The sequence below is a fragment of the Helianthus annuus genome, chromosome 16, assembly GCF_002127325.2.
Source record: "Helianthus annuus cultivar XRQ/B chromosome 16, HanXRQr2.0-SUNRISE, whole genome shotgun sequence".
NCBI classification, from domain to species: domain Eukaryota; kingdom Viridiplantae; phylum Streptophyta; class Magnoliopsida; order Asterales; family Asteraceae; genus Helianthus; species Helianthus annuus.
Genome location: NC_035448.2, coordinates 41,048,922 through 41,121,010, shown reverse-complemented (window position 1 = coordinate 41,121,010; position 72,089 = coordinate 41,048,922). Strand labels below are relative to the sequence as shown.

At 41.1% G+C, this 72,089-nt stretch overlaps 2 protein-coding genes across 2 annotated transcripts; both read right to left on the bottom strand.

Annotated features, from left to right (window-relative positions):
* Window positions 1–37,310: 37,310 nt before the first annotated feature.
* LOC110932140 lies at window positions 37,311–40,101 on the bottom strand. Its single transcript, XM_022175498.1, has 2 exons — window positions 39,081–40,101; window positions 37,311–38,950 (listed from the first exon to the last, which is right to left on the bottom strand). The coding sequence occupies exons 1-2, from the start codon at window positions 40,099–40,101 to the stop codon at window positions 37,311–37,313; spliced, it is 2,661 nt and encodes an 886-aa protein (XP_022031190.1).
* A 25,290-nt stretch (window positions 40,102–65,391) lies between these two features.
* LOC110928043 lies at window positions 65,392–69,816 on the bottom strand. The gene is made up of 10 exons (XM_035985260.1): window positions 69,252–69,816; window positions 68,902–69,167; window positions 67,930–68,017; window positions 67,720–67,841; window positions 67,557–67,644; window positions 67,359–67,467; window positions 66,371–66,534; window positions 66,086–66,206; window positions 65,729–66,000; window positions 65,392–65,639 (listed from the first exon to the last, which is right to left on the bottom strand). Exons 4-10 carry the CDS (start codon window positions 67,793–67,795, stop codon window positions 65,534–65,536), a joined length of 936 nt encoding a protein of 311 aa, XP_035841153.1. The 5' UTR covers window positions 67,796–67,841; window positions 67,930–68,017; window positions 68,902–69,167; window positions 69,252–69,816; the 3' UTR covers window positions 65,392–65,533.
* Window positions 69,817–72,089: the final 2,273 nt, after the last annotated feature.

The window sequence follows — 72,089 nt, the reverse complement described above, 5'->3', positions numbered from 1 at the left end:
AACATAAAGCTCGGCCAGCTCTGCCATCCCTAAATCAATCCCCTCCTGCTCGATGATCCTCTCGAAGGTATATAAGACCCTCCAGATCATCGGCATAGCTTGGATATAAGATATGCCGGTCAGAGAAAAGAAAGATTGGGTGAAGGCCGGAAAAGATACGAATATCCTATGGTAATGGGGTTGCAGGAAAGATCACCCAGGTGTCTGAAACAAAAGTCACTCAAAGCAGTGGATGTGAAGGATTTGAAAACAGCATCCGCCGGAAAGCAATGACGAATCCTATCTACATGAGCATCGGTAAAGCAACATCTCTCCGTAGGAGAGTCCTTAATGATCCCTTGGCTTTTCAAGGGACTGCTCTTCTCGTGATCCTTATGGGGAGAGTTTCGGAGCAACATCCTCACAGCAGAATAAAACAGGGAGCAGAAAAACAGAGCAAGAGAAGGAAGAATGGAAAGAGAAGAAAAGAGAATACCTGATCGATCTTCAGTAGCGATTATAAAGGAAGATATCTCGAATTTAAATGCAGAGTGATCCCAACCCTATCTCCTATTTATAATCATGATTTGCAGGGATTGTCACATCTATGACGTAAGGGTTGCAACGGCTAGTTCGATATTAACGGCTAGTTATCCGAGTCATTCGTTGCAGATAAGATCAAAGCAAAATATAACTCGTTTATTTACAATAAACTCCTTATATTTTGGGGGCAATTGTTAGGGCTGGATTTTTGTTATACGTGATCCTTACACGTGATCCTAACCAGTGATCCTTGTTTATTTGGCAGACAGTGATCCTCAGGAGGACTTCAGAATCAGGATCATGGACCATTACAGGATCCTCATGCTAACAGTTATCTTCGTTTAATACAATGATATTTTGCAGGAACATCTAGCAGGATACGCTCTTAGCATCATAATCAAGGGACGCGTCTTCACAATTATAGCACGAGCTAAATCAGAGATAGACGTTGCAAAGGATATGGAAACTTAGCTTGATTTAAGGGCGGCAATTTAGGCTAGATTGTTTATGTTTCTAAAGGGGTAATGAGCTGATTATTAGTCCTTTTACCTAAAATAGGTCACCTACACTTGTAATAAATACCACTCTTCCTCATTTGGAAGAACACACAACACAATTCTCACACGCTTAGACACTCGAAACTATAGTGATCCTTGTACTCAGCTCATTATCATCCGAAGTTGTAACTATATTTTTCTTATATTGAAGTTGGTGATCGGTAGTTGCCATCACCCGAGGTTTTTTATGCCGGAGATCATACATTGATCAAGGGCTTTTTCCTCGTATAAATCATTGTGTCTTTGCATATTTTTCACAAAAGTGATCCTTTACTTTTATAATTAACCAAGCATCATACCCCGTTTAAATAAAGTTTGGTTACATTATCCTTGTGTGATTTTTGACCAAAACAATAGTCTAGTCATCACTCTCTTTATCTCTAACCATTTTGTCCGCAGGATCCTTATTGACGGAGGAAGCTCAGTAAATATTATCCAGCTTGATGTTCTGAAGAAGATGGGTATCCCTGAATCAGATATCACACCAAGATCCTCTGTACTTGTGGGATTCAGTGGCGAAACTAAGAAAACCCTGGGGGACATCAAACTCCCAATTTATGTGGAAGGATTACATAATTATCAAAATTTTGTGTTATTGACTGTTTGTCTTGTTGTAATGTTATCCTTGGCAGACCCTGGATACATGATATGAAGGCAGTCCTATCCACCTACCATCAATGTGTGAAGCTCCCTAGCCCATGGGGAATAATCAAGATCGACAGTGATCAGCAGGAGGCTAAGGATTGTTACACCTCGTCAATGAAACCAGCCTCGAAGCCAAGGGAGCAATAGCAATTACAGTATCCTCCAAGGAATGTCTTGGATGCGAGAGAACAGGATGTGGACGAAATCCTTTTGGATCCTAATTGTTAGGGCTGGATTTTTATTATACGTGATCCTTACACGTGATCCTAACCAGTGATCCTTGTTTCTTTGGCAGACAGTGATCCTCAGGAGGACTTCAGGATCAGGATCATGGACCATTACAGGATCCTCATGCTAACAGTTACCTTCGTTTAATACAATGATATTTTGCAGGAACATCTAGCAGGATACGCTCTTAGCATCATAATCAAGGGACGCGTCTTCACAATTATAGCACGAGCTAAATCAGAGATAGACGTTGCAAAGGATATGGAAACTTAGCTTGATTTAAGGGCGGCAATTTAGGCTAGATTGTTTATGTTTCTAAAGGGGTAATGAGCTGATTATTAGTCTTTTTACCTAAAATAGGTCACCTACACTTGTATAAATACCACTCTTCCTCATTTGGAAGGACACACGACAACACACAACACAACTCTCACACGCTTAGACACTCGAAACTATAGTGATCCTTGTACTCAGCTCATTATCATCCAAAGTTGTAACTATTTTTCTTATATTGAAGTTTGGTGATCGGTAGTTGCCATCACCCGAGGTTTTTTATGCCGGAGATCATACATTGATCAAGGGCTTTTTCCTCGTACAAATCATTGTGTCTTTGCATATTTCACATTGAAGTGATCCTTTACTCTTTCTACAAACCAAGCATCATACCCCATTTACATAAAGTTTGGTTGCATTATCCTTGTGTGATTTTTGACCAAAACAGTTTGGCGCCCACCGTGGGGCAATTGGTGCTTCATTCATAAGAAAACCTTTTGTTCGAAATCATTTCAAAGAATTACATGGCTTCATCATTGAAAAACATGTCCACGGCAATGTCTGCAGTCACCTCGTCCCAGAACATTCTGCCTCCTCCACCGGCAGGATCCCAGAAGAATGCTGAGAAGAGACCAACTCCTACTAACTCAAAAACTCCATCTCCTTCTGCTATGAATTCTTATATTCCCAGTACTAGTGACGTATTTACTTTGATTTTGCAGATGAAGGATCGTTTGCAGCGGCAGGATGAAACTAATGAAAGGATCCTCAGGGAAATTGGAGATCTCAAAAGACAAAAGAAAACGGCAGAGGATCATTCCCCACTGATGCCCAAATCCTTGAGCTTTGATACTCCAATGATTACTTCTCAGCCTTCAGGAATTCCAGACGTGCAAATTATGGGAGAATCAAGAGGATTGCACCTTGGATCGACAGCAATGACTCAGGCATCAGGCTCACACTTTCAGCCGGCAGGATCCTATCCCCAGCATATGGGATCCTTCATGAAATCAGGAGCCTACCCGGGAGCGCAGCAGTTTCAAGGATCCTACTTTGTTCCAGGATCATCCCAGGTTCAAGGATCCTCCTTCGTCCCAGGATCATCTCAGATACCAGGATCCTTCCAGATACCAGGATCCTCCCAGATGCCAGGATCCCTAAAGAGTTTGCAAACAGGAAGTCTAGATGTCCATCAAGGGGACTTCATTCCAATGCAGACCATTGCTTCCACTGGTCCCTCCGTTATTCCAGAATCCCAGCAATATGGATTCACTAACTTGAACCCAATAGGAGGTAACACTTTAAATAATTATCTTACCACTAACCATGGATTCATGCAGGATACAGGTATCAATCATGCTATGGCCAGGGAGTTGCAGAAGCTAAAAGATATGATCTCAAGTGTTCCAGGGGTAGTCAAGCCTATCCCAGAGATTGCAGATGGAAGCCACAAGGTATCTCGCTTTGCACCACCAATTTGAGATGCAGAGGTACCCAAAAGGTTCCATATCCCTACTATGAAGCTGTATGATGGTACAACGGATCCAGAGGAGCACATAGCACAATACAGGGAGAGGATGGAGATCAATCCTATCCCAGAGAAGTTGAAGGAAGCATGCCTATGTAAAGGATTTGGATCCACTCTTACTGGATCAGCTCTTAAATGGCTGCTAAGTCTTCCCCCTTACTCTATTACTTCATTTGCTAATTTAGTTAATTTATTCAATAACCAATTCTCTTGTAGTAGAAAATTTGAAAGATTAACCAGTGATTTATATAGGGTAACTCAAGGTCATAATGAATCATTAAGGGATTATATAACTAAATTTAGTAAAGAATCCTTGGACATTCCCAACTTGGATATGGCTACGGCTGTTGAAGCCTTCAAAATGGGACTGCTTAAGGATTCATTATTCTATGATGATCTTGTTATGACACCATGCAGGAATCTAGATGAAGTAAGAACTCGGGCACTCAGGTTCATCCGGCTAGAGGATGACAAGAGGATCCAGGAGAGACAAGTAGGATCCTCAAAACAGGAGAAGCAAGGATCCTCCTTCAAGAGCAATAAGTTCAAATCCTACCATAGAAACGATAACCAGAATGTGCATGCTGTTGACCAAGAAGAGGATGATGAAGATTATCCTCCAATCTCAGAATATTGTTTTTCCGTTGATAATCATGAACTAATCCTTGCAATGCAGAATCTAGGTGAAAAAGCTAGGTGGCCCAGGAAGAATGATAAACCATCCGGGACTAAAGACAAGTCAAAATGGTGTGCTTACCATGAGGATTTCGGGCATCTGACTGAAGAATGCATAGCTTTAAGAAAAGAGATTGGATATCTGTTAAGCAAGGGGCACCTAAAAGAATTATTGGGAAGAAAAAAGCAAAGGACTCAGGATCCTGAAAGGATCCCTGAGAAGGCTCCAGCACCTCCGGCAAATGCACAAGTGATCAACTTTATTTCCGGAGGATCAGACATCTGTGGTACATCCTTCTCGGCGGCCAAAAGGCATGCAAAGGAGTCAAAAATGGATAATGGAGAAAGACCTATTAGAACATCAAGTGTCTCAGAAGGGAAGATGATAACGTTTGATGAGGATGATCGCATTAACATTCAGGATCCTCATCATGATAGTTTGGTTATTACTCTCTTTATCTCTAACCATTTTGTCCGCAGGATCCTTATCGATGGAGGAAGCTCAGTGAACATTATCCAGCTTGATGTTCTGAAGAAAATGGGTATTCCAGAATCAAACATCACACCAAGATCCTCCGTGCTTGTAGGATTCAGTGGAGAAACGAAGAAAACTCTGGGGGACATCAAACTCCCAATCTATGTGGAAGGATTACATAATTATCAGAAATTTTGTGTTATTGACTGTCTATCTTGTTGCAATGTTATCCTTGGCAGGCCTTGGATACATGACATGAAAGCAGTCCCATCCACCTACCATCAATGTGTGAAGCTCCCTAGCCCATGGGGAATAATCAAGATCGACAGTGATCAGCAGGAGGCTAAGGATTGTTATACCTCATCCATGAAGCCAACCTCGAAGCCAAGGGAGCAATAGCAATTACAGTATCCTCCGAGGAATGTCTTGGAGGCAAGGGAACAAGATGTGGACGAAATCCTCTTGGATCCTAGTGATCCTGAATCAAAAATCTATATCGGATCAGGAATCCTTGGCAAGATGAAAGAAGACTTAATATCCTTCCTAAAAGAAGAAAATCTACCTTTGCTTGGAAACATGAAGATATGACAGGTATATCTAAGGATATTATTACTCACAAACTTGGCATTGACAGGTCTATCAAACCAATCCATCTAAAAAGGAGGAAGTTTGCACCAGAAAGGAATGCCATTATCCAAGAGGAAGTAGAGAGACTACTTCGAGCAGGTATGATCAAAGAGGTAAAGTATCCAAAATGGTTAGCCAATGTGGTCGTTGTCCAAAAGAAAAACAGAAAGTGGAGGGTATGTGTCGATTTCACTGATCTGAATAAGGCATGTCCCAAGGATCCTTTCCCATTACCCCACATTGACTCCATGGTGGATGCAACAGCGGGGCATGAACTGTTGACCTTTATGGATGCATCATCTGGATTCCAACAAATTCAGATGGAACCATCTGACCAAGAGGATACAGCCTTTATGACCCCAACAGGTTTGTATTGTTATATTGCCATGCCTTTTGGATTAAGAAATGCAGGTGCAACATATCAAAGGCTGGTGAATATGATGTTCAAAGATCAAATTGGACAAACTATGGAAGTATACATAGATGATATGGTAGTCAAATCAAAGAAAGCTGAGGATCACCTAAGGGATTTAGAGGAAGCATTTGATATCCTTGATAATTATAACATGAAGCTTAATCCTTCAAAGTGCCACTTTGGTGTTAAGGCAGGTAAATTCCTAGGATATATGGTAACTCAGAGGGGCATTGAGGCAAGTCCGGAGCAAATTAAAGCACTAGTAAACATCAAGTCCCCTGCCAATGCTAAGGATGTGCAAAGGCTAACAGGCAGGATAGCAGCTCTGAACAGGTTCATATCAAAATCCTCAGAAAAATGTAAAGAATTTTACGATATCCTAAGGAAGAACAAGAAGTTTGAATGGACTGAGAAACATGAGAATGCTTTACAAGCCCTTAAAGAATATATGTCCTCAGCACCAGCATTATCAAAGCCCGAAAAAGGAGATGTGTTATCCTTATATTTGGCGGTATCCTCAACCGCTATAAGTGCTGTCCTTGTTAAGGATCATGAAGGTACACAATATCCTATCTACTATGTAAGTAAGAGTTTACTTGATGCCGAATCCAGGTACTCACACCTCGAAAAACTTATTCTTGCATTAATCATGGCATCAACGAAGTTAAGGCATTATTTTGAAACCCATACTGTTGTTGTTAGAACTAACTTTCCAATTAAGAATGTCCTCAGGAAACCAGAGATGTCAGGAAGAATGGCTAAGTGGGCAGTAAAGCTTAGTGCCCATGATATAAGATATGAGCCAAGAACAGCCATTAAATCCCAAGCATTAGCTGACTTTGTGGCTGATTTCAGTAGTGATCTACAAAAAGAAGCAGAATTGGAAGTCCAGCAGCTGGATGAGACCAAGGATCCCTGGATACTACACTCCGATGGATCCTCAAATGTCAAGGGCACAGGGCTCGGGATACTACTAAAATCGCCACAGGGGGACATAATACCCCACTCCATAGCCTGTGAGTTCCAAGCAACTAACAATGAGGCTGAATATGAAGCCTTAATTGCTGGCTTGCAAATTGCTAAGGATATGGGGGTGAAATATCTTAAAGTATATGTAGACTCATTATTGATTACCAATCACTTTAATGGATCCTATGCTGTTAAAGGTGAAAAACTAAACAAATATTTAGAGATAGTCAAAGAATTGGCACTTTCTTTTGTTTCTTTCAGCTTAACACAGGTACCAAGGGAGGATAACACGGAAGCTGATGCATTGGCCAACCTAGGATCATCCTTAAAGATTCCAGAAGATATAAGTATCCCTATCATCCATATCCTGGCTCCTTCTATTGAAAATCAGGTGGCCATGGAAATAGAAGAGGATACTGCAGTAATCCCTAGTGAAGAAGATCAATCTCATGCAGGATCATGGATCTCACCAATCATGAGATACTTGCAAAACGGGGAGATTCCGATGGGAGAAAATCCTAGAGCTTTCAGGATTAAGGTATCTCAATTTACAATCTTAAATAATGTGCTATATAAGCGATCTCTTGCAGGACCATATTTAAGATGTATTGAGGATCCTGAAATTCAAGAAGTGTTAAAAGACTTCCATGAAGGAGATTGTGGAAACCACACTGGGGGCAGGGCATTGTTCTCAAGGATCCTTAGAACAGGATACTACTGGCCAACCATGAAAATGGATGCTGTAGAATATGCTAGGAAATGTGATCCTTGTCAAAGACACAACAATATCCTTCATCAACCAGCTGAATTGCTACACCCCATACCATCCTCTTGGCCATTCATGAGATGGGGAATGGATATAGTTGGCAAGCTCCCTAAAGCACCTGGTGGAAAAGTATTCATGCTTGCCATGACTGACTACTTCTCTAAGTGGATAGAAGCTGAAGCTTTTGCTCAAGTCAGAGAAAAAGAAGTTATATCCTTTATCAAAAGAAACATTATAACTAGATTTGGCATCCCCTCTGAAATTGTATGTGATAATGGTTCCCAATTCATTGGAAGAAGAACCACTAACTTTTGTGACAGTTGGGGAATTAAGATGATAACTTCAACACCAGTTCATCCACAAGCCAATGGTCAAGCAGAATCATCCAACAAGATCATCATCAACAATCTGAAGAAGAAGCTAGGATCCAAGAAGGGAAAATGGGCAGAGGAGTTACCTTATGTGCTGTGGGCTGATAGAACAACTCCCAAGAATGCCACTTGTCAAACACCTTTTTCTCTAGTATTTGGGGCAGAAGCAGTGATTCCAACATAGATGGTGATCCCAACTGCTAGAACAAGTGCTCGTGATCCTGAAGAGAATGCTACAATCCTGGCTCAGGATCTGGATACTATTGAAGAAATCAGGGATCTGGCTAGGATAAGGATGGCAAGCTACCAACAAAGAATGGCTGGTGCCTACAACAAAAATGTTAGGATAAGGAAGTTCCAAGTCGGAGATATGGTGTTGAGAAAAACATTCCAAAACACTATTAATCCTGCTGACGGGAAGTTAGCACCAAAGTGGGAAGGCCCTTACTTAATTGAAGCTGAAGCAGGAAAGGGGGCATACAGATTGCTAACTATGGAAGGAAACTTATTACCAAGAGCCTGGAATGCTGTTCACTTAAAGAGATACTTTATGTGAACATGATCCTTCAAGCATGTGATCCTTACATTGAAGTATCCTCAAAGGATCCCGGTGATGTTAGTGATCCTTACTCTGGTAATGTCCTTATCTTAAAACATTTACATTTCCTTACTTTTTACCAAAGGATAAGGATCCTGTATCCTTCATCCTCTTCTCACGAACCATTTGAGTTATGATAGTTCAGGTATCTACAGCATATCGTCCAAGATCTTCAAAAGCAACGCAGATCCTTGGGTCTAACCCCAGTTATCCTTGGGATTATCCCCAGTTTCCGCCAGCAGCGCACGATGATCCTGATATAGTTCACGTCTTTGGGACCAGTACCCACTTCCGGGGCTGACAACCTCATCGTACTGGCTATACCCAAGATCCTACGTATAATGGTAGACGTACCATACATCCGTTCATAAGGTTTCTAACGTTTTCACGTTAGCTAAGGTTTTGACATTTTCATGTCACTAAGTTTGGATAGTCGCCAGTAAGGGCCATACTCCAGTTTACATACGATCCTTTGGGCTTGTCCCCAGTTATCCTTTGGGCTTGTCCCCAGTGATCCTTTGGGATCATCCCCAGTGATCCTATGGGCTTGTCCCCAGTTATCCCTTGGGCATGTCCCCAGCCACTAATTTATCTTTTACATTGGCTTAGTCCCAAGATATGTTCCATTTTTCAGGTTCTCGAAGTTAAACAAATAAGGATCCTTAATCCTTATCGTATGGTTATCTTGATTAAAGGTTAGGATCCTAACTTGAATCCTCAGGTATGATCCTTGACTATTTTGATTATACTTAACAACCCCTACACTTTGACAACTAAAACTATGATCCTTGAAAATTTTCAATGATAGGATATTTGATCTAGGATCATATCCTAAATTTATTAAACATGGTTTGCTCAACTCTTGTTACTCTAACAAATATGTTTCTAAAAACTGGGAAATAAGAAGATAAATAAAGGATAACAACACGAGATAAGCCAGAAAGATTAGAGTTATATTATTAACAAAAGGATCTTAAACCCTTTCAAAAAGTTGTCAAAATTGCCAACCCACATTTCTACCAGCAAAACGTGGCCCGTCCACATGGGTTGGCAAAGGGTGTCCATTGTCTATGCAATATTAGCAGGTGCAGGAAATTAAAGGCGGCAGGATCACAAAGGCTTCATCTCCCAAACAGAGGATCCCTCCACCTTTTGCGATCCTACCTATTGTTCAAAGGATCCAGGATCCTTAACCCTAAAAACTATTGTTCAAAGATTACAAACCATAATTGTTTCAAACCACAAACAAACCACTACCAAACTCAAAAAAATTGGGCTCCGGCCTAGTCTCGAAATATCCATCATCGCCCAATCCAGCAGCTCACACCTTTGCTGCTCCATCACCACCAGCTTCTCCACCTTGATCCTTGTGAGCTCCACCACCCTCCAGCATTGGGATATCCTCGGCTTCATCCTCATCCTCCAGTTCCGCCAGCCTTGCCTTCCAGCCTTCAACATCCCATGTGCTCTTATCGAAGGAAGGATCCTGAGCCTCCGTAGCCATCTGCAGTTGTATTTTGTACATAGCTATCGCGGCAGAGACTTTAGCATCCTGAGTGATATCATGCTTCTCATAGTCAAAGTTGATTAATGCTTTGACAGCCTCATCCTTAGTAGCCCGGAGCTCCTTCTCAAGATCGGCAATCTTGAGATCCTTCAGCACACCCATCTGTTGGAGGTCGGCAATTTGACGATCCTGATCTTCAACTTGGTTAACATAAGTCTCCATTTCGGTGAATTTCTGCAAGAAAAACGGGAAACAAGATCAGACGCGAGTGATCCTTAAACTTGTCAGGATAACCAACAGGGGCAGTAATCCTAACCTCATCGAAATAATCAAGGAACTGCTGACGGAGGAGGGGAAATCCCTGGAGATCTTCAGAAGTCTTCCTCTTCTTTCCCTTACCCCTAATGGGTGCTTTAGGGGCTGAAGCGTAGGGACTGGCAGCAGAAGTCTTCCTCCTCGAAGACTTGACATTGGTGAGATCATCTATTCCAAACTTGGAGGCAGACTTGGCAGATTTGGCAGACTTCCCAACACCTACACAATCAAAACAAGATAAGTTCCCTCACTAATTAAATAGTCTTGCATATAACTTACTTTTTATAAGGATACTTACTTGACATAGTGGCAGATGCGGAGGATACTTCTTGTGAATCTTGGACGGTGACTCGGAAACTTCTGATCTCAGGATCAAGCCTTTTAAAAGCTAAAACTCTTTCTCTTGCAGCAGGGGTCAATTTAAGATGAGCAACGGAAATAGCTGCACAAGAGATAAAAAAGACATTAGTGATCCTCATCATAAGAGACAAGTCTGATAGTGATCCTTCAAGGATCCTCTATCCTACCATGAGTGGCCCACTCCTTGGGCAGATCCTTCCCATGAGGGATGGAATCCCTTCTGACAAAAAAGAAGCGTCGCTTCCAATTTGTATCATTTTTTGTAACCTTGAAAACAGGGTGATCCTCCCCGGCTCTCCGTTTCAGCAAGTATCGATGAGAACCAAACGTGGTGAGATCATAAAGCTCGGCCAACTCCGCCATCCCTAGGTCAATCCCTTTCTGCTCGATGATCCTCTCGAAGGTATACAGAACCCTCCAGATCATCGGCATAGCTTGGATGTAAGAGATGCCGGTTAAAGAAAAGAATGATTGGGTGAAGGCTGGAAAAGGATACGAATATCCTATGGTGAACGGAGTTGCAGGGAAAGCCACCCAGGTGTCGGAGATAAAATCACTTAGAGCGGTAGAAGAAAAAGATTTAAAAACGGTATCCGCCGGAAAACAGTGACGGATCCTATCAATGAGAGCATCGGTATAACAGCATCTCTCGGTAGGAGAATCCTTGATGATCCCTTGGCTTTTTAGGGGACTACTCTTCTTGGGATCCTTATGAGGAGAATTCCGGAGCAACATACTTGTGGCGGAACAGAAACAGAGTAAAAGCAGAAAAGACAGAGCAAGAGAAGGAAGAAAAGAAAGAGAGGAGAAGAGAATACCTGGTTGATCTCCGGTTGAGATTATAAAGGGAGTATATCCTGAATTTAAATACAAATCGATCCTCACCCTATCTTCCTATTTATAATCATGATTTGCAGGGATGTCACTTCAATGACGTAATGATCGCAACGGCTAGTCCGCTTATAACGGCTAGTTGGCTAGTTATCCGAGTAGTCCGTTGAAGATAAGATCAGAGCAAAATACAACTCGTTAATTTACAATAAACTCCTTATATTTTGGGGGCAATTGTTAGGGCTGGATTTTTATTATACGTGATCCTTACACGTGATCCTAACCAGTGATCCTTGTTTCTTTGGCAGACAGTGATCCTCAGGAGGACTTCAGGATCAGGATCATGGACCATTACAGGATCCTCATGCTAACAGTTACCTTCGTTTAATACAATGATATTTTGTAGGAACATCTAGCAGGATACGCTCTTAGCATCATAATCAAGGGACGCGTCTTCACAATTATAGCACGAGCTAAATCAGAGATAGACGTTGCAAAGGATATGGAAACTTAGCTTGATTTAAGGGCGGCAATTTAGGCTAGATTGTTTATGTTTCTAAAGGGGTAATGAGCTGATTATTAGTCTTTTTACCTAAAATAGGTCACCTACACTTGTATAAATACCACTCTTCCTCATTTGGAAGGACACACGACAACACACAACACAACTCTCACACGCTTAGACACTCGAAACTATAGTGATCCTTGTACTCAGCTCATTATCATCCAAAGTTGTAACTATTTTTCTTATATTGAAGTTTGGTGATCGGTAGTTGCCATCACCCGAGGTTTTTTATGCCGGAGATCATACATTGATCAAGGGCTTTTTCCTCGTACAAATCATTGTGTCTTTGCATATTTCACATTGAAGTGATCCTTTACTCTTTCTACAAACCAAGCATCATACCCCATTTACATAAAGTTTGGTTGCATTATCCTTGTGTGATTTTTGACCAAAACACTAATGATCCTAAATCAAAAATCTATATAGGATCAGGGATCCTTGGCAAGATGAAAGAAGACCTAGTATCCTTCCTCAAAAGAAGAAAGTCTACCTTTGCATGGAAACATGAGGATATGACAGGTATATCTAAGGATATTATAACTCATAAACTTGGCATTGACAGGTCAATCAAACCAATCCATCAAAAAAGGAGGAAGTTTGCACCGGAAAGAAATGCCATTATCCAGGAAGAGGTAGAAAGGTTACTTCGAGCAGGTATGATTAGAGAGGTAAAGTATCCAAAATGGCTAGCCAATGTGGTCGTTGTTCAAAATAAAAACGGAAAGTGGAGGGTATGTGTCGATTTCACGGATTTGAATAAGGCATGTCCCAAGGATCCTTTCCCGTTACCCCACATTGACTCCATGGTGGATGCAACGGCGGGGCATGAACTGTTAACCTTTATGGATGCATCATTTGGATTCCAACAAATTCAGATGGAGCCATCTGACCAAGAGGATACGACTTTTATGACCCCAACCGGTTTATATTGTTATATTGCTATGCCTTTTGGATTAAGAAATGCAGGTGCAACATATCAAAGGCTGGTGAATATGATGTTCAAAGATCAAATTGGACAAACTATGGAAGTATACATAGACGATATGGTTGTGAAATCCAAGAAGGCTGAGGATCACCTAAGGGACTTGGAGGAAGCATTTGATATCCTTGATAATTATAACATGAAGCTTAATCCTTCAAAATGTCACTTCGGTGTTAAAGCAGGCAAATTCTTAGGATATATGGTAACTCAGAGGGGCATTGAAGCAAGCCCGGAACAAATCAAAGCATTGGTGAATATCAAATCCCCTGCCAACGCTAAGGATGTGCAAAGGCTAACATGCAGGATAGCAGCTCTAAACAGATTTATATCCAAATCCTCAGAAAGGTGTAAAGAATTCTATGATATCCTAAGAAAGAACAAGAAATTCGAATGGACTGAAAAGCATGAGAACGCTTTACAAGCCCTAAAAGAATACATGTCCTCAGCTCCAGCATTGATGAAACCAGAAAAGGGAGATGTGTTATCCTTATATCTGGCGGTATCCTCAAAAGCAGTAAGTGCAGTCCTTGTCAAGGATCATGAAGGTACACAATATCCTGTCTATTATGTAAGTAAGAGTTTACTTGATGCTGAATCCAGGTATTCACACCTTGAAAAACTTATCCTTGCATTAATTATGGCATCTACTAAACTAAGACATTATTTTGAAACCCATGTTATTGTTGTTAGAACTAATTTCCCAATTAAGAATGTCCTCAGGAAACCAGAGATGTCCGGAAGAATGGCTAAGTGGGCAGTAAAGCTTAGTGCCCATGATATAAGATATGAGCCTAGAACAGCCATTAAATCTCAAGCACTAGCAGACTTTGTGGCTGATTTCAGTAGTGATCTACAAAAGGAAGCAGAATTGGAGGTCCAGCAACTGGATGAGACCAAGGATCCTTGGGTACTACATACTGACGGATCCTCAAATGTCAAAGGCACAGGGCTTGGTATACTACTAAAATCGCCACAGGGGGACATAATACCCCATTCCATAGCTTGTGAGTTCCAAGCCACTAATAATGAGGCTGAATATGAAGCCTTAATCGCTAGCTTACAAATTGCTAAGCATATGGGGATCAGGTATCTTGAGGTATACGTAGATTCATTGTTAATTACTAACCACTTTAATGGATCCTATGCTGTGAAAGGTGAAAAACTAACCAAATATCTAGAGATAGTCAAAGAATTGGCACTCTCCTTTGTTTCTTTCAGTTTGTCACAGGTACCAAGGGAGGAAAATACAGAAGCTGATGCATTGGCCAATCTAGGATCATCTTTGAAGATCCCAGAGGATATAAGTATCCTCATCATCCATATCCTGGCTCCTGCTATTGAAAAACAGGTGGCCATGGAAATAGAAGAGGATACTGCAATGATCCCTAGCGAGGATACTCAATCTTATTCAGGATCATGGATCTCACCAATCATGAGATACTTACAACACGGGGAGATTCCTATGGGAGAAAATCCTAGGGCTTTCAGGATTAAGGTATCTCAATTCACAATCTTAAATAATGTGTTATATAAGCGATCTCTTGCAGGACCATATTTAAGATGTATTGAGGATCCTGAAATTCAAGAAGTGTTAAAAGACTTCCATGAAGGAGATTGTGGAAACCACACTGGGGGCAGGGCATTGTTCTCAAGGATCCTTAGGACAGGATACTATTGGCCAACTATGAAGATGGATGCTGTGGAGTATGCTAAGAAGTGTGATCCTTGTCAAAGACACAACAATATCCTTCATCAGCCGGCTGAATTTCTACATCCTATACCATCCTCTTGGCCATTCATGAGATGGGGGATGGATATAGTTGGCAAGCTCCCTAAGGCACCTGGTGGAAAAGTATTCATGCTTGCCATGACTGACTACTTCTCCAAGTGGATAGAGGCCGAAGCCTTTGCCCAAGTCAGAGAAAAGGAAGTGATATCCTTTATTAAAAGAAACATTATAACTAGATTTGGCATTCCTTCTGAAATTGTATGTGATAATGGTTTCCAATTTATTGGGAGCAGGACTACTAACTTTTGTGACAGTTGGGGGATTAAGATGATAACATCAACACCAGTCCACCCACAAGCCAATGGCCAAGCAGAATCATCCAACAAGATCATCATCAACAATCTGAAGAAGAAACTTGGATCCAAGAAGGGGAAATGGGCAGAGGAATTGCCTTATGTGCTTTGGGCTGACAGGACAACTCCCAAGAATGCTACTGGTCAAACACCCTTCTATTTGGTGTTTGGGACAGAAGCAGTGATCCCAACAGAAATGGTGGTTCCAACTGCTAGAACAAGTACTCGTGATCCTGAAGAGAATGCCGCAAACTTGGCTCAGGATTTGGATACTATTGAAGAAATCAGGGATCTGGCTAGGATAAGGATGGCTAGCTACCAACAAAGAATGGCTGGTGCTTACAACAAAAATGTCAGAATAAGGAAATTCCAAGTGGGGGATATGGTATTGAGAAAAGCATTCCAAAATACCATCAATCCTGCTGACGGGAAATTAGCACCAAAGTGGGAAGGCCCTTACTTGATTGAAGCTGAAGCAGGAAAAGGGGCATATAGATTGCTAACCATGGAAGGAAATTTGTTACCTAGAGCCTGGAATGCTGTTCACTAAAAGAAATATTTCATGTGAACAGGATCCTCCTGGCACATATGATCCTTACATTGAAAGCACCCTCGAAGGATCCCGATAATGTCAATGATCCTTACTCTGGTAATATCCTAATCCTAAACTATTCCATTTTCTTATTTTTACCAAAGGATAAGGATCGTGTATCCTTCATCCTCCTCTCACGAGAATTTGAGTTTTGATAGTCCAGGTATCCTCAGCATATTATTGATAGTCTTCAAAAGCATCTCAGATCCTTGGGTTCAACCCCAGTTATCCTTGGGCTTGTCCCCAGTTTTCGCCTGTAGCGCACGATGATCCTGGTATAGTTCATGTCTTTGGGACCAGTACCCACTCCAGGGGCTGATAACCTCATCGTACTGGCTATACCTAGGATCCTACGTATAATGGTAGACGTACCATACATCCGTTCCTAAGGTTTCTAACGTTTTCGCGTTAGCTAAGGTTTTGGCATTTTCATGTCACTAAGTTTGGATAGTCGCCAGTAAGGGCCATACTCCAGTTTACATACGATCCTTGGTCTTGTCCCCAGTTATCCTTTGGGCTTGTCCCCAGTTATCCTTCGGGCTTGTCCCCAGTGATCCTATGGGCTTGTCCCCAGTTATCCTTTGGGCTTGTCCCCAGCTACTAACTTGTCTTTTATATTGGCTTAGTCCCAAGTTATGTTCTATTTTTCAGGTTTTCGAAGTTAAAACAATTAAGGATCCTTAATCCTTATTATCCATTAAAATTTCATTTACGGTTATCCTGATTAAAGGTTAGGATCCTAACTTGGATTTTTAGGTATGATCCTTAACTGTTTTTAATCCTATTTATTGTTTCTTTATGCCAACCCTTGAAATTTGACAACTAAACCTGTGACCCTTAAAATATGTACTACTTTTTGGGATTTTTCAACTATAGGATATTTGATCAAGGATCATATCCTAAATGTTTTCAATCTGACTTATTCAAAATTACTTATTCAATAAATGTACACCAAAACAATGGGGAATTAAAGGAACAAAAAGGATAATAACACAAGATAAGCGACAAAAGTTTAAGATTTTATTTATAAACGAAAGGAGTAACCCTTCAAAGGTTGTCAAAATTACCTACCCCGAGCATCTACCAGCAATACGTGGCCCGTCCGCTGGGGTAGGTAAAGGGTGTCCATGATAATAGGTTCAAAAGTTATGCAGGGATATAAAGGCGGCAGGATCACAATGGCTTCATCCCCCAAACAGAGGATCCCTCCACCATTTGCAATCCTACCTATTGTCTGAAGGATCCTGGATCCCTAATCCTAAAACTATTGTTTAAAGTTACAGACCATCATTGTTTAAAACATCACAACCACAAAAGAAACCACTACCAAAATTAAAAAAAATTGGGCTCCGGCTATGTCTAGAAGTTTCCTTCATCGCCCAATTCTGCAGCTCAAACCTTCGCTGCACCATCACCACCAGCTCCACTTGCTTCCCCCTGATCCTTGCCAGCATCACCACCTTCAAGCATTGGGATCTCCTCAGCCTCCTCATCATCCTCCAACTCTGCCAGCCTCGCCTTCCAGCCCTCCACGTCCCATGTGCTCTTGTCGAAGGAAGGATCCTGAGCCTCCGCAGCCATCTGCAGCTGGATCTTATACATGGTTATTGCAGCAGAGACCTTGGCATCCTGGGTAATGTCATGCTTCTCATAATCAAAATTGATCAGCATCCTGGCAGCTTTATCCTTGGTGGCCCGGAGCTCCTTCTCAAGATCAGCAATCTTGAGATCCTTCAGCACACCCATCTGTTGGAGGTCAGCAATTTGGCGATCTTGATCCTCGACGTGGCCAACATAAGTTTCTATTTCAGCAAATTTCTGCAAGGAAAACAAGGCATAACGTCAGAAACAAGTGATCCTCAAAATTATCAGGATAACGAACAGGGGCAGTAATCCTTACCTCGTTGAAGTAGTCCAGAAACTGTTGGCGAAGCAGGGGCAGGCCTTGTAGATCCTCAGAGGCCTTTCTCTTCTTTCCTTTACCCCTAATAGGTGCTTTAGGGGCTGAAGCAGTTGGGCTGGCAGCAGGAGTCTTCTTCCTTGCAGATTTGACATTAGCAAGATCATCAATGCCAAACTTTGAGGCAGACTTAGAAGATTTTCCAGCACCTACACAACCAAAATAAGATAAGTTTTCTAATTAAACTTGAAAATCCTACATAGAATTACTTTCTAAATAAGGATACTTACTTGACATTGTGACAGAGGCAGAGGATACTTCTTGGGAATCTTGGGTAGCAACCTGGAAAGTTCTTGTCTCCGGATCAAGCTTCTTGAAGGCCAAAAGTCTCTCTTTTGCAGCAGGTGTCAACTTCAGACGAGAGATGGAGATAGCTGCACAATAAACAAGAAAATATTAGTGATCCTCATCCTAAGGAACAAATCTTATGGTGATCCTTCCGGGATCCTCTATCCTACCATGAGTAGCCCACTCTTTGGGCAGATCCTTCCCATCTGGGACGGTATCTCTCCTAACAAAGAAGAACCGACGCTTCCAGTTTGTGTCGTTCTTGGTGACCTTGAAGACAGGATGATCCTCTCCAGCTTTTCGCTTAAACAGATAACGATGGGGTCCGAAAGTGGTAAGATCATACATCTCAGCCAGCTCCGCCATACTGAGGTCAATCCCCTCTTGCTCAATGATCCTCTCAAGGGTATACAACACCCTCCAGATCATGGGCATAGCCTGGATATAGCAGATGCCGGTGAGAGAGAAGAAGGATTGAGTGAACTGTGGGAAAGGATACGAATATCCTATCAAGAACGGAGTAACAGGAAAGGCTACCCAAGAATCAGAGATAAAATCACTCAAAGCGGTAGAAGTAAAAGACTTGAAGATGGTGTTCGCCGGAAAACAATGACGAATTTTGTCGACCTGAGGATCGGTAAAACAGCACCTCTCGGCGGGAGAATCCTTGATGATCCCTTGACCCTTCAAGGGACTATTCTTCTCAGGATCCTTATGCGGAGAGTTCCAGAGCAACATCTTTGCAAGAATAATGGAAAGAGATAGAAAAACAGAGTAAGAGAAGGAAGAAAGAAGAAAAGAGATACCTGATTGATCTTCGGACGAGAATATAAAGGGAGTCTCTCTTGAATTTAAATGCAAATTGATCCTATCTCTAACTCCTATTTATAATGATGATTTGCAGGGCTGTCACTTCTGTGACGTAAGGTTTGCAACGACTAGTCCGTATCCAACGGCTAGTTATCCGTTACTTTGTTGCGGATAAGATCAACAAAATACAACTCGTTTATTTACAAATATTACTCCTTATATTTTGGGGGCAATTGTTAGGGCTGGATTTTTATGACTTATGATCCTCACATATGATCCTAACCAGTGATCCTTATTTCTTTGGCAGATAGTGATCCTCAGAAGAGTTCCAGGATCAGGATCACGGACCATCATAGGGATCCTCATACTAACAGTTGTTTTCATTGGATTTAATGTTATCTTGCAGGAATGCCTGGCAGGATCCGCTCTTAGCAACGTAAACAAGGGACTCGTCTTTACAACTTTGGCATATGCTTAATCAGAGATGAACGTTGTGGACGATATGGAAACTCAGCATAATTTAAGGGCGATAATTTAGGCTAGATTTACTTTTATTCCTAAAGGGGTAACGAGCTAATAGTTAGTCTATTTACCTAAAATAGGGCCACTCACACTTGTATAAATAGCCCTCTTCCACATTCGGAAGACACAACACACTTCCCTCACGCTTTGACACACGATACTATAGTGATCCTTGTACTTAGCTCGTTACCATCCGAAGTTGTAACCTTTATTTGTTCTATTGAAGTTTGGTGATCGGTAGTTTCCATCACCCGAGGTTTTTATGCCGGAGATCATTCATTGATCAAGGGCTTTTTCCTCGTATAAATCCTTGTGTCACTTGTGCATTCTACATTTAAGTGATCCTTCACTTTGTTCATCATACCAAGCATCATTCCCCGTTTACATAAAGTTTGGTTGCATTATCCTTGTGTGATTTTTGACCAAAACAGTCGTCTTCCCCATTTCTAACATCACCGCCCTTTTCTCCCCCATCACCCATCACGACCACCAACATCTCGCCGCTCCGCCGCTCAACCACCACTACCCACGGCCATAAACCGCCATTAGCCACCATCTCCATTCACCATCTTCACCGCCGCACCACTCCACCCACCCTCCACCTTCACACAACCAACTGCCACCACCGATAACCCACCATCACCCGCCTCCAGCCGCACAACCGCCACCATCTCCGCCCCTTTACACTGCCGACCACCTTCACCATCCACCGAGCTATCGGGCACCGTCTACCAACCACTGTTCACCTCGATTTCCGCACTCAATCGACAGTTCAGGTATGTATCTTGTAATTCTTTCTGTTAAATCAGTTCGTGAGTCTGTACATTTTGGTTTATTTTGTCTGAGTTTCTTCAGTGTCGAGTCAGTTTCTCGTGTCGGGTTCAGTCATGTGGTGTCGTTTTCGGGCTAAGTTGAGTGATAATTTATGCAGTTTGTCGAGTCCTTAGTGTAGCTCGTGTCTTATGTGGTTGTCTAGTCGTCTCAGTTGGTGGTTTTAGTAGGTTTGGGTTGTGTCGTTTTGTCGAGTCTAGTGTCGGGTCGTATTAGTTGATTAGTTTCAGTTGAGTTTCTAGTCAGTCGTAGCAGGCGTCTTTGGTAGTCCATTTTATTTAAGAGTAGTTGCCTTGTTTCGGGTCTAGGTGTAGTCAGTTTGTCGTGTCGTGTTAGTCGTGCCGTTCGAAGGTGTAGCTTGAGTCGTCCAAGAATGTTGTAAATTGTAATGTTTTGTGTCGAGGTTTTTCAGTTTAGTCGAGTCGTCTAGTGTTGATGTAAAGTTTTTTAAAAAAAAATAAAAAAAAAATCGTTGTGTCGGTTTAGCTTTGGAGAGTCAAAAGTCCCGGGTCGTGCCTAATTTGTTGCGTCGTTTATGCTTTCGAGTCGTTTTAGTCATACTTTAGGCGTATTATGTTGTTGTATGTTGTACCTTTATTTCTGATGTCTATAGCATGATGATGTTGCGCTTTGAATTGATACGTGTCTAGTGTTATTGCGCTTTATTTGCAGGATTGCGACCGCCTCGTCCGTACTCAATCTCCATTCGGGCGAGGACGGTTGGTTTCTTGTAAATACGTCGGGGGCATGCGGAATTTTTTAATTTTTGTTGTTGTATATTTATTCGGTGCGACCGCGAACGAAATGCTATACGGCCGCAACTACCACCCCCAGCACACCAAAAATATGTATTGTCGCTTTCCGTTTCATTCATTTATTTCGTTTACTTTAATTGTTAAAAAAAATAAAAAATAAAAAAAATAAAAAAATGATAAATACAAATAAAAAAAATTAAAAAAATTCATCGTAAAACGTGTTTGGGGGCGGTGCCTTGTATTTTTGTCTTGTATTTCTCACTGTTGTAAATGAGTGCAGGTATGGCATCTTCGTCTTCAGCATAGCCATCTCGTAAGCGGGGTCGCCCTTCTGGTCAGCGTACGCCACCACAGCCACCGCCCGAGCGTCCTGCTCGAGTGATCCAATATTCGGAGGATCCGCGGATGCCTAATCCGTTTGCAGTGATACCACCACCAGCTGACCTTCCACTGGAGGAGGGGCACACACTGCTGCAGTTTCACCCAGATTCAGATGAGTACACAGCTTTACAGGGGTATCTCGGTTTACGTTATCACAAGGCTAGAGTACTGGATTGGGGTTTGATGGAGCGCATGGGCGCTCGTGCTAGGTTTGAGGGGTTGATCACACCTCGCTGGAGGAGGTTATTAGACGAGAGGCGGGCGTATCATCATGAGCTTGTACTGGAGTTTCATGCTACTTTCAGGCTACATCATGTTCGCATTGCTGAGCCTGCCGCAGTTAGCTTTGCCCTTGGACGACGGACACACCTATTGTCCCTTGCTCAGTTCGCCGTCCACATAGAGTTGTATACATTGGAGGAGACTACCCAGCCTGTCTTCACTGAGAGTTTGATGGGGTGGACAGATGAGGCATTACCTCAGTGTGTCACCACGACACAGCTGACGACATTTTGGTCCACCATAGGAGATGGTGCATGGTCTTCAGGGATTCCAGCCTCGCAGATCAGAGATCCGGTCATTCGCTTTCTACATCAGATTCTAGCTTGCACCATACTTTCTCGATACATGAGTCTCTAGAAAGTTACATATCATGATCTGTTCGCGTTATATTGCATGGTGGAGGGCCAGGAGGCCAATTTAGCAGTGTTTTTACTTCACTCCTTTGACAGAGCTCGAGGATGCGGTACAGACTCCAGGATCTGTATGGGATCATACATCAGTGTACTTGCTGAGAGCTTTGGGGTGTATCAGGACTTCCCACCAGGATGGTTGCATGAGGAGCCTGCTGGGTCACTGTATAGGCTGCGTGACATGAGGCAGATGATACAGTTATTGGCACCAGGCGATCCGCCTAGGTTTCTTGAGCCGAGGGCCGTGCAGTTGGTTATTGGGGCCGAAGGTGAGGCACAGGAGGAGGTCCCGGTGGTAGCACCACGTTTTAGGCATGGTGATAGGGAGAGAGCTCGGGTTAGGGGTGCTGGAGCCCCTAGAGCAGCAAGGTCAGTGGATGAGAGGTTGGATAGTTTGGAGCAGTCTGTAGAGGAGGTGATAGATACACAGGCAGAGATCAGGACGATGCTCCAGCGCATCATTGATCATTTTCACATTCTTCCACAGGATCAGCCGCACCCACCAGGCCAGCAGTAGTCAGCATCAGCAGGGATTTTGGGTTACCTTTGTGCTTTTCCCTTTATTTTTGTTTTTATGATCATGGTCTGTACTTGATACATATATTCGGGGGAATTGTAAGGGTAACCGGTTGGGTCTTTTGTTGTACTTGTAAGTTGTATATTTATTGTATATTATGGTTCTGTTTGATATATTGCTTCTAGCCGTGCAGTTCATTATACAGGTTATATTATGATGCTGAGTCGCGAAAGTTGAACGGTTTATTCATCTACGAGCAGTGTATCGAGCATATTAGGGGAGTTTCAGTTTCACTCTTCCTGATTGTTGTTGTTGTATTTTCTTTGTTTATTTCCTTTTTGTTCACATTGGGGACAATGTGTCTTTCAAGTGTGGGGATAGGGGAATTTTGTAAAATGAGTCTGTAAATACCTTAAAAAAAATTAATTAAAAAAAAATAAAAAAAAAGAGTTGGTTTTGTGAGTCCCGATCCTTTAGCGCGTAGAAAACGAAAAACCTTTTCAAAACGTCGGTCAAAAGCGGTTTAATTGTTGAATTTATGAGTTGGAAAGCACGTGTTTCTTTAAGTTGCGGGATAGTAGGTTGACTGAATCGGTTTTTGGGAAGTAAAAGGGTTTGGGATGCCTAGGACAGTGGATGGAGCCGGAGAGTTAATTAGTTGTGCATTGTCGATATCGGTAGCCCTTGTTTACCACATGATAGTGAGATTTGAGCCTTTACATGTTCATATTTATATGTTCACTACTTTCGTTTCATGTGTGTTTACCGACTTTGTTGCATTACTTTAGAACTTATGCGTTTTGATACAGTTTGAGACCTTCGGTTAGGATTTGACATGGATATGATAGAGGCATTAGGATCACCTTATTTGTGTTACCTTTGTGTTTGACCCGTTTCTTCATTACCCCTAGATACACCACTTTGAGCCTAGCCGTTCGTTTGTTACCCGTTTGTGATTTGATAGCCGGATCATGTTATGTGATTATTATATATGAAAAAAAACACGAAAAAAAAATGAAAAAAAAAGTAAGGAAATGTGAAAAAATAGAATAAAGTTGTGGGTCAAAATGACCAATGTGTTAGTATTTGTTTCGTATTTATCCGGTTTATTTTGTGAATATGTGTTTAGCCCATTATTTCCGAAAAAAAAATATACAATACCTACCCTTAGCCCTTACCTACCCAATAAAGTCCTCTTGATCCGTGTTAAATCTTAACAAATAGGTGGAATTCTGATTGGCGTACAAGCTTATGATAGTGTGCTTCATAGTTTGGTTTTGAGAGTTCACTCAAAATAATATATTTATCAGCCGAGAGATGAGTGATATTGTGAGGGGTATTGACATTGCATAATTGGTTGCTCGAAGGTAAGAAAAGCTTGATTAGGTAGGCCCGTTTTCATTTAAATGTTATGATTCGTCACCTTTTGAACGTTGTAAGTCTTGCGAAACTTTTGTGGTGGATGACTTCGTAGTTCGCGTTATAACTTGTTCGAGATTTGCGTTCTTGTTAAAGTGTTTGAGTTAGACATGCTGCTTAGGATTTTGCTTAGAAACAAGCAAAAGGTTAAGTGTGGGGATGTTTGATATGTTCATAATTACACATATTTTTCGTATTGAATTCCTTACATTTTGATTGGTTTGTATGTGGTTTTCTCGCGATTCGGATACTTAATTGTTCAAATTATGGATTTGCAGGAGTTGATGATGAACCTACTGATTTAGCGGTGAAAACGGAGGGAAGTGAATGCAGCAAGAGAAGCACGGAAAAACGTGTCGGAAAACAAGAAAAAAATAAAGGATTTGCTGAACAGTACCCTTTACGGACTGTGACAACCCGACTTCTTGAGGTTAGTATTATCCTATTCCCGACTCCTTTGTTGTATTTACATACTCTAGGTCTTTGTGATAGTGGGATTAGGTTACAAACTTGTTAGTGGGAAACACATCTTTCAACCAAAGATCCTTCGAAGGATAGGTTCAACCTTCGAAGGATCACGAAACATAACCCTCGACCGAAAGATCTATCCTTCGACCCAGGATAGGATCTTTCGGCAATCCTTCGGACTAGGAAGGATCCTTCGATGGAAGGCCTTAACTTTCGGCCCAACTCGGTACCGGCCCAAACTCCCATCAATATTATAAAACGTTACGTAGATGTCTAGCACAAAACACTTAATCATATTCCAAACCCTAGGAACCTTTTGGGCGACGACAGAAATTAAGAACCTCCTGTTGTGATCATCATCATATTCTCATTCTTCGGTTAGTATAATCCTTGCATATTGTCTCCTATGTGATGCTCTTATTTATGTGATCATGTTGTGCTAGTTATGATAGAAATCTTGATGAGTAATGATGGGAAACAAACTGATAGGAGTGATTAACCATATACATGGTTATTCATACATGGAACTAGAGTTTAATAAGTTAGTGATTGGTTGATGATTATGTGATACCTGTGTGGCTGCCATGTTAATTAGTTGAAATTAATTAGAATAGTGATGTTATGATATGGAACTTGATATGATGATGATGATCTATGTGATAGTATATCTTATTGCAATCTGGGGGTATTTAGGGGTTAAACGGTTAGATCTGAATACATGTTTACGGTGATGCTTGATGCTCAATTAGGGTTTGTGTTGTAACTGTCTAGTGAATGAAAACTGCTGTGATCGAAAGATACCTGTTGACCGAAACATAGTTGTTGTGACCGAAAGATACCTGTTGACCGAAACATAGTTGTTGTGACCGAAAGATACCTGTTGACCGAAACATAGTTGTTGTTGACCGAAACATAGTTGTTGACCGAAAGATACATGTTGATCGAAAGATGTGTTGAAACATAACTGATGTGTCGAAAGACATGTCGAAACATAGATGAGGTGTCGAATGATAATTGTGAACCGAAAGATGATGTGTCGAAGGATGTTGTACTTGACTAATCTGAATACCATGCTTAGTGATGAATGTGAACATTTGTAATCGTGTACACTGACTGGTGATTAAATGAGAAATGATACGCATTGTGCTTGTATGCAAACTGACTGTTATATGTAAATATCATAGGGCTTGGTAAATCATTGTGGTATAACGAGTAATTAATTCCACCGAGCAATCCAAGGTGAGTTCACTACATTCGAGCATGCGTCCCAGTGGTTGGGGACAGTCAGTGGGTATCCCATGGGAGGGATAAGTCTTTGGGTAAAAACGGGTATATTGGTTAATATTCTCACCTATCATCTTTTGTAAGTCCCTCATCGGGTATTAGTTAGTAGCGCTACTTAGGTTTGGCACCCTCACCCCGTGCCTGTAGAGGACGGAGGTGAACTAATGACCCAGTCTGGCCTAGTACTAGATAGGAGTACGTGGGAAGGGCAGTCCGTGAGCCGTCCGTGTTTGGAAATGAGATATTAACAATATTACTTGCGTTGGGTATTAAACTGTTTTACATACACCGGGTAACAAACGTTTTCTAAAACTGTGAACTCGCCAGCTTTGTCTGATACGTGTGTTACATGCTCGCAGGTCCTTAGGTACTTTGAAAGCAGGAACTTGCTGGCTGGAGGGCGCGAGTGGTCATGGTTGCTCGAGGGATATATTATCAGACTTTTATTTACTATGTTTGTTTGGATAACGTTTATATTACGCTACATTAACGCTTCCGCTAAACGTATGGTTTTGAATAACGTATGTTGGGATTTTAGTATCTTTAAATAACGAAGTTTTATTTCAAACTTGTGATTCAATGTAATTGGTGGCTCATTGCTAGTCGTCACACGCCTAACAGGGACACTCCCTAGGTGGTAATTTTGGGGGTGTGACAGTTTGGTATCAGAGCCAGGTTATAGTGAATTGGTTTTGAAAATGTTTTATAAAACCAGACTATAACTGAACTGATACGACATACTGATACGACATGGACCATGACACTCAGCTCCAGGCAGCAAGGTTCGTCTCTTGTTTACTATTGCATAGCATAGTTAGTACATACTCATGATTGATATCACACTCGAACGCACATGTGATGTTACAATATGAATTACTATGCCATCTGTCTATACTACGTGTTTCAAGAGTAGGACTCTTCTTGTGTTTACCTGATCTATGTTGTGATATCGACGGTCGTACTGTATGAATTAGGGGAAACCTTCTAACATGAGTAGGGAGGAACTGAGATAAGCATGCAAATCAAGTTATTATTATGGGTGCACACATAATAACAACGTGAGGTGCATGTGAGTCCCAGTAAATCTCGACTAGTGTGAAAAAGGAATCCCGCGTTGTTAGTCAATGTTGTATTAGAACCTTGAGAAACTGTGAATACTATAGCAATACTTGACATTCGCTTGAAATGGTCTGTTAATTTGTTACTTCTTCCCATACTTATAGAATCATGAACGGACGTGGTGGAGGTCGTCGTGGTGGACGCGGTGGGCGTGGTGGAGGCCGCGGTGGCGGACAAGGCGAAATTCATATGACTCAAGCTGAGCTAGAGGCATTACTCAACGCCCAGGTGGCTGCAGCCTTGGCAGCTTATCAGGCTGGTATGACATGTACCAGACATTCCTTCCTTTGAATCGTGAACTTGAGTCTTACTTGTTGGTTTATTTCCTCTCGTTAATAGGTCAGCCGGCGCCACAAAACCAGCCTCACCCACCGGTCTGCACTTTTAAAACTTTTATGGATTGCAAGCCACAGACCTTCAGTGGCACTGAAGGGGCTGTGGGACTTATACGCTGGTTCGAAAAGGCGGAGTCAGTGTTTGCAATATGTAACTGCCCAGCTGGGGATAGGGTAAAGTTTGCTGCAGGCACGCTTCTGGATGGTGCCTTGACCTGGTGGAATGCCCAGGTCCAACTGCTCGGTATTGAGGCGGCGAACGCCACTACGTGGGATGATTTTAAAGAACTGATGAGGGAGGAATACTGTCCTCGAGATGAAATAGCGAAGTTAGAGAATGAGTACTATCATCTGACAATGGTGGGGTCTGAAATCGAGGCGTATGTGAAGCGGTCGTATGAGTTAGCTGATTTGTGTCCGAACTTGTCCCGACCCATGCCCCGAAGAATCGAGTTGTTTATTAAGGGGTTACCACCACGGGTGAAGGGTTTAGTTACAGCAGCGAACCTCAATAACCTAACCCAGATTGTTAGATTGGCACATAAAATCGTTGACCAGGAGGTGGAGAGCGACTCATTGCCACCTCGTATTTCTAGCACAACCACAGCTGCCACTACTTCCACTGCATCTGCAGCCGACAGCAAACGTAAGTGGAACGATGCGGACAAGGGGTCCAACTCTGCACAGCCTCAGAAGAAGACGGATACTGGCAGCACCCGCAGTTTCAGTCAGACAGCATCAGTGAATCAGAACTCGAGTAACAGATCAGGGCAGGGATCATATGCGGGGAAGCTACCCTTGTGCAGCAAGTGTGATTTTCATCACAAGGGGCAGTGTACTCGAGTTTGTCATCGGTGTAATCGACCGGGGCACAAGGCCAGGGATTGTAGGACCACACTTCCAGCTCAGCAACAGCCAGCGCAGCAGGCGGGTAGGCAACAGCCTCAGCAAACTTCGGGTAATCAGAAAGGGTGTTATCAGTGTGGAGCCGAGGGGCACTTCAAGCGAGACTGCCCTCAGCTGAGACAGAACACAGGGGGTGGTAACGGGAATAACAATGCAGGGAACAACGGGGGTAATGTTGCGCGTGGGCGCGGGTTTGTGCTGGGAGCTGGGGAAGCGCGGAACGACGGCAACGTGGTTACTGGTACGTTTTCGGTAAACGGTGTTATTGCTTCTATTTTATTTGATTCTGGTGCCGACTGGAGTTACGTGTCTTTAGAGTTTAGCTCTCAATTAGGGTTAAGTCCTACACTTCTTGTAATGAAACACATAGTAGAAATCGCAAATGGTAGAACAATCGAAGCTACACATGTTCTCTTTGGGTGTAAAATCGATCTTCTGGGTCAAGTCTTCGACATTGACTTGATTCCTATTACTCTTGGAAGCTTCGACGTGATCGTTGGTATGGACTGGTTGTCCAAGTATCAAGCAGAGATTCTCTGTAAGGAGAAGATCATACGTGTTCCCCTTCCCAGTGGGGAATTTCTATCAGTGCAGGGTCATCGCAGCGGGGCCCCAGTTAGCATTGTTTCGGCAATGAAGGCTCAGAAGTATTTGCGTAAGGGCTATTCTGCTATATTAGCTCTTGTTACCGATTCATCATCTGATGAAAGGAAGATCGAGGATCTTCCAGTTGTTCGGGAATATCCTGACGTATTTCCTGAGGAACTCCCTGGTTTACCTCCACATCGTCAGGTGGAATTCCAGATTGATCTCGCCCCAGCGGCAGCCCCAGTTGCTCGTGCTCCTTATCGTCTTGCGCCAGGGGAACTGCAGGAATTATCAAACCAACTCCAAGAGCTGTTGGATAGGGGTTTCATCCGACCTAGCTCTTCCCCCTGGGGAGCCCCAGTCTTATTTGTGAAAAAGAAGGACGGGTCCTTACGAATGTGTATAGATTATCGCGAGCTCAACAAGATGGCGATCAAAAACCGATATCCTTTGCCTCGTATTGACGACCTGTTTGATCAGTTACAAGGGTCGAGCTTTTACTCTAAGATCGACTTAAGGTCTGGTTATCATCAAGTGCGAGTCAGAGAGGAAGACGTTCCCAAAACCGCGTTTCGGACGCGATACGGTCACTATGAGTTCTTGGTTATGCCATTCGGGTTAACCAACGCACCAGCAGTTTTCATGGACCTCATGAACCGCGTGTGCAAGCCATACCTTGATGACTTCGTTATCGTTTTTATAGACGACATTCTAATTTACTCCAAGAACAAGGAGGATCATGAGCGGCATCTACGCCTTATTCTAGAACTCCTGAGGAGGGAGCAGTTGTACGCAAAGTTTTCTAAGTGCGATTTTTGGATACGGGAGGTACATTTTCTGGGGCATATAGTCAATGAGGTAGGCATTCATGTGGATCCTGCCAAGATTGACGCCATTAGAAATTGGGCGGCACCAAAGAACCCTTCGGAGGTGCGGCAATTTCTCGGCCTAGCAGGGTATTATCGTCGTTTCATTCAGAACTTCTCAAAGATTGCACAGCCACTAACCTCGTTAACACAGAAGAAAGTAGTTTACTCTTGGGGGACGAAACAGGAGGAGGCTTTCCAGCTTTTGAAACAAAGGTTATGCAGCGCACCCATCTTATCTCTACCGGATGGTACTGAGGATTTTGTAGTTTATTGTGATGCTTCGATTCAGGGTCTCGGTTGCGTGTTGATGCAACGCGAGAAAGTGATAGCTTACGCTTCTCGACAGTTGAAGGTTCACGAGAGGAACTACACGACACATGACTTGGAGTTAGGAGCAGTAGTGTTTGCGCTAAAGATCTGGAGGCACTATCTATACGGTACGAAATGCACTATCTACACTGACCACAAGAGCCTTCAGCATATCTTCGACCAAAGAGAATTGAATATGCGACAGCGTCGCTGGGTGGAATTATTCAATGATTACGAGTGTGCCATCAAATATCACCCAGGTAAAGCTAACGTTGTGGCGGATGCACTTAGCCGCAAGGAAACGAAACCTAAACGCGTTCGCGCATTACAGCTCACTATCCATTCCAGCCTTCCTGATAGGATTCGTGCGGCCCAGACTGAGGCATTGAAAGAAGAGAACATTAAAACTGAGGGTTTGCGCGGTATGGAAAAACGGTTTGAACAGAGATCTGACGGCATCTACTACATCATGGGAAGAGTATGGGTTCCTCTGTTTGGTGATCTTAGAGAACCTGTAATGGATGAAGCACACAAGTCACGATATTCTATTCACCCGGGATCTGACAAGATGTATCACGATCTCAAGGTTATGTATTGGTGGCCGAATATGAAAGCCCTCATCGCCACGTACGTGAGTAAATGCTTAACTTGTGCTAGAGTTAAAGCGGAACACCAGAAGCCTTCGGGTCTACTACAGCAGCCAGAAATACCTAAATGGAAGTGGGAACAGATCGCTATGGATTTCGTTACTGGATTACCAAGAACTCAGGCTGGAAACGACACTATATGGGTGATTGTTGATCGACTCACGAAATCGGCACATTTTCTAGCAATCAAGGAAACAGATAAGTTTTCGCAGCTTGCAGCAGTATATCTTAAGGAGGTAGTTGCTCGGCACGGAGTGCCAACTTCTATCATCTCAGATCGAGATCCACGCTTTACTTCTGAATTATGGCAGTCTATGCACAAATTGTTCGGTTCGAAACTTGATATGAGCACCGCTTACCACCCACAGACGGATGGTCAAAGTGAGCGCACTATTCAGACACTTGAAGACATGCTGCGGGCATGTGTGATCGATTTTGGGAAGGGATGGGAAAGACACTTGCCGTTAATAGAGTTCTCCTACAACAACAGCTACCACACGAGTATTCAGGCAGCTCCGTTCGAAGCATTGTATGGACGGAAATGTCGTTCCCCTCTCTGTTGGGCAGAGGTAGGTGACAGTCAACTCACAGGTCCTGAACTCATTCTGGAAACCTCACAAAATATAGCTCGGATAAGGGATCGTATGGCAGCAGCGCGTGATCGCCAGAAAAGTTATGCTAACAAGCGTAGAAAGCCTTTAGAGTTCGAAGTTAACGATCGGGTCATGTTGAAAGTTTCACCGTGGAAGGGCGTTGTACGCTTTGGGAAGCGTGGCAAGCTTAATCCACGTTACATTGGGCCATTCAAAATTCTTGAGCGGGTCGGTAAAGTCGCTTACAGACTCGAGTTACCTGTGGAATTAGGTAATGTTCACAATGTCTTTCACGTTTCGCAACTAAAGAAGTGTCTGGTTGATGAGACACTGGTTGTGCCATTTCAAGAGCTCAAGTTGGATGACAAGCTGCAGTTTGTTGAAGAGCCTATTGAAATCATGGATCGGGAGGTCAAGGTGCGTAAACACAGTTGAATTCCGATTGTTAGGGTTCGTTGGAATTCAAGGCGTGGACCGGAGTTCACGTGGGAACGCGAGGATCAGATGAAACTAAAGTACCCTCACCTCTTTCCCAAAGACAAGGCAGAGTCAAGCAAAACTAGTGAATCTCGGGACGAGATTCCCTTTCAAGTTGGGGATGATGTAATACCTGAGGAAAATCCGCAACAATCTTGAATTGTCACTTCACTCTCTTGTACCTGCTTGCCAAATTTCGGGACGAAATTTCCTTCAAGTTGGGGATGATGTGACAACCCGACTTCTTGAGGTTAGTATTATCCTATTCCCGACTCCTTTGTTGTATTTACATACTCTAGGTCTTTGTGATAGTGGGATTAGGTTACAAACTTGTTAGTGGGAAACACATCTTTCAACCAAAGATCCTTCGAAGGATAGGTTCAACCTTCGAAGGATCACGAAACATAACCCTCGACCGAAAGATCTATCCTTCGACCCAGGATAGGATCTTTCGGCAATCCTTCGGACTAGGAAGGATCCTTCGATGGAAGGCCTTAACTTTCGGCCCAACTCGGTACCGGCCCAAACTCCCATCAATATTATAAAACGTTACGTAGATGTCTAGCACAAAACACTTAATCATATTCCAAACCCTAGGAACCTTTTGGGCGACGGCAGAAATCAAGAACCTCCTGTTGTGATCATCATCATATTCTCATTCTTCGGTTAGTATAATCCTTGCATATTGTCTCCTATGTGATGCTCTTATTTATGTGATCATGTTGTGCTAGTTATGATAGAAATCTTGATGAGTAATGATGGGAAACAAACTGATAGGAGTGATTAACCATATACATGGTTATTCATACATGGAACTAGAGTTTAATAAGTTAGTGATTGGTTGATGATTATGTGATACCTGTGTGGCTGCCATGTTAATTAGTTGAAATTAATTAGAATAGTGATGTTATGATATGGAACTTGATATGATGATGATGATCTATGTGATAGTATATCTTATTGCAATCTGGGGGTATTCAGGGGTTAAACGGTTAGATCTGAATACATGTTTACGGTGATGCTTGATGCTCAATTAGGGTTTGTGTTGTAACTGTCTAGTGAATGAAAACTGCTGTGATCGAAAGATACCTGTTGACCGAAACATAGTTGTTGTGACCGAAAGATACCTGTTGACCGAAACATAGTTGTTGTGACCGAAAGATACCTGTTGACCGAAACATAGTTGTTGTTGACCAAAACATAGTTGTTGACCGAAAGATACATGTTGATCGAAAGATGTGTTGAAACATAACTGATGTGTCGAAAGACATGTCGAAACATAGATGAGGTGTCGAATGATAATTGTGAACCGAAAGATGATGTGTCGAAGGATGTTGTACTTGACTAATCTGAATACCATGCTTAGTGATGAATGTGAACATTTGTAATCGTGTACACTGACTGGTGATTAAATGAGAAATGATACGCATTGTGCTTGTATGCAAACTGACTGTTATATGTAAATATCATAGGGCTTGGTAAATCATTGTGGTATAACGAGTAATTAATTCCACCGAGCAATCCAAGGTGAGTTCACTACATTCGAGCATGCGTCCCAGTGGTTGGGGACAGTCAGTGGGTATCCCATGGGAGGGATAAGTCTTTGGGTAAAAACGGGTATATTGGTTAATATTCTCACCTATCATCTTTTGTAAGTCCCTCATCGGGTATTAGTTAGTAGCGCTACTTAGGTTTGGCACCCTCACCCCGTGCCTGTAGAGGACGGAGGTGAACTAATGACCCAGTCTGGCCCAGTACTAGATAGGAGTACGTGGGAAGGGCAGTCCGTGAGCCGTCCGTGTTTGGAAATGAGATATTAACAATATTACTTGCATTGGGTATTAAACTGTTTTACATACACCGGGTAACAAACGTTTTCTAAAACTGTGAACTCGCCAGCTTTGTCTGATACGTGTGTTACATGCTCGCAGGTCCTTAGGTACTTTGAAAGCAGGAACTTGCTGGCTGGAGGGCGCGAGTGGTCATGGTTGCTCGAGGGATATATTATCAGACTTTTATTTACTATGTTTGTTTGGATAACGTTTATATTACGCTACATTAACGCTTCCGCTAAACGTATGGTTTTGAATAACGTATGTTGGGATTTTAGTATCTTTAAATAACGAAGTTTTATTTCAAACTTGTGATTCAATGTAATTGGTGGCTCATTGCTAGTCGTCACACGCCTAACAGGGACACTCCCTAGGTGGTAATTTTGGGGGACGAAATTTCCTTCAAGTTGGGGATGATGTGACAACCCGACTTCTTGAGGTTAGTATTATCCTATTCCCGACTCCTTTGTTGTATTTACATACTCCAGGTCTTTGTGATAGTGGGATTAGGTTACAAACTTGTTAGTGGGAAACACATCTTTCAACCAAAGATCCTTCGAAGGATAGGTTCAACCTTCGAAGGATCACGAAACATAACCCTCGACCGAAAGATCTATCCTTCGACCCAGGATAGGATCTTTCGGCAATCCTTCGGACTAGGAAGGATCCTTCGATGGAAGGCCTTAACTTTCGGCCCAACTCGGTACCGGCCCAAACTCCCATCAATATTATAAAACGTTACGTAGATGTCTAGCACAAAACACTTAATCATATTCCAAACCCTAGGAACCTTTTGGGCGACGGCAGAAATCAAGAACCTCCTGTTGTGATCATCATCATATTCTCATTCTTCGGTTAGTATAATCCTTGCATATTGTCTCCTATGTGATGCTCTTATTTATGTGATCATGTTGTGCTAGTTATGATAGAAATCTTGATGAGTAATGATGGGAAACAAACTGATAGGAGTGATTAACCATATACATGGTTATTCATACATGGAACTAGAGTTTAATAAGTTAGTGATTGGTTGATGATTATGTGATACCTGTGTGGTTGCCATGTTAATTAGTTGAAATTAATTAGAATAGTGATGTTATGATATGGAACTTGATATGATGATGATGATCTATGTGATAGTATATCTTATTGCAATCTGGGGGTATTCAGGGGTTAAACGGTTAGATCTGAATACATGTTTACGGTGATGCTTGATGCTCAATTAGGGTTTGTGTTGTAACTGTCTAGTGAATGAAAACTGCTGTGATCGAAAGATACCTGTTGACCGAAACATAGTTGTTGTGACCGAAAGATACCTGTTGACCGAAACATAGTTGTTGTGACCGAAAGATACCTGTTGACCGAAACATAGTTGTTGTTGACCGAAACATAGTTGTTGACCGAAAGATACATGTTGATCGAAAGATGTGTTGAAACATAACTGATGTGTCGAAAGACATGTCGAAACATAGATGAGGTGTCGAATGATAATTGTGAACCGAAAGATGATGTGTCGAAGGATGTTGTACTTGACTAATCTGAATACCATGCTTAGTGATGAATGTGAACATTTGTAATCGTGTACACTGACTGGTGATTAAATGAGAAATGATACGCATTGTGCTTGTATGCAAACTGACTGTTATATGTAAATATCATAGGGCTTGGTAAATCATTGTGGTATAACGAGTAATTAATTCCACCGAGCAATCCAAGGTGAGTTCACTACATTCGAGCATGCGTCCCAGTGGTTGGGGACAGTCAGTGGGTATCCCATGGGAGGGATAAGTCTTTGGGTAAAAACGGGTATATTGGTTAATATTCTCACCTATCATCTTTTGTAAGTCCCTCATCGAGTATTAGTTAGTAGCGCTACTTAGGTTTGGCACCCTCACCCCGTGCCTGTAGAGGACGGAGGTGAACTAATGACCCAGTCTGGCCCAGTACTAGATAGGAGTACGTGGGAAGGGCAGTCCGTGAGCCGTCCGTGTTTGGAAATGAGATATTAACAATATTACTTGCATTGGGTATTAAACTGTTTTACATACACCGGGTAACAAACGTTTTCTAAAACTGTGAACTCGCCAGCTTTGTCTGATACGTGTGTTACATGCTCGCAGGTCCTTAGGTACTTTGAAAGCAGGAACTTGCTGGCTGGAGGGCGCGAGTGGTCATGGTTGCTCGAGGGATATATTATCAGACTTTTATTTACTATGTTTGTTTGGATAACGTTTATATTACGCTACATTAACGCTTCCGCTAAACGTATGGTTTTGAATAACGTATGTTGGGATTTTAGTATCTTTAAATAACGAAGTTTTATTTCAAACTTGTGATTCAATGTAATTGGTGGCTCATTGCTAGTCGTCACACGCCTAACAGGGACACTCCCTAGGTGGTAATTTTGGGGGTGTGACACGGACCGTAAGACCTGGTCTTTACGGTCCGCAAAGGGGGGGCGCGCTCCGGATTGACCTAACAGCCTTACGGACCGCAAAGTTATATCCATACGGTCCGTAAGCAAGTCGGTTTTCGCAAAAAAAATTATAAATCAAGGCAGCCGACTAGGGTTTAAGAATAATCGCATACCAGACGGCATTGGAGCATTCTTGGACGATTTTGGAGCATCTTGGAGCTGTGCAAGAGTCTTGGAAGCTTTCGGTTCGAGTTTTGGACGTATTCGGTTCGTAAAACATTAGTTTTTCGGTTTCTTTTCGTCTTGAACTATGAATTCAGTTTGTTTCAGACCTTGTTTTGTTGATTTCTTGAATATTATGAGTAGCTAAACTTCATAACTACCTGGGTTTTGATGAACTAGAGGATTGTAATGCGTTTGTGACATGTTTTCGGTTATTTGATGTGATTTACATAATTTTTCTTTGATATTGATCTTGATATTGCATGTTGGTATGTTTTGGTTATTTTATTAGTCAATAAATTCAGCGGTTTAGGCACGAAGAAATTCCCCCTAGACTTAGGATTTAATTTAATTCGTTGATCTTAGGATTTTCGGGTTAAGTATTGTGTTGAGAAATTGACCAAGTTGACTAATAATTAAAATCACTGTATTAAAACTTGCATCCTCATCTTGTGACTCGAAAGACGATTAGGGTGAGCTAGGTTATTAGCTAATTATTGGTGGGTAGATTGGGTGACCGATAGCTCGGGCTCGTTTATTGCATCGTAATTAAGGTTTCCTAGGATTTCAATTATCAAAGTTGGGTTTGCTTTGCGATTTTGGGATCTTCTCTTAACATTACTGTCTCTGAGGTCAAAAGGATTCTATTTTCGTAGGATTTGGTATCGATAGCTCGAGCTGATTCGTTCTAGCACTTCACATTTAGTCTTGCTTCTTCATTTGGGACATCTCTAGCGGGGGGTCAATTGAGGGAAATAGATATTTAGCCGTTATCATTGTCACATTAGCATTGCATGATTCTAGGGATTCGACACCTAGGTAGCCTTTATCTCATATATATTTGATCACAATTTGCTCGCGTGTTTGCTTCGTTTGTTGGCTTTGTTTCATACGTGCTCTTATTTCATTTAGTTATTATTTAATTATTACAAATCACTTCAAAACAAATCTAAAAGTTAACTATATATTCGATAGAGGTTCATTATCTAGAGTTCGCGTATAGTGTCCACGGATTGATATCCGGTCTAGCCATCTACACTACACTGCGACCGGTGCACTTGCCGATTGTGTGTGGTTTAGGTTGTGATTCCATTTTAAAACTTATTCGAATTTAATATACACATTTTCGCACATCAGTTGCGTACGCAACCACATACATTATGTAGCACGAGAATAATTATACAACATTACAGAATTATTTTTTTACCTGAAGATGCAACCGCAAGGGCAATCATGCCCATAGATCTTAAGCGTGACAGAATGGCTCTGTATAGGAAAGTCTTGCCTGTCCCACCCGGACCATACACGAAATAAAACCCGCCTTTTCGGGTGGTAACATAATCAATGACTGTGTCGTATATGACCGTTTGTTCCGTGTTGAGTGATGCATATAATTGATCGTGTTCGTCTGTCAACTTTTTTTTATTGTAACTCAACTCTTCCCTGATTAGACGATTATCCATCTTATCGAGGAGCGACGTATCCGGTTGTGGCATATCTGTGAAATCCGCTAACGATTTTCCATTTTTCTCCAATAGTTCATTTAGTTTAATCAGGCAGTAGTTCTTAAGCTGGTCGTATGATAAATGTAATCCTGGGAACATGAAGAGCCTACGTTTCAGGTACAAAATATCATCAGATAGTATCTCCCAATTCTGTGCCCACAGCTGCGCCGGGCGGTTCACTTCACAAAACAACAACATGGTAACAAACAATTCCCGTAGCTGGGAACCGGACGCCCATAATTTAGCCTCTGAAAGGGCGTCATTCCACTCCTTGTCATCATTAAGCAAGCCATACGCATAGCAGGCTTCTTTGAACGTTGCATACACGACTCCGTCGACCGTTTTTATTTCTTTGAAACTTCGAGGCCCTCTCACAATTCCCAACAACATCCTTAGATAATACTTTGGCCCAGCTGCTGGATTGCAATACACAATCCGCCCAATGGCTGTCCGTTCCAACCGCGTTTTCCATACCTTGTTATCCTCTTGCCACACATACCTTGTTGCTATCTCGGCGTACGTTAACTTTCTTGCCGCTTCATCTCTGTTGTTTAGCGCAAACCATTGGGTGAACATTGTGTCTCGTATCCCGTCCCGGTTTAACAGGGCCGGCAAGCTGTCCGAATCACGTAACGTGAGCAGATGTTGGTAAGGTGTATGGAACGTTAGCTTCATGACGGATGGGAATGAGTAATGTATAGGAAATGCAAGCATTCTCCACACAACTTCACATGGCGATAAGTACCGGCAATCCAGATAGTTTTTAATCTCATCGACCTTAACAATCTGTTGTGTACGCTTTTCACCATCCTTGCCAATGTTTTCCTGAACAACCATTGTAGCCCTGTCTGGCCCCTTGTTTAAGTATTTAAACAGGTATTTTATTGCTCGGGACTGGTTGCACCATTCAACATTGATGTGCGATTCGTACTTTAAGAGGAGATAACGGTTGTATAGGACGACAAACCGGTTGTCAAGCTTCGTTTTGCCCTTCTTAAAGAAGATCTTGGTATCTCGTCGTCGATAAACCGGGTAACCGTCTTCGTCAATTGTCGTTTCTCGATAAAATGGTTTCGGAAAGTGTTTCATGCATTTTCCATCTGTTGTACACGGAGCACTGCGCGCATCATTCCCACATGGACCATGCAACATGTAATCTGTTACAGCCTTATAGCCGGATGGATCGTCAATTTCCGATGGGATCTCTGCTGAAATCAAATCATCTATACCAGCAGGCGTGCGAGACGTGGCAGAATGTTCAAGCCACAACAAAAGGTGCGCGTGCGGTAGGCCTCGTTTTTGAAACTCAATTGTGTAAACAACTGTATATAACCAAGGGGACAAAGATTCAAGTCAGCGAGGGAAAAAGGGGAAAATTAGAAAGCTAAAAAAGGTTAGTATTTGTGGGAGAATTGATAGCAAAAGAAAGAGGCGAGGCATTACAAACTTTACCTGCTTTGCAGCTGCCAAAGATTTGTTTCTTCAGAATATCTTCAATCAAGAAGGCCAGCTTTAGCTTAAAAACGCGTGATACAACATCTGCACGGTCATGAGACTTTTGCCCTGGTATGAGAGATACCATGTCTTCGATTTCAGGCCATTTTGGGTTAGCTGTAAACGTTACAAACAGGTCGGGGTTCCCAAAAGCACGGCACAGAGCCATGGCGTCTTGGTAATTTTGGATCATATATCTTGGACTGCCCGTAAAGGTTGCCGGCAAAACTATACGTTGCCCAATAGCCTCAGCATTTGTATCCCCACGCGTCACAGCGTCACAAACATTATGATAGAGCTCAACGCGCATCTCATTTTGGTTATTCCTCATCCAGCGCAACCTTTGTTCTTCGATGGCTGCGTATGAGTCAACCAAATATTGTTGGAATAAACGACCGCCTCTTAACAGGGTGGTGCCTTCGTTGTTGCGATAATGGATTCTGTAGCAGTAGTATTCCCGCATCGTGACACATTGTCGTTCAGTCGCCCGTCGTCCGGTGTTGTCATGGTAGCGTATTCGCTCGTGGAACCCGGTCTCTCCGTACGGAAACAACAACGGATACTGCAAAGGCATGTAAAGCTGATGTAATTCTGATATCCGTTGAAGCGCCCCGTGCTTTGTACTGACGATAACATCACGTGGTTTGGTGTTTTCCCCAAAGTCGTTTGTGATAAGAACAGCAACTTCAGACACATTAGGGCGATTGTACTGTGGATTGTTTATTATTTGGCCTAGTAAGCGTAGTTGACAATTGTTGCTTTCATTTTGAGTGCACCATTCACGCGCCATGCGGAAGGCGTTAGCCAAAGGACTGTGGGTGTCTAACATTCTGATGAGGGACGCAACAATTGCTTCATCACATGTATCGTGACAATAGGTCTGGCCAAACAAAGCAGTTATACGGTTTTTGACTTCGTTTTGCGTGTCGTAGAAATACAGTTGAGCATATCTGGGTTGTTCACCTTCAACTGGCAACATGGCGCCTATTCGGTGGTAGTTCTGACCACTTATTCAGAAGGTGTATAGGCTTCGACCACTGTTTATAGCATGATCAATCTTTCCCCCAAATGATGTGAAACAGAACATGCTATTGTAAACTCTAATATGTCCTCTGAATCTAAGTGTCTCCGGGTCGTTACAATCAAGTAATGATCTTAATGGTTCAGGAGGATCAAGAAGGCGAGCAAGCAAAACCTTGCCATCCTGGCAGCATGAAGAGAAAGTCGTCCCATCAGACGACTTTGTATTTTTATTTCTCTCTTCATACCACATGATCGCTGCATAATTATGGCACGTGAAGGTTGGACGGCCAAGGCTCTGGTACCTAACATGCGCACCTATGATATTTGTTACAGGCAAACTTAGCACAATGCACGGATTGAGAGTAGCGTATCAAACAGCAAAGTAAAGCCAGATGCAAAAGGGAACAAAACGTGCATGGTAAGAAATAGGGTTGGAAAATACCAGTTGATGCAAACGCTGCCCTACGTGGGGTGCGAACATGAACACCTGGTAACATATTAAAATATGGCATTGTTATTCCTACGTTGCATGATAGACGGGTAGAAGCATAGTCGGGTACAGGGCAGTGATGGAGATTTACCTTCTGTTTTTTTAGGGCGAGAAGGGCGCAGGCGCGATGGGTCCGCTACGTTTTGATGAGAATTCCGTGTAGTGCAGGAAATGTTGTCTGTAAAAACGTAATAGTTACGGAAATGATAAAAGGATAGTAGTAAACGTCGTAGATAACGTTGTAGACCTTGGGCAGATACGGAGGGAGAATATGTTGTTGGTGGACATAAAACAAGCTGCATCTGCACTGCATCGCTCCGCATGATGTTTTTACCTGTAACATATGTTAAAAGAACAACTATTATGTAGGGCTCGTAGCGGGATGAGGGATAATGTAAGCGTGCAATCCAGAAAGTATGAATAGGCGTACTGCATCCCAGAGGGACGTTGATGAGGAAATATGGGGACGACCTTTTATTGATGCTCCTGTGCGCACTCTAGCGGTAGTACCAGTGGCCACTGTAACAGCTGGCGGTTGTATTTGAGTGCAACCTGCAAGAGGCACAGAACATGCAGATAGAATAAACGCAACATAGTAGGTAGAAAACGTATAAATAACTAACTAAGAAAGTAAATTCCAATCCATTGTGTGCGGCTTGACAGCAGTGGCATCAAAATTGGAGGGCCTAAACTGTTTGCAGCCTAGTTAGAGTTGTAATTTGTGCGTGCACGCATGTCGGTAAGCGGACATTATGGCTAAATGGTTCCGTTTTCACGAACAGTATAGCTAACCTGCGTTGGGGTCAGCAGAGGAAGTAGATGCATTTATGGTACATAGGGTAGGCCCACAGTATGTCACGGCCTTCCCACCAAGACCCACATAATTACGACTTTGTATATGGATAGAATGTTTGCTACCCACGATGCTAGCATCGCTGCAGCTGTTAATCAATGTAAGGCCAAAATATGTTTGTATCTTTCCGTCAGGCAACGTATGGTGTAACACCCGTTCTTATAAATCAAGGTTTAACGTATATTTTGCAAAAATAATCATGTAATTAATGATTATATATATATATACATCGGAAATACGAGTTTGTTAAAAACTTTTACAGCTTAAGTGATATACATAATGTGATTTAATTCGCCGTTTAGAATAACGACAAAACAACGTTGCGGAAGCTTTGTTTAATGTGTGTTCGGTTCTTGCTCGATGCTCGATCTTCATCCGGGACTCTCGACATTCACCTGTGATCAAAACTAACTTAAATGTCAGTTTTGATAATTAATTAAACTAATACAACGGGGAAATTAGGAAAATCCAACATGGATATCTTAAATCCAAAACAAAAACTCATTTCTGACCTCCACCGTAACTTACGGTGGCACCGTAAGTTACGGTGGCCTCTGTGTTTCAATTATTCAACCGTACAACAGTAGGCATTTACCGTAACCAAATCATGTCCATCGTAACTTACGGTGGAACCGTAAGTTACGGTGACCCCTGCATCATTCCTTTCCTTTTTGCCGTTTTTGACACGAAAACTTTCGTATCTTTCAATCCGCTCGTCCGTTTAACCTACCGTTTCTTCCTACGTGTTTGTAATTTGATTCTCCATCATATGGAGTTAAAATCTAACATCCGGTTCAACAAAATTTCAGACTTTTAAGTATTTGGCTTATTACCCTTTTTGCCAACTTTTGACCCGTTCGTGATTTCATCATCAAACTTGTGTATTTGACCTTTATATCTCATATACTTCTTCAACTTAATGTTATTTACCAACTAGATTATAATCACCGGTTTATTACACAAATTAAACCCGTTTTCGTTTGTATGCTTATTTTGACCCGTTAAGGGTATTTATGCACTAAGGTCCCATAACATCCCTTTTATACTTATCTTAAGGATTTAATCTACCAAAACACTTATTTCCAACAACCTTTAAAGGTCGTTTGCCCGGTTTACCCAACAAGGGCATTTTAGTCAACTTTAGCCCCTCATTTACGACGAAGGGCATTTGCTACTTATGTGACCCAAAAAAATGTATGTTTAACCACAATCGTATTTATACGTACCTGGCTCGAGTCAACCTAGTGACCCGTTTCAACACCTTGCTTTTATTACCGATATTCTATGGCGACACAATTATCCAAATTACTATTCGCTCCTGTAACACATGACTTGACCACCACATTAGTTGATTTTGTCAAATGACGTTATTCCCACCATTTGACCCGTTCGATCTATATAACCCAACATTTTCATATGTAAAAAAAACATGGTTTTTAATTACAAATCACACATCCGAACCATTTCGGATTTTCTCACTAGATCCCTTTCTTTCTAAAGTCAATTTCCTATATTTTTAACCCATTCGGCTTATGCTATGGGTGTCCTTTGAAACTTATTTTACTTTAGTCAATACGTGACTAGATTTCCATTTTTACCCATTTTCCATTACTAGTTACGCTATAAGGTAACTTTAAGAAAACTCTTAAACTATTAACCAATTCATGACTAGTTTACCATTTTGCCCCTTTTTTTTCACCATTAATCATGGTTTAAAATGTTTCTATTCGTTCCAACCCAATTCGTTTCGTGATGGAACCCATAATTCGAACCAAATCCTTTGTTGTATTTATCGTCTATAAAATAAACACGTATACTACAAGTAGGTGTAAGTTTTACTTACCTTGCATCCGAAACATGCTTTTACTTCTTATTTGCTTCGTTTGACCCGCTTCCTTTCCAAGCCTCCACCTAGCTTGTCAAGCGTCAAACTATCATCATAATTCGTAAGACGGTTAGTTTAGTCATTATTACTTACGACTATTCCATCTTACAAACTCTATGTCAGAACTACTATCCGACTTCAATGTTGGTTTATTTGACTTTCGACAATCAACTAACTTCAATCATATTACACGCACAATAAGTTCAATCAACATCACGTTTAGAACCCATATTATTCCGTATTACACGTAGTTAGTCGAGTTAGCCAATTACACGTTTCTTTCATAATTTCATTATGTCAACATTCATTCGGGCATTTTAACAAACACCTAATGTGCATAATATCACTTATTTACTAACTAGTTCATAACTAGTTATCTTTACCAAGATTTACATCAACATATTCAAAATTCTAAGTCTAGTGTTCATGAACTACATCAAGAACTTATATCATAACCTCAATATTCATCAATCTTACATTCTAATCTGAGTGTTCATCATCTTAACATAAAACCCACTTAGCACATAATAGGGTAATTACCAAACCCCTAGTTTTGACAACAATTCATCAAATTTTCTGCTAGGGTTTGTTTCTAAACCAAGATATAATCACAATAACACTCATAGATTCAACATTCATTCCAAAATTTCTACTAATTAAACTTTACCCAAAAATCAAACATCACCGAATCTGAATTTGCAACTTACTAATGTTAGACAAGTGTAGGTGATCAAGATTTTTGATTCATGCAGCGATTACATGCCCAATTCACCCTTCAATTAATCAAATTAGATGAAATAAGGGTTTGGGGGTTCTCCCCCCTCTCTTGGTCGCTCCCATCCACGCACACACTGATGTGTGTGTGTGTTTGATTTTTTTTTAAAAGTCTAGTTTGGCCACTTATACATAATCAGCCCCTTTAGTTTATCTTTTTAGACTATTTGCACATCAAACTAACTTCTTTCATTTAATTACAAGACTTGTACTAAGTTATTTATTTCCTAGTTACTTTATCTTGTTCACAACCCGTTTAATTTTAAGTCCCGTTAAATCTCGGGCCTTTTTATATACTTTGCTTTCTCAAAGTATTTCTCATCCTTTTAATATATATATATATTAGATTTATTTATTTAAATCCTATAATTTACCGGGTAAGTTTTTATCACTTACTGTATTTTACCCGTCGTGTAGTGTTAACGTGGTTTGATTACCAAACCCGTTTTCGGGGTGTTACAAGTCTACCCCCCTTAAAGAGGTTTCGTCCTCGAAACCTTTTCTTACATAATTCATTGAGTTTAAACTCAATGTATTTGAGCCGAGAATTCTTTTAAACATTACTTATACTTTTATCCAATTATTAGTATTACCAGAAAAGTATGGTAACATCTTTTTGGTTATTATTTGTCTACGTATCTCATACGACATAGTGCAACTCGGAATAACGTGATCTCGTTATTTCCACTAGTTTAGTTACTTAGCGATATTCATCACTTTCATATACTATCGAATTCTTTATGGGTCCGTTACTTTGACCCGTTTAAAAAGGTCTTTAGTGAAATCTTTCACTTTTAGCAACAATTTCTTTTTGTTTTTTTTTTTCAAATTCATTTATTCGGTTCAGTTATACCGAATCCACCTCTTACAAGCAACCAACTTACTTAAATGACCTTAACCGGTCTCACTAACTAGACTTATTAGTCCAGTTGCTTGTTACCACTCACTTGGTGATAATGTGATTCCACTTCACATTACATTTCTTGACCGTGATCGTGTCACGTCATGTTTAATTTATATCAACCTTTCATTTTCGAAAATACCACTTTTTCGAATATATCGTCTTGCACCTATCGACGTTAAGACCCATACTCTTTGATATTTGTTATTTCCAAATTCGTCTTATAGTATTCATATTTGTTAAAACGTTGTTTCTTACTAAAACTGAATTTTAGTTTAACGTTTTTCCTTTTAACTATGTCAATTACTCATATTAAGGAAATTGACAACCCATAATTTATTCTTTTCCGTTCTCATTTTACGCGGGGAATCATATCTAGTTCCCTTGCTTTACACTACTGACCCGTAAGTTCTTTCACTTAGCCTCATAGGCTATTTCTTTAAATTTTTCACCTTTTTAAGGTGAGATATTAACAACTCGTTTCCTTCTCTTTATGACCCGAGGGTCTTTTTGGTCCCGTAGACCTTAACACTGTGTTTAATCCCGTAGGTTATGATGATCCCGTAGATCATCTTTTATTCTTGTCTATATTCAAATGTATATATACATATATAGCTTCAAGGCATCTCTTATTATGTTTGGAATCGTTTATTTTCGCTCTTGAACCTCAATTGACCTTGACCGTAGTCTAAGGCTTCATTTGTTTACTTCCGGACTAATCCTCCGACTTTATGACTTCTGACGTTATTTACGCGTCAGTTTGTTCTACGCTTACCGTTTCCCGGTTCATACTTATACTTCTATACAACCCATTACCCGGGTTCTTTAATCTTAACGTTCTTAATGCCCATAACCCTTTACATAGGTTAGTTAACATCTCACACTTTTACTTATTCAGTCCGCGCCTACTTATATTAGTAAGCGTCATCATTTATTTAATTCGTTTGACTTGTTCGTGTGAAATTTCATCACTGGTGAACGTCAAATTTCATTCTTTGTTCGACCCGTTCGACTTTTAACTAGCCGAACGAATTTTTTTTTAATCAAAATTTATGTTTGCGAAAATTCTTGTCATCTTTTAGTCATGACTCATATTCCGAGTCTTTTGACTTTCTATTTCGCGTTCCTGTTTCTCAGTCTACGTATGCGTTTAAATCCTTACCCACCAACCGGGTGTTTTACCGAAGTCGCTATTATTGCAACCCTCCCGGTATGCATTAAGACCTCGCTTCAATGTCACACCCCGATTTCCACGTGTCACCGGTGGGCCCGGTGTGGGGTACAGTGACGTAGTTGGCATCGTCATAGACAAACAACACAATATAATAATGCACAGCGGAAGCAGAATAGATACATTTCAACTTTAATTTAAAATGACATAATAACATCATAAGTAGTTGAAACGGATCCACAGGCGGATCAAATAAAATAAGATAAAAATTGTTCAACAGATATTTTGTCGTCCAAGCTTGCGAGACTATAGTGGACGCTCTTAGGAAACAGCCAGCCTAGTTCGTATAGTACCTGCACTTAACCTTTTGGGAAAAATACGTCAGTTTACACTGGTAAATACAAATCAACCGACTCATTTTGAAAATGATTGAAAATTGATTTAAATGCACAAGGCATAAATATTTTTATTAACTTGGGATAATTATGCAATATAAACTTGTGAACGATTTACATGCACTCGTATCTTTGGTGGCCCGGGATCTGCTGTCCGGGCTAAAGATTAAATGACACACCACATTAAAGAGTTATACACGCCGAGTGTACGCCTACACCCCGTGCTCTGGTCGTGGCCATCTCGTAAGATAATGCCAAGGATATCCGGGACACGGTCAATAACCCCCCAAAGCCTAAAGTAAGACAAGACTGTTTAAACGAGTCGCACAAGCTATTCAAGACTGTACACCCATAAGGTGCAGGACTTGTGCGCCCGATCAAGCGGTATTTTAAATACCGTACCCCAAGCCCGTATAGGGAAAATAAGTCAAAATGTATTTACCTGAGCAAGTATGTAACACAAACGGTAAGTGTGGTAGCTTTTACTGGGCCTCCTAATCTGGAACAAAGGTTTATAATAACCTATTAGATTTCTAACGGGTCTTTTATTTAAGCCTAAGCTTTGACCGGTTAGTTTTAAGAATGATACGGTTTACGCACGATTAAGCGAAAGACCGGATAGAATGTGATTTAGACCCGACAAGTTTGAATACTTGTATAATATGGGTATACTAAATACATTCTGGATTTTGAGATAAAAATGATAACGTTTGACCCGTTTCGGTCAATTTACGCAAACTAGTTACGTAAACCGAACCGAACGCAAAAAGGGCGTTACGGGTAGCCAAGAGAGTCAAATGCAAGTTCCCTGAGATAATATGCTTTAAATATGATATAACATCAGTAAGTTATGTTCTATATTGCCCGGAATAAGTTTAAACTCAATTTATGCCTTAGAAGAGCATTTTGGTCATTTAAAAGATTATAAAAGAGTCAAATTAGAAATCTGAGTTTCGGGTCTGGTTTATACAGTAAATATACTTTATTTAATATGCTATAACAGTAGGGTATGACCCATATACCAAACTTAACATTTAAAATCAAACTATGCACCGTAGGGGTATTTTAGTAAATTCACAAGGGCTAAAACTGCCAAAACTGGAAACCTGAGTTCATATACTTATACTTACTGTTATTATGTGAAAATATGCTAATTACATCAGTAGGTATAAGTCCTATATGTTTAAAATGAGTATAACGCTTACTATGCGCTAAAAATGCTTAAATTGCGATTTAACGCCGTTTCCGGGTTTTCAAAATAAATCTGGGATTTTTATATTTCCAGAATACTTAAAATAATTTATTTAACATATAAAATCAGTAGGAAAAGGTTTCGGGTCAAAAGAATGCATAAAACTCATTTTATGGCCTAAACGGTCAAAACCGACATAAACCGAAATAACTAAGCGATCTAAGATACGATCAGCCAAAAATTAAATAAAAATCATCAAAAATCCCAAAATATTATATAACATCAGTGGGTAAAAAGTTTTATATCAAAACGTGGCCTGAAATAGGTTATATGCGAAAAGGGCCGTTTGTGTAACTTAAGAACATAGTTTTACGCTAATGGCCATAACTCAAAATCTGGACCACCAACTGATCCGAAATTTTCGGTGCAAGTTTATATATTAGAAATAAAGATTTCTACTCTTTCACTTTTCCAAAAATCACGTTTTATATCAAAAAGGGCAAAATAGTCAACTTTTAAGCATAATCGGAAACATGCAAATGAATTGGCTAAGCATAGACTCAAACAACAAAATTCCAGAGAGTTTTACCAAAATAAAAAGTGGTCAAAAATACTCTCCAATACAGATCTCAAACATGCATGTACGAATCCGAATCGATAGTCTACGAAAAAGTCGTTTTACAAGACTTTCGGTTCCGATTCGTATTTATACTAAAGATTGTCGAGTTGATCATGGTAAAACACATTCTTATATTCATTATAAAGCTATTTATGATGATCAAACAGATTGCATGTCAACAACATTCCCTTTTAAGCTATTTTTCACAAAAACCATTTCTGTTGACTTTTTAAGAAAGCCTTTGACTCGACAATTAGCATGCATTAAGTGGGAATAAGAGAATACCCTTTTGAGGGTTTGTTTCCCACATAAATACCAACATATATGTGGTTTCAATTTGAGAAATGACTGAGTGAAACTCATTTAATCAGAAAGTCAAAGTATAAGAACAATCAGTTTGACTTTTACTAATAATCGATGCAAGAACGAATTAAGGACATAATTAGAAGCTTACAAAGGTCCTATTGATGCTTAGTTAACACTAGGAATCGGCCTTGATGTTCAGATTTGCTCCAGAAGTTGCTTGTGAAGTTCTTGAAAGTTGAGAGCTTCTTGGTTACTATGAAAATGCCCAAGAATTGGTCTTTTGATCTGATTTAAAGCTGGATTCAGAGGTTACTGTTGTCCTAGCCATGCAAGCAATTTTATTGGAGCAATTGGAGGTGAAAAACAGCTGGTTAGCACTCAAATTCGGACCCAAATAACCCAATTTCGCGAAATCTGTTACTGGTAGCCCCACGCGGCCCGCCTGGGTCTGTTCAGGCGGGTCGCCTGACCTGCTGATCAGCCAAACAAGTTTCAAACATGGCAGAATTGGTCCCTGGTCTTGCACGCGATGTTTCGGCTACTTTTCTCGACTCGTAAACCCCCAAACTTGGTTTTTAAGAACCTTAGGACATTTACCAACATGGTAATGTCCTCGGATAACTTTGCGCTCAACCGAAAAGCCATGAAATTCGACGTTGACGCTTTTAGTCCCTCAAGTACGGTTTTGGCCATAACTTTCTCATACGTTGACGAAACTTCATGAAATTTTAACCACATATTCTAGTGAGTATATTTTAGCTTCTCAAAGCTTCGGGTCTGCCAAAAGTTCACTCAGAGGTATAAATTAAACATGTTGACACTTTTGGCCCCTATAGTTTGTAATTCCTCACTTTTGTGCAATTTCCGCGTCGTATGATCCATGAACCATCCGTTTAAGGTTATAAACATTATGTAGGGTTATCATAGAGTCTATTTATCCATTGTTGACACTTTGGACCCTTACGTTCCATAGTTTTCACTGTTTGTCACTTTTAGTCCCTCTAAAGTATATTTTCACATACCAGAACCTTATGACACGTGTCAAGACATTATTGGACGAAATTTTTCGAGGTGTTACATCCTCACCCCCTTAAAAGAAATCTCGCCCTCGAGATTTATTGAAACAAATGGGGATATTTTTCTTGCATCGTGGATTCCACTTCCCACGTGTATTCGGGACCTCTACGGGCATCCCATTTGACCTTAGCAATAGGCACGTGCTTCCTTCGAAGCTTCTTTACCTGTCGATCCTCAATCGACAAAGGTTTTTCCACAAATTTCAGACTCTCGTCTATGTGTATATCTGTATGCGGTATAACCAGTGAATCGTCAGCGAAACACTTCTTCAAATTACAGATGTGGAACACATTATGAATAGCACTAAGCTCTTCAGGCAAGTTTAACTTGTAAGCGACTGACCCGACACGTTCGATAATCTCGAAAGGTCCTATATATCTCGGGCTCAGCTTGCCTTTCTTTCCAAATCGCATCACACCCTTCCAGGGCGATACTTTAAGCAATACTTTACCACCTACATCGAAGTGAAAATCTTTGCGCTTAGGATCCGCATAACTTTTCTGCCTATCCCTGGCAGCTTTCAAACGATCGCGAATCTGAACTATCTTGTCGGTCGTTTCAAAAACGATATCTGGTCCTGACAATTGGACATCTCCAACTTCTGCCCAACAAATGGGCGATCTACACTTTCTACCATATAAGGCCTCAAAAGGCGCAGCTTTTATGCTGGAATGGTAGCTATTGTTGTAGGAGAATTCAATCAGTGGTAGGTTCTTATCCCAACTACCACCCAAATCGATCGCACATGCACGAAGCATGTCTTCCAAAGTTTGAATAGTACGCTCACTCTGACCATCAGTCTGAGGATGATAGGCCGTACTAAAATTCAAACGAGTGCCCAACGATTGTTGGAAACTCTTCCAAAAATGCGACGTATATCTAGTATCTCTATCAGAGATAATAGATATAGGTATACCATGTAGTGCTACAATCTTATCGACGTATAATTGAGCTAACATATCTGAGCTATACGTCTCTTTGATGGGTAGAAAATGAGCTGACTTAGTCAGTCTATCTACTATGACCCATATGGTATCATTTCCCTTTTTCGTCTTCGGCAACTTGGTGATGAAATCCATTGTCACCATTTCCCATTTCCACTTGGGAATTTCAGGTTGCTGAAGCAAACCTGACGGCTTCTGATGCTCAGCCTTGACTTGCGCACAAGTCAAACATTTAGCTACATGCTCAGCTACTGACTTTTTCAAACCAATCCACCAGTAGTTTGCTTTCAGATCCTGGTACATCTTATCAGCCCCAGGGTGAACGGAATATTTAGAGCTGTGGGCTTCCTGGAGGATAACATCCCGAAGTCCTCCATAAACTGGAACCCATATTCGTCCGTTTAGTCGTAGCATTCCATCCTTGTCGTAGGATAACTGCTCCTCAGTTACTCCTAACTTCTCCTCAGGATAGTTAGCTTCCAACACAGCTTCCTTCTGTGCAGCTAACACCCTTTCGTTCAAATTATTCCTTATCTCAATACGCTTGGCATTGATTCTGATCGGTTTCACCCTTTCCTTTCTGCTTAAGGCGTCGGCAACCACATTTGCCTTGCCTGGATGGTATCTTATCTCACAGTCATAATCATTTAGAGTTTCCATCCATCGCCTTTGTCGCATGTTCAATTCCTTCTGATTGAACAAGTGGTGAAGACTCTTGTGATCCGAATAAATTATACACTTGGTTCCGTACAAGTAATGTCTCCATAGCTTCAAAGCAAACACAACAGCACCCAATTCCAAATCGTGGGTGGTGTAGTTCTTCTCGTGCACCTTTAACTGACGAGAAGCGTAGGCAATGACTTTACCTCTTTGCATGAGTACACAACCCATACCAGTATGCGATGCATCGCAATACACTACGAAGTCTTCTATGCCATCGGGCAGTGTCAACACTGGCGCGTTGCTCAACTTCTTCTTCAAAATATCGAAGGATTCCTGCTGCTTAGGGCCCCAATCGAACTTAATCTTCTTACGAGTCAACGAAGTTAGGGGCGCAGCAATTCTTGAAAAGCTCTCAATAAATCGCCTATAATATCCTGCCAATCCGAGGAAACTGCGAATCTCAGTAGGAGTCTTCGGCTCCTGCCAGTTCATGACTGCTTCTACTTTCGCGGGATCTACTTGGATACCACGCTCACTTACTACATGTCCAAGGAATTGGACTTCTCGAAGCCAAAATTCACACTTCGAAAATTTGGCATAAAGCTTCTCTTGATGCAGAAGTTTGAGAATACAACGAAGGTGTTTCTCATGGTCAACTTGGCTCTTCGAGTAGATAAGGATGTCGTCAATAAGGACGATAACGAACTTATCTAAATGGGGTTTGCAGACGCGATTCATGAGATCCATGAACGCGGCTGGTGCGTTTGTGAGCCCAAACGGCATCACTAGGAACTCGTAATGTCCATAACGAGTCCTAAACGCGGTCTTGTGTACGTCTTCATCCTTGACCTTCAACTGATGATAACCCGACCTCAGGTCAATCTTGGAGAAATAGCTTGCTCCTTGCAACTGATCGAACAGATCGTCGATCCTGGGTAATGGATATCTATTCTTAATAGTGACCTTGTTAAGCTCACGGTAATCGATGCACAGACGCATCGACCCATCTTTCTTTTTAACGAACAAGATTGGCGCTCCCCAAGGAGATGAGCTAGGTCTAATAAAACCTTTAGCTAATAAATCATCCAACTGCGTCCTCAACTCCTTCATCTCCGTTGGTGCCAATCTGTATGGTGCTCTTGCGACAGGTGTTGCGCCTGGAATGATGTCTATTCGAAACTCCACTTGCCTATCCGGTGGCAAACCGGGTAGTTCTTCAGGAAATACTTCAGGATATTCCGAAATAACAGGGATATCCTCAATCTTCGGCTTCGGCTCATCAATGGTAACTTGTGCCATGTAAATGACACATCCTTTCTGCATGCACCTGGATGCCTTGAGCATGGACACTTGCTCCGGCAATCCATGCTGGGTGTCTCCTTGAATGGTAAGTGACTCACCAGATGGAGTCTTAACTACTACTTGCTTTCTGTTGCACAGAATCTGGGCTTGGTTACTCGATAACCAATCCATGCCTATCATTATATCGAATCCAGCTAGCTTAAAGGGAAGCAAGGATAACGGGAAAGAATGATTCCTAATGGATATAACACATCCATCTAGAACAGTCGAGGCGGTTTCTATGGTTCCATCGGCTAATTCCACCTCATATTTCACACTTAAGGTTTTAACAGGAAGGTTCAACAATTTACAAAACTTATCATCTACAAACGACTTATCAGCCCCTGAATCAAACAAGACTCTAGCAAAAACATCATTTACAAGAAACGTACCTGTAATGACGTTGTCGTCAAGAACTGCCTCCTTGGCGTCCATTCTGAAGACTCTCGCATTAGTCTTCTTCCCGTCGTCAGCTTTCTTTGCATTCTTTGGGCAGTTTGGCCGAATGTGCCCTTTCTCGTTGCAACCGAAACAAGTTGCATCCTTCATTTTCTTGCAATCCACAGCTTTATGGTCTGTGGACTTGCAGATTCAACATCGTTTTTCTTGAGACTGGGATTTAGACTCCTGCCTGCATCTCCCAAAATGATGCCTCCTACAAACCTTGCATCTGGGTTTTTCACCCGACTGATCTCCTTTCTTGAACCCCGACCCTTTCCTATGGTCGTTGTTTCCCTTGTGTCGTTTCTCAGATCTACGTGAGGTGTCATCCTCACGTTTCCTTTTGTTCTCCTCTGAGCTCTTCATAGCTCTCAGTCTGACTACATCTTGAGTGAGGGAGAGGGATAGATCAGCTACGGATCTAAATGTAGTAGGCCTTGAAGCCTTGACGCTTGCCTTTATCTCCGGTGCCAGACCCCCAATAAATCGAGCAATCCTACGCGGCTCCGGGGTCACCAGATAAGGCACTAAACGAGACAAGGTGTTGAACGTAGTAAGGTACGCTTGACAATCGAGGTTCTTCATAACCAGAGATACAAAATCTGATTCAATTCTTTCGACCTCATGCTGCGGGCAGAAATTCTCTTTAATCAGGGCCACAAACTGTTCCCATGACAAACCGTACAGTGTGGCCTTACCGGCAGCTTGTAGGAGTGACTTCCACCATGCTAACGCATCTCCTTTGAATGACTGGGACACGTACTTCACGACGTCCCTATCAGCACACCCGCTGATATCAACCACAGTATCCATCTCATCGATCCACGTCATGCAATCTACTGCTCCTTTTTCCCCAGTAAAATCTCTAGGTTTGCAAGATACGAAATATTTGTACGTACAGGACTTGCTGTACGTATCATGCTTCAGCTTGACTTCTTGCTTAGGAATACTGCTGTGGTTGGAGGAGTGATTATCATCCTCATCTTTCTTCGGCTCACTCTTTTTAGAAGGTGGCTTACTATGAGCCTCAGAATGAGTCTTGGGCTTTACGTGCGTTACTGTTCGGGTCCTACTCCGAGTACCGCTAGATTCTCTGAATTGCCTATCCATAGCTTTGGCAACAGCGTTATCTATCAGTGCTTGCAATTCTTCACCAGTGACGTGAATTCTGGTATTATCTGGGTGTTCTCCAGAACGACTGTTGGTCTCCTCCGATTTGGCCATTGTAGCTTTAAGCTACAATAAAGGACAAGGTCTATTTAGAAACCTAACAGTATGATCGTTCTTGACGATTTATTAGCCATGGTATTAAGAACCATAACAGCTAATTTAACTAATTTCATTCAGCACTTTTAATAGCAACTATATCATGGAATGAAATATATATATTGGCACCATAGGCCTAGTCACTACGGACAGCTACTAAATTATAAATTTAGATTTTATAGGATTATAAATTGTATAATTAAACAAATAATCCTTTATTAGGCAGGGAGTTATAAACCACAACTGCCACTATATGACATAGTCATAACCCGTAGGTATCAAGTCATAAACAGACTTGTGTACAGATATAATCTGTAGATAATGTATTAAAAAATGTGGCATGTGTGATTTTACAGATCACGCTTAGCCAGGAATGTTAACATGTTTTCAGATGTTAACAGAGAGTTGAATCTTTTCAACCAGGTTTTACCATCATGGCCAGGCCTGTTAATAAGGCATTCAAGCTAGGTTATACCTTACTAAGATTCTTATTAAAATGGCAAATCAAATAAAAATTGATATTTTCCATTTATTTTAATTATTATATTCATGCACATAAATAAAATGAGAAATTCAAATTAACCATTTCAAATTTTAATTAAAGTAACTAGTACATCTTTGCCCTAAACGGGACTTTAATTCAAATAACATGAATAACATGCCCGCGCAGGGGCTAAACAAATAACAACAACAACAAATAAAATAAAACAAACCCACGCAGGGGTTATCAGAACAACATACCCACGCAGGGGTAGAATAAGGGAAATATACCCACGCAGGGGTAGAATACAGGAATAGATGTCCACGCAGGGACATGAGTAAATGAGATAACAATCAAAGGATTCAACGATCCTTCTTACTCTTACCCTTGAGCAAATCAAACATCTTCTTGAACATGCCATCGTTGCGTCGGCGATCAGCTCGCATCTCATGTTGCAAATCACGTCGTACACTGTTTATTCCTTGCAGGATTTCCTGAACCTGCGGCGGCGACATCATAGGTGCCGGCGGTGGTGGCTGGTACTGCTGTGGCTGTGGAGGCTGCGGCTGCTGGTATCCCTGCGATGGGAAACCAAAAGCTGATGGTCCCGTAGCCCAGGGACCTCCAAAAGTACTCTCCTGGTTGAGAGGGTTGTAGCCTGAGGCTAACCAGTAGGGATCTCCCGTATAATCATAACCGGGAGGAAAAGTCGGCTCAAACGGGTTGAACTGCGCTGCGCTGGCGTAAGCCGGAATCGGCTCTCCGAAGTTCTGCGGCGGAATCGGCGCAGAAGTGACCTCCGAAACGGGATGCGGAGACTCCCCCATCTCGGACTCCTCATGAAGAGGTGAGTAGCGGCTGCTACCAATGTGTGGAGGGGTACCAATGCGAATCCCTCCTCGCGTAGACATACGCGCATTCCTCCTTGGCCTCTGAGGCGGAGGAGGCAAAACTGGTGGTGGCGGTGGCGACGGAGTGATCACGTCGCGCCAGAGGGCCTCAGATAGGTCCTGCTGCAAGGGCGGCTGCTGAAGCTGCTGCTGCTGAGAGTGGTGCTGCGAGGGCACCGACGAACCATGGCGAGACTGGAGCATCGGAGAGTTGTGGCGGCTGGGGGTGTAATACCAATCGTGCTGCCGAAACCTCTCCTGAAAGCTGTCCACACCATTGAATGGTGATCCCCTGTATGGTGACCCATCCGATATCTCAATGGGATGGTTAGGCGTACCTGACGGTGGTAGTGAAGGGTCCGTGTCCTCGTCAACTTCCATCTCGTGATCACCAGAGAAGTGGTCTTCAGGTCCTAGTGGGTTATAACCCACTGGTTCGTCCAAGTAAGCATCAGGGTTGTATAGGCCCTGATAAGCTGGGTGGTGGTGAGGTGACTGGTGTAATGGAATAAAAGATCCATGGGAACCATGGGGCCCATTTTCCGAGTGGGGCCCAAATGATTGGGGTAGTGATGGCGAAGTGCTCGCAGATACTGAGTGCCTGGCTGGCTCGGCAAATGATCTCCAAAGATCGTTGGCTGCGGTGTTGTGCGAAGCTGATGGAGCTCGCCTGTGTGAGGGTCCTGCCTCATGATCGTGCGATGTGGCGAATCCTCCTCGTCCTCGCATACGTGGCGGCATGATGAACCTGTCAAAAATTAAACAAGTTGCACAACAAAATATATAAGACAAAGCTAATAATAAAAAATAAAGGTAAAATAAACGAAATGTCGAACATTTCCTAAGTTCTTTGTCTAGACTCGAAAATCGAGGATTGTGCAATTGTGTAACTGAGATTAAACACAAAAGACTAGTGTTTAATTCACTCAGCGTTGGCTCTGATACCAACCTGTCACACCCCGATTTCCACGTGTCACCGGTGGGCCCGGTGTGGGGTACAGTGACGTAGTTGGCATCGTCATAGACAAACAACACAATATAATAATGCACAACGGAAGCAGAATAGATACATTTCAACTTTAATTTAAAATGACATAATAACATCATAAGTAGTTGAAACGGATCCACAGGCGGATCAAATAAAATAAGATAAAAATTGTTCAACAGATATTTTGTCGTCCGAGCTTGCGAGACTATAGTGGACGCTCTTAGGAAACAGCCAGCCTAGTTCGTATAGTACCTGCACTTAACCTTTTGGGAAAAATACATCAGTTTACACTGGTAAATACAAATCAACCGACTCATTTTGAAAATGATTGAAAATTGATTTAAATGCACAAGGCATAAATATTTTTATTAACTTGGGATAATTATGCAATATAAACTTGTGAACGATTTACATGCACTCGTATCTTTGGTGGCCCGGGATCTGCTGTCCGGGCTAAAGATTAAATGACACACCACATTAAAGAGTTATACACGCCGAGTGTACGCCTACACCCCGTGCTCTGGTCGTGGCCATCTCGTAAGATAATGCCAAGGATATCCGGGACACGGTCAATAACCCCCCAAAGCCTAAAGTAAGACAAGACTGTTTAAACGAGTCGCACAAGCTATTCAAGACTGTACACCCATAAGGTGCAGGACTTGTGCGCCCGATCAAGCGGTATTTTAAATACCGTACCCCAAGCCCGTATAGGGAAAATAAGTCAAAATGTATTTACCTGAGCAAGTATGTAACACAAACGGTAAGTGTGGTAGCTTTTACTGGGCCTCCTAATCTGGAACAAAGGTTTATAATAACCTATTAGATTTCTAACGGGTCTTTTATTTAAGCCTAAGCTTTGACCGGTTAGTTTTAAGAATGATACGGTTTACGCACGATTAAGCGAAAGACCGGATAGAATGTGATTTAGACCCGACAAGTTTGAATACTTGTATAATATGGGTATACTAAATACATTCTGGATTTTGAGATAAAAATGATAACGTTTGACCCGTTTCGGTCAATTTACGCAAACTAGTTACGTAAACCGAACTGAACGCAAAAAGGGCGTTACGGGTAGCCAAGAGAGTCAAATGCAAGTTCCCTGAGATAATATGATATAACATCAGTGAGTTATGTTCTATATTGCCCGGAATAAGTTTAAACTCAATTTATGCCTTAGAAGGGCATTTTGGTCATTTAAAAGATTATAAAAGAGTCAAATTAGAAATCTGAGTTTCGGGTCTGGTTTATACAGTAAATATACTTTATTTAATATGCTATAACAGTAGGGTATGACCCATATACCAAACTTAACATTTAAAATCAAACTATGCACCGTAGGGGTATTTTAGTAAATTCACAAGGGCTAAAACTACCAAAACTGGAAACCTGAGTTCATATACTTATACTTACTGTTATTATGTGAAAATATGCTAATTACATCAGTAGGTATAAGTCCTATATGTTTAAAATGAGTATAACGCTTACTATGCGCTAAAAATGCTTAAATTGCGATTTAACGCCGTTTCCGGGTTTTCAAAATAAATCTGGGATTTTTATATTTCCAGAATACTTAAAATAATTTATTTAACATATAAAATCAGTAGGAAAAGGTTTCGGGTCAAAAGAATGCATAAAACTCATTTTATGGCCTAAACGGTCAAAACCGACATAAACCGAAATAACTAAGCGATCTAAGATACGATCAGCCAAAAATTAAATAAAAATCATCAAAAATCCCAAAATATTATATAACATCAGTGGGTAAAAAGTTTTATATCAAAACGTGGCCTGAAATAGGTTATATGCGAAAAGGGCCGTTTGTGTAACTTAAGAACATAGTTTTACGCTAATGGCCATAACTCAAAATCTGGACCACCAACTGATCCGAAATTTTCGGTGCAAGTTTATATATTAGAAATAAAGATTTCTACTCTTTCACTTTTCCAAAAATCACGTTTTATATCAAAAAGGGCAAAATAGTCAACTTTTAAGCATAATCGGAAACATGCAAATGAATTGGCTAAGCATAGACTCAAACAACAAAATTCCAGAGAGTTTTACCAAAATAAAAAGTGGTCAAAAATACTCTCCAATACAGATCTCAAACATGCATGTACGAATCCGAATCGATAGTCTACGAAAAAGTCGTTTTACAAGACTTTCGGTTCCGATTCGTATTTATACTAAAGATTGTCGAGTTGATCATGGTAAAACACATTCTTATATTCATTATAAAGCTATTTATGATGATCAAACAGATTGCATGTCAACAACATTCCCTTTTAAGCTATTTTTCACAAAAACCATTTCTGTTGACTTTTTAAGAAAGCCTTTGACTCGACAATTAGCATGCATTAAGTGGGAATAAGAGAATACCCTTTTGAGGGTTTGTTTCCCACATAAATACCAACATATATGTGGTTTCAATTTGAGAAATGACTGAGTGAAACTCATTTAATCAGAAAGTCAAAGTATAAGAACAATCAGTTTGACTTTTACTAATAATCGATGCAAGAACGAATTAAGGACATAATTAGAAGCTTACAAAGGTCCTATTGATGCTTAGTTAACACTAGGAATCGGCCTTGATGTTCAGATTTGCTCCAGAAGTTGCTTGTGAAGTTCTTGAAAGTTGAGAGCTTCTTGGTTACTATGAAAATGCCCAAGAATTGGTCTTTTGATCTGATTTAAAGCTGGATTCAGAGGTTACTGTTGTCCTAGCCATGCAAGCAATTTTATTGGAGCAATTGGAGGTGAAAAACAGCTGGTTAGCACTCAAATTCGGACCCAAATAACCCAATTTCGCGAAATCTGTTACTGGTAGCCCCACGCGGCCCGCCTGGGTCTGTCCAGGCGGGTCGCCTGACCTGCTGATCAGCCAAACAAGTTTCAAACATGGCAGAATTGGTCCCTGGTCTTGCACGCGATGTTTCGGCTACTTTTCTCGACTCGTAAACCCCCAAACTTGGTTTTTAAGAACCTTAGGACATTTACCAACATGGTAATGTCCTCGGATAACTTTGCGCTCAACCGAAAAGCCATGAAATTCGACGTTGACGCTTTTAGTCCCTCAAGTACGGTTTTGGCCATAACTTTCTCATACGTTGACGAAACTTCATGAAATTTTAACCACATATTCTAGTGAGTATATTTTAGCTTCTCAAAGCTTCGGGTCTGCCAAAAGTTCACTCAGAGGTATAAATTAAACATGTTGACACTTTTGGCCCCTATAGTTTGTAATTCCTCACTTTTGTGCAATTTCCGCGTCGTATGATCCATGAACCATCCGTTTAAGGTTATAAACATTATGTAGGGTTATCATAGAGTCTATTTATCCATTGTTGACACTTTGGACCCTTACGTTCCATAGTTTTCACTGTTTGTCACTTTTAGTCCCTCTAAAGTATATTTTCACATACCGGAACCTTATGACACGTGTCAAGACATTATTGGACGAAATTTTTCGAGGTGTTACATTCAATCTTACATTCCGACTTTGTCTTTAAGTTTGACGTTTTACAAAAACGACCCGTTAAGGGACATATTTTGCATTTTCCGGGTTCGAGTGTAAGTACACTCCCTCCCAATACTTGTCTAAATCATTTTACAAGCTTGCGTTTTCTGGGTTCGAGTGTAAGTACACTCCCTCCCAATACTTGTCTAAATCATTTTACATGCTTCTTTGTCCCTTCACTCGGGCTCATTATCCTGATGTAATACGCTTCTGTCACTCGGTTGTGCGTTTACATTATTATCAAATATTTTGCTTATCCGATTCATTTGGGTACTTTTTAATTAGTCCCATTCACTCCGCCCTTACTACATCGGATGTAAATGTGTCCGCCATAAGAAGTTCATGGTTTCATATGCCACTACTTACTTGGCCAGAGTAAGCGATTAACACATGACACACATGACCTTTTTATAGTTTTCACATCACGCCCTATGTAAGTAACGCCTCTATTTGTTTCTCTTGGAAACAATATCCCGAATACTTTCTCTATTCGGATTTTTTTCCAAGTTTTCAATCTACATATGCAACTTTCAATTTCTACTTATTTGTTGCATATTACTATTTGTGCGATTATTTAAAATGTGCACCTGGTAATGTTTGCCCCAACGGGCGTTCCTTGCCATTAACCTTGTTCGCGGTCGTTACGCGATTTAGTCCTCGGTGAGCATGCCCCTCTCGTCATACTTCGGACCGTTTCTCTATCGTATCCTTAATTTGTTCAACTCTTGTCATCTTTAAATGCAAGTGTCCTTCAATCAAGATATTCACAAAAGTTAGTAATATCAAATTCAATAATCGCCTGTATTATAATACAAGGCTTTTTCTACTATACCCGTCAACGCGCGTATTTTTGTCAACTACATCAATCATTCAATTGGGGTAACGTGTATTACACGGTAACCCTATGTGTTGTCTACAACACTTTAACACGCTAGACCATTAGCATACATGCACTTACCGGATTTGCGATCAAGCCTCGAATCGAACACTATTCTTTGTCAAGAGCATAAGGTTTAAGTCCAAGCATGGTTCCTCCCCACCATACTCGAATCTCTTAAACCAAGGCTCTGATACCAACTTGTAACACCCGTTCTTATAAATCAAGGTTTAACGTATATTTTGCGAAAATAATCATGTAATTAATGATTATATATATATACATCGGAAATACGGGGTTGTTAAAAACTTTTACAACTTAAGTGATATACATAATGTGATTTAATTCGCCGTTTAGAATAACGACAAAACAACGTTGCGGAAGCTTTGTTTAATGTGTGTTCGGTTCTTGCTCGATGCTCGATCTTCATCCGGGACTCTCGACATTCACCTGTGATCAAAACCAACTTAAATGTCAGTTTTGATAATTAATTAAACTAATACAACGGGGAAATTAGGAAAATCCAACATGGATATCTTAAATCCAAAACAAAAACTCATTTCTGACCTCCACCGTAACTTACGGTGGCACCGTAAGTTACGGTGGCCTCTGTGTTTCAATTATTCAACCGTACAACAGTAGGCATTTATCGTAACCAAATCATGTCCATCGTAACTTACGGTGGAACCGTAAGTTACGGTGACCCCTGCATCATTCCTTTCCTTTTTGCCGTTTTTGACACGAAAACTTTCGTATCTTTCAATCCGCTCGTCCGTTTAACCTACCGTTTCTTCCTACGTGTTTGTAATTTGATTCTCCATCATATGGAGTTAAAATCTAACATCCGGTTTAACAAAATTTCAGACTTTTAAGTATTTGGCTTATTACCCTTTTTGCCAACTTTTGACCCGTTCGTGATTTCATCATCAAACTTGTGTATTTGACCTTTATATCTCATATACTTCTTCAACTTAATGTTATCTACCAACTAGATTATAATCCCCGGTTTATTACACAAATTAAACCCGTTTTCGTTTGTATGCTTATTTTGACCCGTTAAGGGTATTTATGCACTAAGGTCCCATAACATCCCTTTTATACTTATCTTAAGGATTTAATCTTCCAAAACACTTATTTCCAACAACCTTTAAAGGCCGTTTGCCCGGTTTACCCAACAAGGGCATTTTAGTCAACTTTAGCCCCTCATTTACGACGAAGGGCATTTGCTACTTATGTGACCCAAAAAAATGTATGTTTAACCACAATCGTATTTATACGTACCTGGCTCGAGTCAACCTAGTGACCCGTTTCAACACCTTGCTTTTATTACCGATATTCTATGGCGACGCAATTATCCAAATTACTATTCGCTCCTGTAACACATGACTTGACCACCACATTAGTTGATTTTGTCAAATGACGTTATTCCCACCATTTGACCCGTTCGATCTATATAACCCAACATTTTCATATGTAACAAAAACATGGTTTTTAATTACAAATCACACATCCGAACCATTTCGGATTTTCTCACTAGATTCCTTTCTTTCTAAAGTCAATTTCCTATATTTTTAACCCATTCGGCTTATGCTATGGGTGTCCTTTGAAACTTATTTTACTTTAGTCAATACATGACTAGATTTCCATTTTTACCCATTTTCCATTACTAGTTACGCTATAAGGTAACTTTAAGAAAACTCTTAAACTATTAACCAATTCATGACTAGTTTACCATTTTGCCATTTTTTTCACCATTAATCATGGTTTAAAATGTTTCTATTCGTTCCAACCCAATTTGTTTCGTGATGGAACCCATAATTCAAACCAAATCCTTTGTTGTATTTATCGTCTATAAAATAAACACGTATACTACAAGTAGGTGTAAGTTTTACTTACCTTGCATCCGAAACATGCTTTTACTTCTTATTTGCTTCGTTTGACCCGCTTCCTTTCCAAGCCTCCACCTAGCTTGTCAAGCGTCAAACTATCATCATAATTCGTAAGACGGTTAGTTTAGTCATTATTACTTACGACTATTCCATCTTACAAACTCTATGTCGGAACTACTATCCGACTTCAATGTTGGTTTATTTGACTTTCGACAATCAACTAACTTCAATTATATTACACGCACAATAAGTTCAATCAACATCACGTTTAGAACCCATATTATTCCGTATTACACGTAGTTAGTCGAGTTAGCCAATTACGCGTTTCTTTCATAATTTCATTATGTCAACATTCATTCGGGCATTTTAACAAACACCTAATGTGCATAATATCACTTATTTACTAACTAGTTCATAACTAGTTATCTTTACCAAGATTTACATCAACATATTCAAAATTCTAAGTCTAGTGTTCATGAACTACATCAAGAACTTATATCATAACCTCAATATTCATCAATCTTACATTCTAATCTGAGTGTTCATCATCTTAACATAAAACCCACTTAGCACATAATAGGGTAATTACCAAACCCCTAGTTTTGACAACAATTCATCAAATTTTCTGCTAGGGTTTGTTTCTAAACCAAGATATAATCACAATAACACTCATAGATTCAACATTCATTCCAAAATTTCTACTAATTAAACTTTACCCAAAAATCAAACATCACCGAATCTGAAATTGCAACTTACCTAATGTTAGACAAGTGTAGGTGATCAACATTTTTGATTCATGCAGCGATTACATGCCCAATTCACACTTCAATTAATCAAATTAGATGAAATAAGGGTTTGGGGGTTCTCCCCCCTCTCCTGGTCGCTCCCATCCACGCACACACTGATGTGTGTGTGTTTGATTTATTATTTTTTTAAAAGTCTAGTTTGGCCACTTATACATAATCAGCCCCTTTAGTTTATCTTTTTAGACTATTTGCACATCAAACTAACTTCTTTCATTTAATTACAAGACTTGTACTAAGTTATTTATTTCCTAGTTACTTTATCTTGTTCACAACCCGTTTTATTTTAAGTCCCGTTAAATCTCGGGCCTTTTTATATACTTTGCTTTCTCAAAGTATTTCTCATCCTTTTAATATATATATTAGATTTATTTATTTAAATCCTATAATTTACCGGGTAAGTTTTTATCACTTACTGTATTTTACCCGTCGTGTAGTGTTAACGTGGTTTGATTACCAACCCGTTTTCGGGGTGTTACATATGGGAACAAAGGCGGGCTTGTATCGAATTACTAACCACATCAAGAGCAGTAGGCCATAACCTGCAAACCTCGTCTTTTATGAGGGAACAGGAAGGGTTAGAATTCAGTATTTAAAACTCCATATGTGGGGTCGGGGGTAACACTGCAATTAAAAGTTTCATACCTCTGTTTGTTCCAGCCTGTTCAAGCAGTTTTAGCCCACAAACGTATTGGATCAACCCGTTAGGCATAACACGTGAATATGCATGAAAGGCGAAAGAGGCTTCGAGCATCACAAAGGGGCGCACAGCCAGCTGTATGTTGCATACAATGTTACATAATACATCGTCCAAAATGAAGCATTCATACATGTCCCCGCGGCGGGGGGGGGGGGTAAAACAAAGAAAGTTGATTTGAAGGAAAAGGCCCAGAATATACGGCAAATAACTCTTAACATGTTAAAGCTGGTTTAAATATTATATTTATTGTTGGCCACGCACCTGTTTTTTTTACCCAAATAACAGATACAGGCACAGTCAGACGGAAAAGGTCATATGTCGTAAGGTATTTGTTTAGCACAAGTCATAATTTGCTTATTTCGTTGTTGTTTATAATGCAGACTTCCACGTAGGTGCTCACGAAGATTGTATAATGACACGGTCATTGCTTGTACATTTGCATTCATCTATATGCTTTATTCAACATCTTAGATAAAAATTCATGTAAGTCTTATATGATTCCGAAACTTATTTTACGTTGTTCATTGGTATTATTCTATTGGAGTATGCATGATTCTGAACAAACATTTATAGAACCCTTTTACAGTGATTGGAAGTTATATGTGACTTTAAAGATGTAACAAAAGGGTTGGGTAAACGTATTTGGAAGCGTATGTTCGGAGGTGGCATATTATGATCCTATTTGGACTCTACCATCGCTTTTTAGGCGGAGTATTTTTGTTCGTCGTAAATACGTGGCTGAATTGTTTTAATAAATCCAAAGAGACTGGTAAGGCGGAAAAATTACATATATTGCGCAATAGAAAAACATCACAGTTTTGGTGTGGGCACAAGTCATAGGTGTCGCCACATTATTTGAATCCATAAAAGAGAAAGTCACAAGAGCGCAAACACTTGAAGAAAATGAGAAATGACCACCGCCATATCAGCGGGAGCCCTTCTTAGCATCCCCACTATCGTCTACCACATCGGTAACATGCACACGGTCAACGGACACCCCCTCATCATCGTCATCCGATTCTTCAACGTAGCTGCAAAGAAAGATGGGAATGTATGTATTGGCGCAAAGTTCCAACATGTAAACATTCGAAACAGGGGACAATTGGTAGGTGTAACTTACAGCTTTCTAAGTTTGCGTCCAGTTCCGGGTGTCGGGGGCGGGAGGTTCGAACCACGCTTTAGGGAGTCAGATGGTATGGTACCCAAATCCGACGTGAGAACCTTAACGCTCCCATCTGTATCATCCATACCAGGGCCAACAATCTTCGCGCAATTGAAGCTCTCATATTCTCCATAACGGTAGTATGTGTGGCTCTTAATCTCAAAAGTGTGTTTTGTTCCAATAAGGGATTCGAGGGCGGAGGGTAGTATGGGAGCATCAATAGAAGTATCCTGCATACCAAATACAAACCAGAAAAGTTATCGTAGCAATTTCACATATGCTTCAAAACCACCTTGTAATGAGTAGTGCGCATACCTTCAGCTGTTCCTCTACCAAGGATTTTGCGGTCCTCTTAACCAACTGCTCAGCAACTTCATCAAAGAGGGTGACAATGGTGCTCATCGTTCCATCAGTTACATCCGCCTGAATCCGAAACCTAGCAGGGTATAGTAGATCAATAATAATGGTACTACGGGGCCAAAATTGTTTGGTGGTGAAGGTAGAAGGGCACCAAATCACCCCGGACAACAAAGAATCATGGCATCATATGGGAAGGGGAACAAAGTAATGAAGTTGTGCATGAGATGTTGAAGTGTATACCTCGTCCTTGGATAGTCAACCTTGGATTTGCACGCCTTGCAAATGAAGTAACCACCCTCTCTTGTTAGTCCCTTACGACACTGGCTCCCGGAACACGCGAAAAGATACCAGCTGTTCTTGGTTCTAATAGACGTAATCTCTACAACGTTCCGGAAAAGGATGGCCTACAACGAACAAAACACAAGTAGGCACATAGGCAGGTTATGTCGGGGAGGGTAATCCCTATTTCCACACATTTGGTAGATTAGGCAGTTCTGTTTAGCAGTGGATCAATAAAAAATCAAGAACCCTAGATGTTTCTTGTGGTTTTTTTTGTGATTAAAAGTTGAAGAAATGAGATTGGTATGAGCCCAACGGTGGTGGTTCACAGTGGTGGTGTGGTGGCGCCGGCGGTAGCGGTGGTGGTGAATCTTGAAATTTAAAGCATATGCTAATTATGCTCTTGTTTGTTTTATAACAGAATAATGGTTGTCTGCACATACTCTGGTCATCTTCTGATGTTTTAATTTAAGGATGGCGAAGATGGAATGATGTATTCATTAACTTATACTAACTTTAAAAAATAATAAAAGTTTTAAAAAAACAAAAGAGGATATGAGAGTTTATTAAATTATATTCTATAAAATCTAGTATGCACGAATGGTTTTAATGGAGAGTGTGTGTAGCAGTTCAGTACTTATTCCCCCAACCAACCCAAGCGAGGACCACCAGGTTGCCGTTACCATCACAACAACGTACCCTTTGTCAAATATATAGTTTTGAACCTATGAAAAAGGTCTTGTTTGATTTAATTTGTAAATATCAACCAATCATTAGGATGATTTAAAGCTCATAAAGTTGGTTAATCATTTCTTTTAGTTTCTTGTTAGCTGCCAAAGCCATTTTTTTTAGGAAAGGGTTTGAGTATTGCGTTGGTTAAAGTACTGGTTTACTGGTTGAATCGGTATAAAGGGAGAGACGAATGCAAACAGTCAGTTGGGATAAATACCTTCTTTTTGGATTTGTCAGCACGAACTCTGTCCACAAGCTCTTGTAGGGTACCAACACATACCACTTCCTCGGTGACTGGATCGCTAGTATCTCCAATAGCAACACAGCTGGGAAGCATAGTTTCATATTCAGCCAGAGCAATAAACGTATAAAAAACAGATAATTAAAGTGTGTGTGACAAAGGCTGTAACAGTACCTGACAGACGACTTAAAAGTTTGCAGTGCGGGAACCTCGGAGGAATCAATGAGCATAGTTGACGATGAACTGGACAAACCAAGGACACCTGCATTGTCTTAAGTTAGGTAAAGATTTTTGAAGTAGTACGCATAATAATTTACGCGTCGGAAAACAATCGTACCCAGGTAAAACTTTGCACTCATGGAAGTCAGGATTAGAGAATAGACAGCCGGGTTTTCGTCCTTCTTCTTAATCATAACATCACCCAGATCACCCCACAGCGTCACTCTAACTCGGCGATTGCTGTGAGAATTTAAAAAAGGTTAAAAATTTAAAGACTTAGGTTAGGGAAAAAGAAAGACCAAACAGGCAATAAGGATGAGGTACCTACCGTTCGTTGGTTAGATTGAACTCAACCGCGCGAGCACCCGATGCTTTCACAGACTGCGGCCCCACCTTAGTAACATATCCGATAACATCTGCAGTGCAATGAAAATTAGTCTGAATTATAAATGTGTCCAATAGCCTAACTGAGCCAAATTTGAGCCAAATTCAACTGAGTAAACTAATTTATTCGGTTTAGTTAGCTGATCGAACTAGTTATTGTCTGGTTTATTCGTTTTCATTCAGTTTGGTTATCCGAATATGCAAGGTTTGTGGAACCCGGATTCTGAATTTATATTCGAATACGGCTAGGGGCTGAATTAAAAACCGGATTCACCATTCGTTCGGTTATTTCTCGTACGGACATATTTTTGGTTTTTGGGTTTTCTGTTTCAATGATTTGTGTGCATGTGAATTTTTACCTGGAAGAATAACGTTTAAATGTTCCAAGTCCTAAAAGAATTTCTAATGCATTCGAAGGTTGAAGGAGAAAGAACGTATCACAATAGAGTAGCTGCTATTCTACACCAGATAGTCATTAGTCTTTGTAGATTCTTAAAGCAAAATGATTCTTACGTTTAAATGTTCCAACCAGTTTGGCCCATTACTTGACCCGTTTACTGTGCACATGTTTTACATTTAGTTAGTAGTCTTTGTAGATTTTAAGAGTAAAATGATTTTCTACCCAGGTGAGCCCTTTGGGATTGTCTGAAGGATAATGTAGAGGTAGAAACGGGTGGTTCCCACCGGCTTATGTGGAGAGACGTCAAAGGCTTCCTAACACCAATGGAACACCCGACTTTTACTAATTTGCGATCTTATCCACTCTATTTGGATTCCCTTTTATTTCTCTCAGCCGGTCATAGCATTCTACAAACTACATAAAAGATCAGTTCCATACTATGTGGTGTTACTACTGGTTTTCGAACCTGATTTCCGCCGCAAAACCGTTACACCAGCATGAGGAGAGTAAACATACCTACAAAATACTTGCCCTCTGTTGGTTGGAGGTCCTCAAACGCCGTAAGTAAGAACGGGTAGCGCGTAAATGAACCACTGGCATCGTCAACCTTTAACTACCGTGGAGCCATTTAACCCGATAACAAAGGGGCTGTCTTTCAGAATCCGGTATTGATCGGTGCGTTGGACTATAAAACCCTTGAGTAAATATATCCCACCCTCTTTGAGCTTGTCAAAGAGGTAATGTGCAATGTTATTCCGGGCGGTACAATGCATCACACCTCCCTATGCAAACCAAACAGCAGACTTTCAATAACGATGAAACTCGTAAAAGGGAAAGGGTACGGGGGTTAAAAGAGTGATAGTTACCTTTATATCACTGATGACATAGTCGGTGCTCATGAAGCGTCCATTGACACTTGTGACGTCCCACTTTCTGCAAACCATAACCGTGATGGGGCCGGTACTCCCTTCACGGAGGTCAGCAAGGACCAATTGGTCGCCAACACCAATTCCTGATGTATTCACACTAAGAGAGCTAGACATGATAGTAAAGTAACAACTCTGAATATGGGCCCACAACAATAGGGAGGGTGGAGGTCATATAATTGAAATTAAGACCATTTACCTTCCTAGGAAGAAATTGGTGAATAATCAATGCAATTAAAGCCTACCGTAAATTGCCCCATTGAATGATCATGCAATTGTGGTATGTAAAAAGCCTCATTAATCAATATCCCTAATTAAAACCCTAAAATCTATATATAATCTATTATGAAATAATATGATATAATGAGACAATTTTAATAATATGAAGAATCATTACCTGACCACAATTGTGACACCCCAGGAAAAACCAGTGAACGATTGAACTTACCTAGCTTCCTCAGTGAGTGCATACCAAATTTCGGGACGAAATTTCCAATTAGTTGGGGATAATGTGACAACTCGAACTTTAGACTTATCTTGTAACGTTACGTACAAGTTACGTGCCTATATGATACTTTGAGTTAATGAATGTTATGATGTTATGTGCATTATGTGTGTATGATAAGTTATATAAATGTTTAGGCATTACATAACCCGATCGCACAACACACACACCCACTCGACCGCACAAGGCCTTGGGCCGTGTTACTTGCAATTGAACTATAGGGCGGCCCAAGTGGTGGGTTCGGCCCATCCTTCCTTAAACCGAATAACACTTAGGAGAGTTGTAACCATTCTCCACTTTTTACAAAATCTCTACACACACACTCAAACCCTAGTTCGGTTCCTCTCCCTCTCAACTTGACGGCAAGCATATTCTCTATCGGAGATCTTTTGTTATTCGGATCAAACCCTGTTTCCCTTTCTAACCGGTTAGTATTCTTGTTATGTATATGTTTCGGGTGATGTGCTATCATGTTATTGAAGCTGTGACTGATTTTGTATGTGTTAATCATAATGGATGTAAATCAGCCACTATGTTACATATTTGGATTGTTAGATTGAATGTTGATAATCGGCTAGCATGGTTGTTCTCGAATTGTTTGCGTGATGGAATTGAAACTGTTGAATGATATGGCTGCTAGGATTTGTTCGATGGGTTGAGTGTTATGATATATGTTGTTCTTGTAAATGGTGTTACATGATTATAAGCTAGAACCGAATTGATGTTATTAGGATGCTATGCCTTGTTGTCGAATGGATCGGTGTGATGATTTCAGTTCTAAAGGAAGGTAATCGGTTATGTTGAGTTGTGAATATTGTTCATGTGATCATGTTAAAGTTCATACAAATTCATGAATTATTTGCTTGTTTGATCGATACTAGATAAATTGGAAACAGATTTGGATGTTAATTGGTGATCAAAAATAGGAAATTTGTTAATGATGTTGACCGAATTATGCTAATTGATTGTGGTTATTATTTTGGAAACTGCTATAATGTGAAACCGAGTAACATAAAACCCGGACGTGGAACTAATCGCACAAGCACCCAAACACACAAGCAATCGCACAACAGTTCCAGTCGCACAAGAGCAGCCCGGTCGCACAAGGCTTGCCCTTGGCGGATCACGCTTTTGGGCTGAATATGTCTGGGCCGAGTGTTATAATTTGGGCCGCACATGCCTATTGCACAGCCCAAGTTCACTCGCACAAGGGTAATAAATCGCGCAACACATCTTTGGGTTAGTCTGTTGGGCCGTAGGCATCTGGGCTGGATAACAAAGCTGACCGCACAAGTCAGTCTTGGTCGCACAAGTCAATTGTAAACGCACAAGTTGACTGTTATGTTAATTGGGCCGTATATGTCAAGTTGTTACTTGTTTGCTGGGCTTAGATCTTTAGTCGCACAAGAATGTTATGTGTTTGGTGTATTGGGCCGATATGCTATTGGATTGTATATTATTGATGGGCCGGGTTTGGTTGGATCGCACAACATGTTGTGGATCGCACAACATGTTGGGCCAGATAGTTTTGGGCTTACTTGTTTAAACCATACAAGTTGTATGTATTGCTTAACTGTCAAACGTTGCCATGATTTATACGTGATAGTAACGTGTTAACTTATGTGACGCATACGTGTTTTACCTTAGTCAAAACCTGACTCGTGTGGTAACCCTGTTAGGACGAGGTTGACCATCTTAGTTCAAGAACCTTTTATTGTGTATCTGCCGAGCAAACCAAGGTGAGTTCACACAGCCAAGGCATGGGATTCCCGGGTGGGAATTGGGTTGGAATGATTTGATATGGAATGACTTCTCGTACTTACGCAATCACTAGACTATAGACCATCGTCCTCAGGATAGTCAGGACACGTTACGTAAATCCTGCGTAACCCAGTAATTGCCAATTGTCTCCCGGGTCGGGAGGACACGTTACGTAAATCCTGCGTAACCCAATACCTTCTACTGTCTTCCGGGTCGGAAGGACACGCTGCGTAAATCCTGCGTAGCCCCCACACGTACCACTGTCCTCGGGGAAGGGCACGTCACGTAAATCCTGCGTGACCCTGTACGTATTCCTGTTCTCGGTTTAAGAAGAACACATGGTCGCACTAGTCTAGTAAGTACCATAATGGGAAGCCCCCATTGTTAAGGATAAATGTGAGAATCCCTCACCAATAGTATATACTCGTGTGGAAAGCCCCCACTAGATGAACTTACATATTACTGTTACGAACTTACTTTCTGTGAACTCGCTCAACTAGTTTGTTGATTAT

What these genes read in the sequence shown, in the direction of transcription:
- LOC110928043 (XM_035985260.1), bottom strand. Translation starts at nt 67,795, where the DNA reads ATGATTAAGAAGAAGGACGAAAACCCGGCTGTCTATTCTCTAATCCTG. An exon ending in CTGACAAATCCAAAAAGAAG is followed by an intron (nt 66,535 to 67,358) that starts GTATTTATCCCA and finishes TGTTCGTTGTAG; the next exon opens with GCCATCCTTTTCCGGAACGT. An exon ending in GTTGACTATCCAAGGACGAG is followed by an intron (nt 66,207 to 66,370) that starts GTATACACTTCA and finishes ATACCCTGCTAG; the next exon opens with GTTTCGGATTCAGGCGGATG.
- LOC110932140 (XM_022175498.1), bottom strand. Translation starts at nt 40,101, where the DNA reads ATGTTGCCAGTTGAAGGTGAACAACCCAGATATGCTCAACTGTATTTC. An exon ending in CTTTGGCAGCTGCAAAGCAG is followed by an intron (nt 38,951 to 39,080) that starts GTAAAGTTTGTA and finishes GGTTATATACAG; the next exon opens with TTGTTTACACAATTGAGTTT.